General features: G+C 42.7%; 2 protein-coding genes across 2 annotated transcripts; both read right to left on the bottom strand.

The window, feature by feature from the left end:
- Positions 1–16,346: 16,346 nt before the first annotated feature.
- CHRNA1 (cholinergic receptor nicotinic alpha 1 subunit) lies at positions 16,347–24,934 on the bottom strand. Its single transcript, XM_054381448.1, has 9 exons — positions 24,895–24,934; positions 22,885–23,033; positions 22,689–22,733; positions 22,199–22,308; positions 21,771–21,966; positions 21,154–21,391; positions 19,811–20,034; positions 18,357–18,596; positions 16,347–16,492 (listed from the first exon to the last, which is right to left on the bottom strand). The coding sequence occupies exons 1-9, from the start codon at positions 24,932–24,934 to the stop codon at positions 16,361–16,363; spliced, it is 1,374 nt and encodes a 457-aa protein (XP_054237423.1). The 3' UTR covers positions 16,347–16,360.
- A 14,796-nt stretch (positions 24,935–39,730) lies between these two features.
- On the bottom strand, positions 39,731–70,663 carry CHN1 (chimerin 1). Its single transcript, XM_054380710.1, has 7 exons — positions 70,412–70,663; positions 57,500–57,584; positions 46,298–46,471; positions 45,514–45,591; positions 44,208–44,345; positions 43,109–43,214; positions 39,731–40,300 (listed from the first exon to the last, which is right to left on the bottom strand). Exons 1-7 carry the CDS (start codon positions 70,661–70,663, stop codon positions 40,129–40,131), a joined length of 1,005 nt encoding a protein of 334 aa, XP_054236685.1. The 3' UTR covers positions 39,731–40,128.
- Between the last annotated feature and the right edge of the window lie 1,168 nt (positions 70,664–71,831).

The raw sequence follows: 71,831 nt of genomic DNA, 5'->3' as shown, positions 1-71,831 counted from the left end.
TTGGCAATGCCTTGAAGCGTCCCCACACACTGCAGGAGTCTAAAGGTGTTTCTTCACCTGCTTTCCTGTCACTACACACTGCCAGTGGGGGCTCAGCTACACCAGCTGTGATCCAGGCTGTCTGTATCTACTTGAGGTTTCATGATGTTAATAGTTTGGATTTAAGCAAACTTTGTGACATACTTAACTTTGGGCTTTTTTGCTGCTAAGTGGCACAAGGATGGTTCTCTCAGCTTCTAATGCCAAAGCCAGCACCTTGTGCTGCACCTGGAAATTCCAGCTTTGAAGATCTTTGGTTGTCCATGAGGCTATATCTGTTATTACATACTTAAGAGCTGTTTTTAAAAGCTCTTATTTTATACTTGTCCTTATACCAGACAAGATTCCTCAGTGATAGAGTCTAAGATCCCACACTGCTGCAAGTTACAGAAAGTGACAGTGATAAGAGGAGTCATGTGCTCGGTTAAGAAATGAAGAAACTGGGACCTGAATGTGCCAGAGTTAAAAAAAAGAGAAGCGAGACTGCAGGTTGTGACAACTTCACTGGACAGGACAGAGGATCAAACATGCATCAAACATGCCTGCAGATGCTCTGGCTTTTTTCCCCTCTCCAATACAGTTACTTCACAGCAACCCTCCAAAACTTTGGAAGAAAGATATCAAGGATGTTGGAGCTTTAAAATGGAAGAATGATCCTGCCTTCATGATGGTGGCTTCCAAAAATAACCAGTAGTTAACCAGAGCACAGAGGGAGCACTTCCAGAGCCTAGAGGAAAGCCTTGCAAAACACTGTCCTAACCTTGCCTGGAGTAATCCTGCTCCACTGGTCTCTTCTCAGCACTGATCCCCCACAGCAACCTTGCATCACAGACAGGACTGAACCCATAGCTACACTTACCAGCACTTCTGCTAGGCTAGAATGATTGTGTCTGTCATGCACTAAGAAATGGCAATGGACACTTTCTTATCACTATATAGAAGGAAGGTCAAAAATACACTTTCTAAAAACAATTTTAAAAAATAATTTGATTTTAAGCTTTCCTTTCTTGCAGGATTTTCCCACTGTATTCTCATTTGCTTCTCTTCATACCCCTCAAAGGATGGCCTGGAGCAAAGGCCTTGGAAGCTGTAAATGCTGTGGTATTATGCACCATCTGGTATCGTCACCATGGTTTCTTTAATGCCTCATCAGTCTCACTGATTAGTGAGTGGATGGCGAAGAAACATATTTGTGAGAAGAACAAAAGCTTTCAGTCTCACAAAAAAGACCAGTCATATACTGCTCCTACTGTAAACAACTATAAGCTCCATTATTTCTCCTAAGAAGAAACTTTCTTGAGGAATTTTTAAAGTAACAAACCAGAAAACAATGATGACAATTCTTTCTCTTGGAAGCACAAAATGTCTCAATGTCCTCATTTAAGTATTGCCCATGATGACATCCAACTGGGTTTCACCCTGCAATTCACTGGCACTATCAGGGATGTTGTGCTAAACAACTGGCATGTTTAAAATGAATAAGGAGGGAACTTGTCCAGCCATCTCAAGCTGGTTTCTAGCTCCCTATAGCAGCTCAAGTTAATTTGCCTTCCTCAACTCCAGCCAGCATCCACACATGCAAAAAAGAAAAAAACTAATGAAATTTGGAGAGACTGATCCTGCAGAGAGCTTCTAGGAAGAAAATAATCAATAAATGAGGAAAAAAATATTGCCTTGGTTCTGCTTAAGGGGACGAGTATAACTGTGCAGCAAGATGTAAGATGTTTCACTTGGAAAAATATCATTTTATTTGAAATGAAAACTAACCAAAATGAGAACATGAGCTGTTCATTTACAGTCAAGGGACACAAGTCAGTTCAATCTAAAGTAAGTTGTGCACTGAAAAAAGTCTTCTGACTCTCCCTAAGCCCTCTGTTCAGATCAAGTGCACAACTTGTACTTGAAAAAGTACAGTAGAAAGGTCCAAGGGACAATATTTCCTAATCACTTGATGCAGTGTAGCATTGAAACAGTTTTGGGGCTCTCTTGACAATTGAGAATTTCAGGTTCTAAAATGCCACCAGAACTACTGATTGGAAAAGTTGGATGTTTAAAGACTATCTTTTTCAGTTTCAAAGTAGCATTGGTCTGCAGTCCTTTGAAAATCCAGCAGGTAGACAGGAACAATGATATACTGGTAGGTGTTGTCTGTGTGGCCTCAGATGAACAGCATTCTCTCTGTAAAACTAAGGTAGTCACACTTGCATATCTTCCTTGCCATCATTTGATTTTTTCATTTCTTCTCATTGAAGCAGAAAATGTATTCTGCTGAGGCTTGGTCAAATGAATACCCTATGTCAGAGGTCTTAAAGGCAAGACTATGAAAAATAAGCAGCAGCATCTGACCAAATAAGTGAGTCTGCATATGTATCTGAGTGCATGAGCATGTAGTTTGTTTACTTAAAACATATGCAACATGCAGCACCCTTTATGGTTTACATTTAATGCTACTTTAAAAAAAAAAAGAAAAGTAGCTTCAACAGTGAAAATAAGTGTGAGAATTCTGTTTTGCATTTCCATACCAGAAAACAAACAAACAAAAAACCCCAAACAAACCTAAACAAACCAACCCAAAACACCTTTTGGAAATATGTTGGGCAAAGCAGACCAGTCAGTGTTGGGTAAATCCGGACATGACGAGAGCAGTGACCAGCACAAAGGCTGCAGGGGCACTGACGAGTTAGAGCAAATCAAAGAGAGACATACAGGTATCAGTACTGCATGGCTGATGCTGTCTATTTGCCAAACCACAATCCAAATTGATCCAGAAGAATGATAAAGCAGTATCCTAGAACCGCTAGCTGAGGAACATTTCCTTTGCTGAGGGGAAGAATAAGCAATTCTTCCCTCTCCCCAGCCTCCCCTACCAAGATTTTTTTTCATTATCCTTGTTCTTCCATTAAAAGCTACCTAGCTGGTGCTAGTCGTAAACCCAGTTACCATCCTGTTTAGGTTACTCATAAAAGGAAGGCTCTTGATTCATGCCACTCTTAAGCTCTGAAGTGCCACCTCAGCAGCTGGAGCTTGCAAGTTGCCTCCAAGCACCTACATCTTTCTTCAGGGACTAGGGTAATTTAAGGGCAGCTATAAGGTCCCACTATTTTCAGAGCCTGCTGGTGAGGAGAGCTAATGAGGCACCATCTGCTGTTTCCAGCAGAAGCAGTAGAGATACTATTGATCTAGGGCAGCAGCTCTTATACTAAACTGTTCAGATCACTGCTTTAGAGAAGAATTAAAAAAAAAAAAAAAAAAGAGTTGGGGAAAAAAAGGAAGTTCAGGCAAACACTTCTTGCAAAAGGGGTCAGTGCATAGCTCTGAGCCACCAGGTACACAGACTGGTCTGTAGAGATGCTGTGTCTGCTAGAACTCATTTTACCTTCTTGATTCCCAAGAACAAGTATTTTAAGGATTGTACTTTGCATATTCACTATCATTGCACTCATGCTTTCACAGTCTCTCTTGCCTATAGAGATCTTTAAACTGGACAAAAGATAAAACAAGACCAAAACACCAACCCAAATGTATGGTTCACAGAATTCATTACGCAGTCTATGATTTAATACTCAGAACTACCGTAGATTAAATTTTTTATACCCTCAAGATTGAGTGGAAAGAAAGTCATGCTTCTAACCAAATCATGTGGTGTGCTAAGCCAGTGTTATAAACCTGGGGGCAGTCTGAACCTGCCAGCCTAGGGCTGTCTGTGCCATGTGTTCTCATGTGTGCTGCAGATACCTCCCTTGCCAAGAAATCCCCAGTTCTCAGCGCTACACATTCCATTGTAAAGATGTCTTTTCTGCTGTTTAAGACACTTTGCTGTGTTCAGCCATATCACTGAGTGTGGCAGATTCGGGATACATTCACAAGCACTCACACTTGTCTTGCTTCCACTGCAGCCAGGCATAGCACCCACACTTATCTTTCAAGCAAAACTGCTCAGACAGTTCAGCTTTACGTAGCTGGCAGGCTCAGCTGTTAAAGGGCATTACTCTGACACATAACTCTCTTCACAGAGGAGCAATGCACACACATAATTGGACAACAGGTTGTGGTGACAATAAAGTAACATTATCCTATCCAATTTCTAGGACTTAAAGGATTTCCTCACTTTCCATGCCTGTTGATGTCCTCTCAAAAGCTTGAGATACCCATGTTAAGCAAGTTACAAAACTGATTTCTTACTGTGGTGAATAAGTGATCTGCTGAATGATGCAAGGCTCCACTGACTTTTCGTTATGCTTATGTAACTCCATAGTTTCACAGCTGCTAATAATTAGCAGATGACCTGCATAAACACTAGACAAAAAAAAAAAAAAGAGAATCCTGCTTCATCACTTCAAAAACAAGCTACCAAAACAAGAATAATGAATTTTTTAAATATGCCATGATTTTCCTTTTCTCCTCTCAGCAGAATTCAAACAAACACAGAATAGCTTATAACTGAAGATCTGAATGGTGCCTTGTTCATAGCATTTGTATTTGAAACAGATGAAACTCACAGCTTAACTCCTTCCATGGTGCTCTTTAAAATGCTGATCTGTGTTCTCAGCTTCTAGAGAAAGAAGTTTTCTTCAAGTGATTTTTATTTTTGTAAACAGAGAAATTAAAAGTTGAATTTAGTGTACAGCATCCCTTGCTTTTTCCCCCTTCTCAGAAAGAAGAGATTAATTGTCATGCAACAAACTGGGAATAACATCACTTTCTAAAAATTTCCTTTGCAGCTCTCTATTTTATAAAATTCTTTTCCAGATCTAATGTTCTTGCTATTTCCTGAAAGAGTCAGTGCAACAAACCGTTCTTTAGGACTAACACCCACCCAATGAACATGACAGACAAAGAAAAAATGAAAAAGAAAAGTCTCTTTCAGAGGGTTCCTCCACTGGTGAGTGATCTGAAAGTAGCTGAGTAGGCAAAGGAGACAGCTTTATGTTCAAAGGCAACATCTTTTGGCCAGTTAGAAGATTTATGATCATCTCCCTGTTACTAACCTGCTGTTATAAGACTTTTGGCAAAGTCACTTCCCCACACTACAGTTCTCTACCACACTATATTTTTTTTAAGTCTTTATTCAGACTTCAAGTCCATTTTGGGATGTTTTGAGACCACTTTTACTCCCAGATGTTCTGAGGATAGACAAAAGCAGCCATGCTTATCCAGTAAAGCAAAAACGTAACGTGCCACCAGCTGGCAGGAACCACTGGATCTCGTTTAGTTCAGAGCAGGGCTAACCTGGTTTAAAGCAGATTACTTGGGCCTTGTCCAGTCCAGTTTTCATACAAAAGGACAGAGACTCCATTATGTCTCTTGACAATCACTTTCAGTGGTTAGCCACCCTCACCATCAAGCACCTTGCTGACAATGTTTACAGGAAGCAGTACAACGAGCTGAGGAATGCAATTTCTTCTTAGGGCTCACTTCTGGTCCTTTTAAGTCAGGGTCCAGGAAAACTCAGAGAAGGCTGCTACATGCTGCCTGATCTTCACAGCAAGAAAATTTCAGCATTAAAGTACAGTATTCACCAAAAATAAGGAGAGGGAGGAAGAGGGAATCACCCCATTTCCTGAAGTTATCACAAGAGAAACATACACGAGCTATATTTGGCTCACTGAAGATGCTAAGAGCATTTATTTTAACCTCTATATTACTTTCCATTAAAGACCCTGTAGTTTCTTCTGCAGAAGAAATGTATTCAAGCTCTCATGAAAATATGCACTGGAAGAGAGGAGGACCCTTCACATGGACTTAGTCCCAGGAAGGAAGTGGCTGGAGCTACACACAAACACATACTGAAGAGATTATGAAATGTGCCTAAACTTAATCTTAGGAATTTAAGCTTCTGCAACATTAGTACTTTAAGGAGTAACAAAGTTATACATTAACTCCAAAGTGTAATTATATATAATTGGAAACAAATTAGAAGAACACTAACAAGGTTACAGCTGAGTTAAATGTTACAAAACAGACTCTCAAACTAACTCCTTGCACTTCTCATTTATCTCCTTCCAGGAACAGAGGAAAAGTTTCTATTCCAAATCCCTTTGATATCTCAGATTTAGATAAAACTGCTCCCTCGCCACTTGTCTCCAGCCTTAGAGACTCTTCAGTGATCTTTGTGAACCAAGTTAGATGAGACCCAAGGTCAGCTGTTCTTTCAGACTTGTGTGCCTGCAAGGCTGAAGAGTAGCTGCAGTATCTTTCAGAACCCTGATGGTCAGGGTTCCTTCTACTGAAAAAAAATTAAAAATAAATGCATCTTTTCATGATTCTGGTCTTAACTCAGCAGCAGTAGCACAGTGCTAGCAGAAACACACAGTAAATAGTTCGATTTTCTTTCTTCTTTATATATATATATATATACACAAACACACATACATGTAGCTGGTGCTACATGAGAGCACTGCAGTACTATCATACTGGTGACCACAAGCATCCAAAATATTTCAGACAATCTTTACTAAAACATAGTTCTAGGGTATTTATGAAACTTAGTTTCTAATAATCCCTTTTCCGGGCTGTTTGCCAACTAACAGTTCAGCAGTTGTTATTATAAACAGACAGATTTTTCATCTTTGAAGTAAGGAGCTAAACAACAAGTAGGTGTTGACTCCATACCCAACAGCAGACAGAACAGTGCCTTGAAGATTCATAGCCTCTTCAGGAATCCTTATCTTTGGTACTACCAACCCCAAACTTACTTGACTATCTCCCCATATAAAGAACACTTCCCCACATCCCTCTCAAATACAGCTAGCACCATGGATTTTGAACCAGCATACTTAATAGTCCCCTTTTCATAACAGAACAGACCAAGTGTTAGAGACACTTGTTTCCCCACAAGAAAAGAGAAAATGCTTACATTAGAGACAAGAATAAAAGTCAAGAGAAAGAACACAAGAGCATTTAATTACATTTTAATTTTGATAACACTTCATTGTTATGAAGAAACCACAATTAAGGTATGTTTACCTTGGCAAAAGCAAAGAAACCCTCTCCTCTCCATTGCATCACATCACTATTCCTCATGGTTTCTATATGAAAGTCCAATGTCCAGATGGAGAATCAATGTAGTTGAAAGTACAGAACATTTCTAAAGGCTGCTGCATAAAGCCGTTTTGCTAAATTGTATACCAAGAACAATATATGTACCTCCAAAGGAAACCTATAAATTCTTATCTTCATGTCATACTTGTCAGAGAACACCAACATACATTTTCTCCCTCAAAAAAACTTTGGTATTTATACAAGCAAGGCAGAAAACTAATAGCTGCTGGAACTTTATGCACTGTACATAATGGAGAGCAATACTGCAGTGCATTCTTTTCACAGAAAGATTATCATTGCTTGTGCTCCTCAGTGGCCTCTCTACTGAAGATGGTGTGGAGATTATCAGCTGTAAAGGTCATACCTGTTGTCATGGCTGAGAAATTGCTCCTTTATAGCCAGTACCATTTTCTAGATGCACTCTTTCAGTTCTGGCTCTGCTGCAGGAGTAAAAGTTCTGAAGCCCTGATCCTGGGGTTTCTCTCAAAAAATGGAAAAATAGAGAAAGGTCTAATAGTCTTACTGCAATGCAGCCCCTAAAGACAGCATCTAGCTACCTGATATTCTTCAGAGAGCAAACTAATGCTCTAGAAAGCTAGAAGTGTAGTTTCAGGAGAAATACTAAAGCAGCACCAGAAGTTAGGACACAGCTACAGGACTTCAGTTGGTTTAATTCCCAGTTGCTGGGGTGAGTGATCTCAAAGTAGGATCTAGGGGAGAGGCAGCACAGGAGACTTTTGTACAGAGGGAGCAGCTGTTTTTCCTTCCCTCTCTCCTTTTCCACATGTTTTTAACCTAGATTGCTTGACCCTTCAGCAATTCAATTTACAACACACCACCATGGACAACTGGGAAAGACTGAACAAGCTGCAACACAGGGGGAAGAGCTGGTAAGCAGCAATAAGAGAGGAGTGGGAAAGACAGGAGTGGAAGCAGAAACCACTAAGCTTCCAAAGGGCAATGTGTAGAATAACCACAGCTTCCAGGGCACAGCCCCTGCCCCAAAGAGCTTGTACCCCCCATGTAAGGTCAACTACAGAAACTATTGTGCTTCTCACTTCACATTTCTCAGAAACTTGCCTTAAGCAACTATAGAAATAATAATTTCATGTACAACATGGAGAAGAGCACATTTGACAGACAGATCCTCAGCTTGTGGTCAGAGGATGCCAAAAAGCCTAGAAGAGTGAGGCAGAGAGACACACATAATACTTCAGGAATGAAAAGCAGCACTTTCTGGAGGAACATTAACAGAGATACTGTCTTGAATTTTTCATATATTTGCTCTTACCCTAGCTAAGCAGATCTGAAAACAACATTTGTGCACACATAAAAGGTTTCTTTTCCTTCACTTATAGCTTTCTTGTCTCCCCCAGTTCTTTCTTCCTGAATCTCCCTTTCTGTGTCTGTCTTCCCCTCACATGCTCCTGCTGCACTAAGGGCAGAAGTGCTCTGCAACAGCTGTATTTCCTCTTCACATGCTCCTTCTCCTCATCCACTCTGGCAGAGGGGAAAGTACATGCCAACTCAGCCTGCCTTGTCCTTCACAGCACTTCAAAAGGTGCACTGCCAGAGTAGATCTCTCCATGGCAGCACCACCATCTCTCCTCCAAGTGGGCTTCCAAGTGCGGTACATTGTGGATTACTTGCAGAGGCTAAACAGACTCAGGGGACCTCTTCTTTTTCACACAGCCACTTAGGCCTCTGCATTGTGCTCCTGAACTGGGCTTGGAAGAACTAATAGACAGGAAAAAAAAAAAAAAAAAGAGGTAAAGCAGAAAGAGTGAAAAAGGGGATGAAAGAGGAGCAAATCACCCTGCCCATCCTCTGAAGGTCAAGACAATTGAGAACAGCTGCTGACAGAAGCCCTCTCTTTGAGGAAGTATTTCAAGAATAAAAGAGCAATTTCAAAATACCTCACAGTGGGTTTCTAAACAGGCACACCCTAGTGCTAGAGACAAGTGCTGTATCACCTTTGCTTTAAAAAGAGTCCTGAGCAGGGCACAGCACTGGTAGCAGCTGAAGAACACCTAGTCTCAGAGAAGGGATATAGTCCTGCATTGCAAAAAGGTGTTTATGCAAAGATGAAGCACAACCATTAGTGTGGCAGAGGCCAACAAACGGAAAGACATGCTAGAAGTTTAAGACTGTTTATTTGAGATTCCCAAACTTGACTCCTTCAAAAAGCCCCCAGGAATCAGGTTGAAGGGCACAGATCTACTTTGGTTGCCTACACCATAAAGCCTAACTCCAAGGTTCACCTCAACGTTTGCTGCTGATGAAAAACACTTGAGGGAGGAAGGCTGCAACAAAGTCATCTGTGTGAGTGACCGAAATGGTACCCTGCTTGGGTTTCACATGATTAGACAGTGGTGTGTGCCACGGCCCCAGTACAGCTCTTCTCATCCTGCCACACCAGCCGAGATTTCACAGCCTTGGTTATACTGCAGCAGGGACGGACACAGATGCCATCAGCCACCTCGTTAGAGGTCCAGGCAGAGGCACAATCTGAGCTACCAAGAGGGGCCAGGGGCTGCGTCCAGACACCAACGCCATCCTTCATCCCAAGCACACACCCAACCCCAGGGAAAGTGGGAAAGCAAAGGGGAAACAGGGAAGGATGCCAGCCCCGCCAGCACGACTTCGGAAGGCAGGAGAAGCGCGTCCTAGCCCGCGACAGAGCAGTCTGGAAGAAAAGAGAGAAAGAGAAAACAGGCACGAAGCAAGACTCAGCTCCCCGGACAGGGGCAGCCTCTGCCCCGCCGGCCGCCCCGACCCTTGTACCCGCAGAGTGCTCGCCCCGCGCCACCGGGAGGTGCCGAGCCGCCCCCGCGGCCGCCGCCAACGCCGGGGCCCTGCCCGCCCCGCACAAACTTCCCCCGCTCCGCAGGGAGCGGGAAGCGAAGCCCCGTCCGCCTTCCCCGCGGCGCTGCCAGCCCCGCGCCCCCTTACCGCGCTCCTGGCGGGTTACGCGGCGAAAGGGGACAGCAGCTGCTGCCGGCACTCTAGCCGCTGCGGCGGCCGGGACATGTTGGGCCGGGCGGCTATTTATAGCGGCAGGAAGCAGCGCGGCGCGGCTCGGCCCGGCTCTGGGGCGCCGCTCTCTCGCCGCCCGCGCCGCCGCACACGTCTCGACCCCGCAGAGCGGGGGGCGGGCGGGGTCACTGTCAGCCGGCCCGCGATGGGTGTCTGCCCTGGCTGCTCTGCCTTCTGGGGTCGTAGTCCCCGGCTGGCAAGGCCAGCCCCGGCGGCGGAGAGAGGCTTTCCCTTGGGGTTATCCTTCCCGAGGGATGTGGGGGTGCTCGTAAAGGCTGTACCCCCCGCCCGTACCTGCGATGCTTTTGTGCCAGGTGCTCAGTGGAAGTTCAAACCGGCCAGAGTTAACGAGATAACCACATTACAGGAAAGGTTTTTAGGTCCCCAGGTGCTAACGACATGAACTGTGCATGTTAGTATCTTTTCCAGGGATTCCCGTTCAAACCCACACCGGTTCCCTGGCTGTACCCGTGACCTGCATCCGCGCAGCTCTGCTTTCCCTGACCTCTCGCCTCCGCTGCACCTCCCCGCAGGGAGTGACGGAGGTGCACTGAGCCCTCCCTCTCAGCACTCACCGGCCCTCTGGGAAAGCAGCAAGCCCCGAAGGCCGTTAAGCAGGATCTCCTCACCCCAGCTCCCCGTGCTCTATTTGTCCTCGGAGCTCTCAACATGCTCCATTTTCCCTACCTGCCGCAGGTGGCCTTGAGAGCAACCAGCAGGAGACGGTAGTGGAGCCTGGGGAATGGCAAGGCAGCAGGCAGCGAGTAGATGCGTAATTAAAACAGTGGGAGAGAGGCGTTTGCATTTTATTTTTAAGGTTTGAAGTATGCTGAGGTGCAGGAAGGTCAATTACACCTCTCTACAAGATGCCCCGAAAGATATCTGTGCTTCTTACCTCGATTAACTCATGCAGAGATTGCCTTGCCAGACACCTTAATTAAATCTTCTAGAAACAAAACTTGTGTTAATGTTTTTGGGACCAGCACTGAAGTCTTGAATGGAAAAATGCTCAAGTTCTATGTAATGGAGTAGCTTGGGTAGATAGGAGTGAGGTTGGAAGGGCAAGAGCTGTGTCCCGTGTGCCTATGTGAGCCAACAATTCGATTTCACACACTTTTTTTCTCTGTAGGCTTTCACATTTTGGAAACATTTGGATCATTTTTGTTTACTCAGTGCATAAACATAGCCCACCCTACCAGATGCAAACCATTGTTGCCTGAAATATGTAAATATCAGGGACAGCTGTCTTGAAGCACTTAAATAGGTCAAGACAGGTGTCCTGGATTCCCTTGTTAGCAACATGCACCAGCAAGGTCAAAGACTGCCCAACCTGTATGCTGAGCTAACCTAATTTACTTAAATATTTTTACCAGGAGATGACCAGCTGCCCAAAGACAGCAGTGACATTACTGATTTGCCTTCAATGTAAGGTTTCAAACCATACCAGGCTTTTATGTAGGTCATTTCTATTTCTGTGTCATTGCATGCTTGGAGCAGTACAAGGTGGAAACAAAAAGGTTCAAGTTTTCCTCTGTATCTTTTTCTGAGCCATGCACACAACCTAGATTAGCTTGCAGGCAAAAATTATGGAGCTCACAAATGGAAAAACTGCAAGCACTCTGTGTTTACTACCTTTACAGACCTAAAGCTCATTAAAGAAGGTCACAAATTCACAGGAGGCTCTTAAGTGCAGCATAGTGCATTTGGGTCTTTGGTTAGCTGAAAAGTCACAGAGAAGCAAACAGCTTCCTCTTGTCTATGTACTGGGGAAATACCAGTGATGTGTTTATTCCAGGCTTCATATAGGATAAATAGCAAACTGATACAGATCTGCTTGGCTGTTAAAAGTTTGGAGGATGTGCTGTGATGGGAGATCTGTGGTGGGACAGCAGGAAATGGTGACAACACTTGCTAGGAAAGAGTTCTCCTTTTCTGGGGAATCCAGTGAGTCATCCATCATCACTGTATTGCAGTAGCCTGCAAACTGCTATGGACTCTTGCCTGCTGGTGAGTTGGCCTGATGCATGGTAGCAGTGAAATTGTCCATGAAGACAACCCACCTACAGCCAATAGAACTCAGTAGAGCTTTTTGAATAATCTTATGAATGGTTGCTTGCAGGTTGGCTGTTTCATAGCTCTGCCAATCTTTTATGCTTTATTGGGGACTGAAGTATGATTGTTTTAGAGACTCTTTGCAAAGCGGTGTGTGATTGCCCCATCTGTAGTCAGGGTCTGGTTTCCAGAAAGGGAAAAAGTACTCCAGAGCTTTGTTAGAAATCAGTATCTGTGCAACACTCATCTGAGAAAAGCTTAGGAGACTTTGTACCAATTTCACAATTTTTCAGGAAGAGAGAGTGGAAGATGCAATTTACATCCATGAGCATGCTGTGCTAAACTTTATCCAGAAAATGTGAAGTCTTGCAGTTGGATCCAAGTATTAGCAACCTTCTAAAAGGGACCAAAGTCAAAAGCATTTCTGATGTGCTAAACTATAGTTGATGTTAACAGTGACACCTTGCATGCCACCATACCAGAAAGCAAACTTTTCAGGGTGGCAATGTTCTTCCCTTCTCCAATAGCATCACAGTGTTTATGCACTTCCCAGATCCTGTGTTGCACACACTCTTTTGCCCTGCTGTCCCTACCCACTGTGGTTTGCTTCAGCTGTGGAAACAGGAACTGCTGAGTCAGCACACTGATGAAACTCACTTCTTTCACACATCTCTGGGGAGGCAGCACAGCAAAGAGGTTGGCAGCAACTTATGTCCCTGAATTGTCTTACATTGCCTGAAACAAATCTGATTTCTTAAAAATCTCTCAAACTGAAGGAGGCTTCAGAACCCAAGAACTTGTTGCAGTTGAATGATCAAGTGGCATACACAAGCTCATCATCAAGTGTTTAAAGTTCCATAAACGTAATTTTTCTGTTCTGTTTATCACCTCAACTCTGTTTTACAAAATCAAGATCCAGTTGGCTAAATAGATAGAATAAGGCCATCAAGTTTGCCTTATCCTCCTGGTGATGGTGGAGAGCAGCAGCCTGCTCTGATTACAGACGCGTGTAGAGGTGAAATTGCTTCCTTGGAACGGGTACAAGGTAGTGGACCCTCAGAAGGATTGGATTTTCTAAATGGCACCAGTGCCAAAGGGGAAAGAGATTTGATCTGACTGCATATCTGAGAGCAAAATATCAAAGGCAGAGTAGAAAGTAGCTGAAAGTCAGTTAAAAGTATGGGAAGTGAGACATCAACTAAAGGGATGGGAAGGGGAAAAATGTTTAAAAATTGTAAAGAGGCTCAGACTGGAGAAAATGGAGGTATTCCAGAGAGATATTATATGAAGGACATAAATAGGATCTTATTAACAAGCACAAAGTGAACACCAGCAGCTTTAATAGCAAGCACACAGCAGTTAAAAGAGGGAAAAATTAACTGCTCAGAGTTCTACCACTAAAAAGCCACATCTTCTCACCCAGGGGCCCCAAGTCTGCTTTTGTTCCAATGAGGTCTGCTTACTTCAGCACCACTGGGGTTGCATTTCATTATTTTTTACACTTACTAGAGAAATTTAACAATGAGCATATAAGGCCTATTTCTTGTTTTATTCATCATGAGAATGGTTAGTCAAAGCTCAGAGCCGAAATTTGCCTGTTGAAGGCAATGAGGCAGCAGAGATGCACATGCATATCCAGCACTTTCAGGAGATGCATACAGGTAGCAGGAGATGTTAGTGGCATACAAGAAAATATATCGTAAATGTGAGCTAGAAACAGAAAATAAAGACAACTTGGACAGTCTGAGTATTCAATGCAAAGGAAGGAAGGGGAAAAAAAAAAAGGCAGCAGGTAAATTGTCTCCTAAAATGAGCTTATTGGTGTTTGGAGGGTTAGAGTACAATGCCTGGATTCTGCAACCTATAAAGAGAAGTTGTTAGCATTTATTTTTGCCTTAGAGACATGAGTAAGTTCATCATGACTTAGCATGATAGGAAGGCACATTTACTGTGCCCACAAGAAATGAAATTTTCACAAATTTTCAAATAATAAATTCAAACCTTTTTCTGAGGATGTGGATGGAAAGCACTGCTGCTTGGTAGGTAGCTGTGTAAGAAGAGAGCTAGAGCTGGAGAAGCAAACAGGGAAGCACGTGTATGTGCATGCACATGCCCTGGCACACAAATAGGTGGAATTTGGAGGCCAGATCTGTCTTGAAGGAGCAGGGCAAGCTGAACAAAGATACTGTGGATGCTCACCATGAATCTTGTTACTTGCTGTTTATTTTTAATGCTAAGATTCAACCACATGCTGCTCTAAGAGGATTGTTCTGTCAATTTTAGTGCCCGTTACAATCTCCCAAATCAAGTCCCAGGCACCACTGGGCTGCAGCTTAGCTCATTGCAAGCTGGGGAGCTGCATGACTTCGTCCAAGGGCTGAGAGCCGAGAACTTGCACTGAAGGTAAACAAGAGCTGCAGTAAGCACTCCATCTGTCAGCAGTGGTTTTGCTCAGCATACATCCTCAGCAATTGTTTACAGGGTTAATGATCATCCAGGGGGGCAAAGATTACTATAATCTAAACCGTAAAAACTGAGCAGAGTGTTACAAGTAACCAATTGCCCCAGACAAACCACTTGCTTTGCTTTAGACTGCAGCTCAACAAAATATCATCCAGCACACACTTTGTAATGAAGCATTGCACGACCACCTATTTTTCCACATAGAGAATTACAAATGTCTGTCCTCTGCCGATGTAACACATTCCTGTAGAACTTTAGCATAATGCAAATTAATTTATTAAACTCACAGCAAATTATTTACAGCTGTTAGCCGAGTAGGCCTATTGGTTTGGACAACTATCTGGGAAGGATGTGTAACTTGTACCAGTTGCCCCACCCCTCCTTGTTTATTTTTGAGAAAAGCAGACAGTATTTCCATGCTGTATTACTGAAACACACATAGGCTTGTCGCTTACGTTGAATGTTTACTAAAAGCCAAAGGTCTTCGGCCACTAGCAGCACTACCTAGTTTCAGCCACTAGAGGGAGCTGCTGCTCAACATTTGAGTACCGTTTGGTAACTGCTGTGCGGCTCAGGGGCGGTGTCCTGTCCGTCCGTCACACACGTAAAACGGATCCACAATTTCCCGAAGAATGATCTTTGTGATGCTGTGTTTGACTTTAATGCTCATGATTTCAGCAGTACAGAGGACAAATTTCAAGGAACAAGGAGAACTGTGTTTAAGATACTGAGCACCCACAATTTGGAGCTGCCCCCACATTAGTCATAATTCAAAACAGAGAGTGGAAACTAACCTTCCCAGAGGAGAGCAGCTTGAATACAGAGACTATCCCATGGATACCATCCTTTCACCTCTGACCTAAACTTTCCCCTTAAGACACAACTGCAGAACATCTCCGTGAACAACTGAAAATCCTGGGCATTAATAAATAATGAATGTGGGGCTTCTAAAAATGAGCAAAAGAAGGTAAAAACAGACTGGACAGTGACTGCAGTATAGTCCCTGTAATGCCTATCACAAAGCAAGGTGATAAAACAGGGCAAAATTTTTTTTCTACAAGTCCTTTAACATGGAACTTGGTAGTAAAAAATACCTGTGGGACCCAACAAGCTGAGTTTGGATCCTTTCCATCCTTCCTATAACAAGGAGCAGCTCCTTGTCTTTTCTGCATCAAGAATTTCTACAGGTAGAGTCACATCTGACAGTCAATTATTTCAAATTTTTCCATGAGAAGTGCTTAAGTACAGAGTCTAAGATGTTTCTGCTGGTTATGTCTAGTGTTTCAGGAGGAGTCATTTGTGACTCTGCCAATAACATAAACCACAAAGCAGATATTGAGACCAGCTTGAATGCTAAAGCTGGATACATATTTACAGCTTGGCTAAAGCTTGTTACATTGCTATTGATTTCACTAGAATTGTATCTGTGGGTTACAAAGTCAAACAGTCTTATTGATACATTAACATTTTTAATAAATAGCAAAACGAATGAAAACCTGGCTGACAGCTCTTCAGTCCACCAGTGATGCAAGTGTTTCTTTTTGGCAGTGAAATGCCACCGAGCAGCAGCTTGGAAGTGACAAGTATGGAGCCTTACATTTCATCAGCCCTATTCTTTCCCAGCAGGGACCGATTCTTGTCCGTAAAACTTTCAGAGGCTGGCCCAGGTTTTGACAGCTAATATGTTTTCAGATGCTGACCAGGGTTGCAAATAATTTCCAGTTGATATTCATCCTTGCTGATTTAATTCAATAAGGCGACCAGCAAATACAGCTAATGTTCCTATAAAACAAACTATCATAAATATGCCAAGGAGAAGATGATCGACCACCATTGCAACAAACTTCCATTCTTCTGCAGCCTGGGAAAGAAACAAAGGAGATGGTGAAGGCTCTACAAAGCCATGTCAGTAATTGGAATTCTTGTAATTCACTGTCTTGAACAAGGGAAAAGTTATTCCTAAGTGCCACTACTATTAACTAAAAAAATGTACTAATTTTCTTCTCAAACAGGTCCATTGCTAAGAAAGCCCAAGATGTCTATAAATGTAAGTTTCAAGACTAAGTTGTTTAGAAACCCTGGTGATCTGGTGACCCATTTTATTAAAAAGAAATGTTGAAAAGCTTACTTTTTAGTCAAATTATTGGCTTTGAAAGAGAGTTGAAAACATTGAAAGCAAAACACTTAGTTTGACCCAGCTAGCTTCTGTTTTCTATTGCTTTTTCATTCTCTTGGGATACCTAAACAACTGTCATTAATTTAGCTCTAGTCCCTGCTTTTCATGCCTAGTATACACTCTAAGGTCTGAGAAGACATTTTCCATAGCTCCCTTAGTGCTCTTTTCAGTTATGGGACACTGTGAACCACTTATTTTGTGATCATGTTTCCGCTGGGTGCTTTTGTGGGAACCCAGCACCTGAAGGGCGAGCAGAGTGCAAGGTGCTAAGTGCAGCAGGGCTCATGATTTCCACTAGCTCTGCTTTATGGAGTGACATATACTGGCCTAAGGCACCCTCTAATTTTGCCCTGTTTGCTCCAAGAAGCAGAAGACGTTGTGAGGTATCTAGAGAACACTGATAAACAACACTGTTTGTAAGTGTAGAAGTGAACACAGTGAAATGGCAGCCTTTGGTTTATTTGGGGAATTTGACTTTTGAAACCCCTTGGAAGTGGTATCAGTGGTGCCCAGATGACAGAAGCAGCTGGGCTCCACTTCCGAAAGGAGCACCTGCCAGTAACCTGAAGACCCTCCTTGTAAGCCTAGGAGGAAGTGAAGCCATGCCAGCCTTACTGAAGGTAACACTTTATCTGCAGAGAGTCATGGGGAACACGAGACTACAGCCAGAGCCATGCCACATGCTCCAGGAATTTGGTCACAGGAGCAAACAGTGTGGTGTAAATCCTGGCCCTGGAAGGAGGTGCCTCCTTTACAAGATCATGACCAAATTATTGTCCTGGTAATCACTCTCCTCCTTTTCAGGCTAGCTTGCAGCTCAACAGGAAATGTCTAGGATCATTTAGAAAAGTGAAGAACGAGGGCTGAATTACCTGTGCAGAAGCTGTGTGAGCTGTACTAACTGAAATTAAAAGGGGGTTAATTGCACTGAATGCGTTAGAAGGAGGCAGAGTTAGGTTTTCCTGGGGAATGGTGCCAGATGTGACTCTACATGCATTTATCCTTCCTTTGGCTTACAACGTGGAAAAAGTCAGTAATCAGAGTAGCTCATGACATGCTTCACTTAAAGTGACAATTCAGGAATAAACCAAAACCTTTTTGAAATCTGAATTATCATTTTTAAGTTAAATGTAACACTTCTCAGATACCCTTTGGAGTTCAGCTTGTTTCCTGGCTTCTCAAAAGTGACAGGAGGTTGTTTACCACAAGGGGAAGATGTCTGAGTGGGAGATAGGAGGAATGTGTTTTGGAACTTGCTTACAGTTCTTGAAACTGCTTTGTTACTCACAGGCACTCCATCTCTACAGCTTCACATGCCACATTCAGAAAAATCTTAGTACTGACACTGAATTTTTTCTTGGGGGGGCAAAGGTTTAATTGCCATCTGCTACAATTATCTCTTGCTCCTTTTTGACTGCTGCAAGGAGAGACCCTGCTAAAGACAAACCAGCCCTTGGAGTGTTTTTGTGAGGTGGGGTTACTGTGCCAAAAAAAATAAGATGCAGCAATTTAAAAGCAAGAAATGAATCATGCACAAAAAATGTCTTACATTACTGGCTTCTTGGTCCGATTTCATAGTTTCCGCAATGTATTTGATTCCCTCTATAGCATTTCTCACATCTGGATTTCTAGTAAGTGGGGAGTAGAAGTTGACAGGCACAGAACCTGGCTTCCCAGAAATTTCAGAAATATCAATATCTTCTGCAAAAATATTTTTGTCTTGTTTATCCCTGGACGGTCGTTTCATTGTAGAGAAAAACATGATGTTTGGGATTGTGTCAATAAAGATCTGAAAACAAAGAGAGAGAAGATGGCAGTTGCTTGTTGGTGGGGCTGTGCTACAGATGTAGCTGTGTGCTGAACAAAAGCAAGCCTCTCCAGCCTCAGATTGCTTCCTATCCTGGATCAGATACAGATTCCCTCTTAGAGTACGTCACAGCCCATGTTTTGGTCCCACTGGGGCTTTTGTCAGGCTTATGTCCTAGGGCAGATAGGGTCACCCACAGGCCTGTCACACATTTTCTGAAAGCCATTTCCCCCTTCCATATAGTGTGTGCTACCTACACATGAAGGGGAGTGCAAAGTCCCAGACCCTCTCTTTTGGCTACTTTGGTTTGAGGTTGCTATTATAAATGCCTGTAACATGCATATAAGGTTTACAATAATTTCCTTTGGTGTAACAGAGGCTTACTGCCAGAGTAATTCTAAGCATGTGCAGTGTTTGCCTATTAAAACTCTCTTTTACACAGGGATTGTTCATGCTGCAGAGTAAATCTGGTATGAGCTGTATCCATAAAAGTATAATTAGAAATACACAGAGCAACCTCCTATTCATGTCAAGGTTTAATATTAATCCAGGCAGGGTTGAAAAAGGCAAAAACAATCTAAATGGATCCTCTTTGGTACTGTCTCCCTGACAAAGAACCTGTAATGACAAATGCTCAATCTTTTCTACACCTCATGTCTACCATTTAGACTACTATGCAAGGATCTCCTTGCTTCCCAAGGCCTGTATTTATAACAAACTGTATTTACTGGGAAAGTACAGAGAAGTCCATAGCTTTTGATAAATTGATGTTTGCAAAATGGGATGCTGAGTGAAGGTAGTCCCAATGTTTTTTGTGTTCTGCACTCCCAAGGGCAAGTGAACTTGACCACTGGCAGGCAGCAGTGCTCTGCAGTCAGATGGAGAATTAGACCAGGAAAACGTAATTTGAGTCCAGCTGAACATTTTATTTGCCCTGTACCTTCAGCCACCTGTGCTTTGCCCTATCTGTTCCCTGCAAGACTCTACCCCAGTGGACAATTTTGTTACTTAAAGGAGCACTTTAGCAGTCTTGCTGACTTGCACAGCTAAGCAGTAAAGACTGGCTCTTGCGCCTAGAGAGACTTAACATGATGCATTTTCTTCCCCAATTCATGCTGACTTTTATTAGAAAACCTGCCAATAAAATATGGAGTGCTCAGTGGAAAGCAGGAAGCACACAAAGGCACAGAGCTCACCTTCCTGACCCAGTGCGGCATGGTGTGAGTGCTCGGGGAGCGGTGGTGGGTGTTGATGACGATGACCGTGATGATGATTGAAGCGATGACAAACACCATTGTAAACAACATGTATTTTCCTATCAAAGGCACTGCACTGGAGGTGGAGGGAATCAGCTCCACGATGACCAGGAGGAACACAGTCAAAGACAGCAGGACAGAGATGCTGAGAGTCATTTTTTCACCTGCCATACAAAACCAAACAAACACCAAACTCCATTGTGGCTCCCATCATTCAGTACGGAGAGTATTTATTTGAGAAGATGGGATTTGGCTATTCACACAGCACGTGTGTGCATCTGGAGTGCTATCATTTCTCCCAGCATCCAAAGCAGTAACTTGGTTGTCCAAACCTAAGAGCCTAACACAGAATCAACTCCAGCATTAAGGTGCAAATCACCAGGTATGACTGGGCTGAAGTATGGGTGATAGATGGATGTGGAAAGCTTACTTGCCAGGAGTGCTTGATGGGCTGTGCATTTTGAATGATGAAACATATGCACCTAATTAATGCTTGCTCCACAGCCTCCTGGGCGTTTGCTTGCTATACTCTCTGGTAGGCTCACGCTGGGCTGAGTGGGCAGACAAAAAAATTGTATCTGACACCAGAGATCAGTTGCTATTTGAAATCTTCCAATATGTAAGGACATCAAAACTGAACTTCAAAACATGATTCACACTTTTTTTTACTATCCAGTTCAACTCTCTATAAAGTTTTCCACTGAAAAGAAAAAAAACTAAACATCAAGTATCTCATAGATTGAGCTTAATGAAATGAAGCAGTATGGAAAGCTAGCATCAAGTGAAATCAATGAAGCTGAGGAACTGATTGCAGGGAGCAAGAGCTGCTCAGCAGGGACAAAAGAGACCAGAACAGGCCAGGACTACTCTGTGTCACACAAGGTAATTTCTGTGAACAGATAACAAGCTCCCCTGCTCTAACACCATGGCGAAGGGCCTCACTTGCCCCTTGTGTGCTCACTTATTGCGAGATGTACTAACACACTCCCTACGTACCTACAGCAAAAACATGTTAACCAACTACCCAAATGTTTGTTTGCAGAAGTTGACCAGGTAGTTAAGCACCATCCTCTGGGAAATCAGCCCAATTTATTTATATCAATAGTTTCAACTTTCAACTTTTGCCCTTTATTTGCAGAATCTCTAGAGCTATTATTTTGAGTGGAAATGCCCTGTTGTAAAGTAAGTGCTACCTTTCAAGTACTGGTGATTTGAAATACACAGAATTTCTCAGAAACTTGTTAGAAGAGCTATTTCTATGGCAGTCAAACAAAACTCCATACCTGAATCTGTGGGTAAGTAAAACACAAAGCCGGTTAAAAAGGAGAAGAGCAGGCAAGGAATGATGACATTCACAATGAAGTAGAGGGGCAGGCGCTGCATGAGGAAGTGGTAGGTGATATCCAAGTAAGGGGTGTCAGGGCAGCAAGCGTAGTAAACCCAGTGCTTCCAGCCACGGTAGTCTTTCATCACCCACTCCCCACTCTCCATGAAGTTACTCAGGTCTGGACGGTCACTCTCCTGACAGGAAAAAAAAAAAAAATCTCAATATTAGATGTTCTGCACAAAATCAGAACTTGGCAGTCAGTCAGGAGCAAGATTCCAAATCACTCGGGCACTTCATGCATTTTTTGGGAGAAAACCATTCTTGCCTGTGTTATTTTGCCTTAGATAGCATCCTCTACGCATCATTCAACTAATTATTTCACAGAGATAGAATTTTGGAAGCCAATCCAGGAAATCTTGTGCTAGATCTACATATAGAGCTCTTATATTTTACAGATAGTACCTGCTTGGTTTTCAGTCAAAACAAGGTTATATTCCATTCTAAAATCAGAAATTTCCCTAGAAATATATCCAGGTCTTTACTGCTTTTCCAAATTACAAACTCTTTGCTTACCGGGTTAATAACAACCATTGTACCATCATATGTCCAAGTTCCCAGCTTCATACTGCAGTTCTGCTGGTCAAATGGGAAGTATGTGACTATAATTTCACAGTAACTTTTAAAAATAGCTGGTGGTGTCCAGGTGATCCGGCCTGTGTGCTCCAGAAGGACTTTGGTGTATTTAACAATGGCAAAATCACCATCTGCACTGCAAAAGGAACAAGGATGTTAACAGCAATATGGCAGCGTAATTAACAGTCACAAGGATTTCTCTGCCTGTGGATGGGCTGATCCTCCTGAGGCCATTATGCCCTGCTCTTGGAGAAGCTTGCTCTGAGGCACGCTACCCGCTGGCCCAGATGTCATGGAAAGCAGCTCCACCATAGCAGTGACACAGGGCAGAGCTACCCCTCCCTTCCCAGGCAGCTGGCACCCCTTACTTGTTGTAAAGAACAAGGTCTGGCCTCCAGATATCATCCGAGGGGATGCGGATTTTTTTCACGCCGCCATAGTCATCTGGGTTCCACTTGAGGTTGACATCTGTCCATTGCTAAAGAGGAAGGATTTCAGCCACTGAGAGCCTCTTCTAGCATTTCAAGGGGCAGTTTGTTACTTCACAGAAATATGTACTTCTCTTGCTTTGGCACATGCAGGTAAACATAAACATATCCTAGTGGGACCCACAGCTACTTTTTTTTACATTAACTTAAATTTTAGTGTAAGAAATACAATGCAAAACACTTTTCTTAAGGCTCTTGGTATCTACCACATTTTGTTCTTGAGGCCCCCAAAAGAAGAAATGCTCTGCTATCTGACCCACCTGTCCAATATAACAGTTGCCCCTGAAAATATAACAGAGTAGCTAATTCCTGACTGTACAGAGTGTGTTTATTTGTATTGGATGAAGTACTTAGCAATATTTAGAGTTACCTGTTTCAGGCGTACATTGGTTGTCACAATCTGGTTTACTTCATCCTTAAAAAAAAAATAAAAAAGGAAAAACAGAAGGCTATCGCAGCAAACGTCAGGATTGAAGGAGAAAAACTGTTTCCTTAAATAAATGACACCATTTGGCACTATCACATAAGCTAGCCATTCAAACGTGTGCCAGGTGTTGATAGCATACCACACTGATCAGCTGAATGAGCTGCAGCCCAACGGTGACGACGACAGCATCCTCATGGTCCTCCACTGGGCGCACCACCTTGTTGTAGCCCTTAAACAAGTCCTCGACCAGGCGAGTCTCATGCTCATAGCACCAGGCACATAGTCCAGCTGTGGAACGGCAGGGGTGGCATCAGTGAGATGGGAGAGAGGACAGGCTATAGCACCATGCTCCCCTCAGACTGAGGAAGGAAACACTGTCCACAGTGAGCTGCTGGCAATGAGCTAATGCTGAGGTCTGTGGCACAGCTCCTCATTTCAGGGGGGCATTATGTGCACTGCAAACAGTATCAGCAGGGGTAACTACCTATCTGATCTGCAGGTCATCTTAGGAGCAAGGCAACAACAGCCTCCAACCAGGAAATGGACAAAACCAAACAGCCATGATTGTGAACATCATATTGAGAATTAGGAATTTCCTCCAGGCTCTTCCAAGCGCCAGTTGTGTTTACATGTGGTACTTGTGGACAGTTAGGCATAGAGAACACCCATAATCAGGGATTTATGAGGTTGTCTTCACATTCAATTCCACAGGCTTGCCCGTAACAGTAACATTAAAAGACAGGACCAAGCACAACAGTCATTGATGTGAAAGTATCATCCAGACTCCCTGCATCTGAAGTCTAAGTGGATACAGAGCTCTTCTTTGCGATGGAAGCTGCTCAGGTTGTGTTTGTGGTGAGAGAGAAGGAAACCATTTACAATTCCCAGGGACAGTCTCACCCTGTCCTTGAAAAGCTCTGCCCACGTACTGCTCAGCCTGATTTGGCAGCACTACACGTAAAGAGCCTACGTAAGAAGAGCATCATGACTGCAAATGGCTGGTAGCAGCTTTATTTTGGTGCAGCTTCAGCAGTGCATGTGCATGGCATGGTACTCCCAAGGGGAGGAAGGCTCAGATTCCTACCTCACAGAAAAATGAGAGGACTCCATTTCCAGATTGCCTGTGGCACAAAGAGCAGCTGCATCACTTACCCAGATTGTAGCTGCTTTGCTGTTGCAGGGGAGTAAAGCAAATGAAAAAGAGGCTTAGGGATTTTTTTCTGTATGTACCCCTTTTTCAAGGCAGGGGGAGGGATCAGGACAGCAGAGCATTTCTGCAAGAGTTTTTGGCAGATCCTATCCTTACATTCCCATCTCAGTTTGAATCTTGGGCCATTGAAGTCAACAAGAATTTTGCTGCTGACTCCAAACTAAGCCAGGATTTCCTCATTTCCTAACTGACTTTTCATCAGCTCCTTTTATATAGTTGAGTTGAGATGCCAAGGATTCTGTCTAAGTCCTGTCCTGCCATGAGACAGCATTAAAATACTTGGATGCCACTGTGAAAAGCTGCCTGACACAGGCAAGCACTGCCTGCTTTGCCTGCCAGGAGACTGGGCTAGGGTGGGCAGGAGACATCCTTCAATTTTTAATATACAATCACAGCATCATATATAAGTCAAGTTCTTTGCTGTGCTTTATCAATCTAATTAAAATTCTTCATATTGCTACCTTCTGGTGTAGCTTGGTAGGAATTTAGTATACTGCTTGAACTTGGTGAGAAGTTTTTTAGGAACAAAAAACAACTCAATTTTTTATAAGACAGTTTAAAACACACACAGCTGCCACTAATTCTTGCTTCCCTGTTAGTAGTCCCACAACTCAAGGAAATTTCTTGTAATGAATTTCAAGCCATGATCCTTTCACACATTTTGAAATACGTATAGCACCAGAGTAAATAGAAGCATGTCAAGAAGATGACAGAGAGGAAAAAATATTTAACACAAAAACTTCTCACTTCAAAATAGCTAGCAGCTGAAATTACAAATATACAAGTGGTTACAAGTGCACTCCAAAGCTCTCATTTAAATTATTTGGTGTGGTCATAAAACCTTATCAGTAGGACAGGCTGCTCCTAGAACACACATTCCCTCATACTCAGGAAGGAGCTGACCCCCCCCATTCAAGGCAACAGCTGGAACACTTTTACCTGTAGAGATGAGGAGGAGTATGTGATGGACCTTCATCATCCTGGCTCCTTCTTGCTGCAGTCACACAGACAGAGACACAAAAGCACCTTTAAGGTCTCCTCAGAGGAGAGCTGCCTCCTGCCAGGGTGCTGGTGAAATATAACCACCAGGTATTGATTTACAGCAGCTGTTTTTGGGAACGACAGCTGAGGGCTGTTGAGCCATGGGGTTGGAAGTGGGAATACAACGTGTTTCACCAGTCAAATATCTTCTGCAGTTTTCAGATGGTAATTTTTTCTCAGTGGCAATGTGGTCTGTTACTTAATAAACAAATAAATATATAAACAAAGATAAGAAAGGATTATCTGCAGAGTAGTAGAACATCTCAGTGAGATCTCAGAGACTTCTTGAGCTGGAGACCAAAGCTGTGCATCATCATTTTTAATGAGAGCAACTTCTCAAAACTAGGACTTTGTTTCTCAGAGGGAAAACATATCACAGTCATTTATTTGTGATACACCCTCACCAGCATACAGACTGTGCCCTCAGATGAGGCTGCTTCCTCTGCTTCACAAATGGATGACAGATCTTTGAAGAAGTGAACGGATATGTTCAAGAGAGATCCATCTTCTTGAACCTACTGGGATTTTCAGAAGGTACTCAGTAGATTCACCCTTTGAAAGCTATTGGCAAAACCTAAGTAACCTGAAGTTAAGAAGGAAAACCCTCCCATAGATACCTATAGGCTTACTGAATTGTGAAAGGCAAATGGTAGGAGTATGTATGGTTTCTATGACAGGGCAGGTCCAGTGTATCCTGGAGGGCATGCTAGTGCTTTCTTATTGTTGGCATAAATCCCCTGGAAAAGGGGCAAAAACCAATGTGCTTTGTAGCAATAATTATGCAGGCTAGCAAAGAAAACGACCAATTGTGAAGTATTTTATTTTTTATATATATGCATATTATATGTATAAATAAAAATTCTATGTAAAAATAAAATATCTATATGATGAGCTCCTCTGAGCATACTGATATCACTCAGGAACAAAATCTGGAGACAGATAGTTCCATGAAATGCTCAGCAGCATGAGAAAAACAAGTCCATGTATTTCTAGAAAAAGAGATGAAGCTGAGTGTTCTTTGTAGTTCTGACCCTCTGGTTTCAAAAGCAGGCCTGGAAAAAGCTGTGGAGAAAGTGATGACAACATCCAGACAGACTGGTTTCCATACCTGGAACAGATAGGTAGTATGAACCTTCAGTCTGAAAGAGAAGCTAGTGAGAGAAAGGGCTTTGGTAGGGTCTTTAAAGTCCCAAGTGGTCTGGAGAAGGGAATTTGGATTCAATCACTGCTCCAGTAAGAAAAAAAACCCCAACTGATATTGAGGGAAACATGAGTTGACAGGCTTGCCCTGTTCTTGCACTTTTCTGGAGGCACCTGCTCTTTGGAGACATTGCACTAGGTGAGCTGCCACAGCCACTCTTAAACACTGCTCCAAAATTTCCTTTTCCAGAAAACATTCCCCACAAAAACCTTTCTTAGAGGTAAACACTGAGTAACATCAGATACACCCTCTAATTTTTACAGATACCCTTTTTGTTGTTTGACAGCTGGTTTGGTGTTTCATGCTGGATACTTTTTGTTGCTATTGCTGTTATTATTTTAATTAAAAAACAATAAAAATCACTCTGCCTCACCATCTCTCCCCCCCAACTCAGCATTCAGCTCGCTCTCTGTCCTTGTTCCTGCAGTGTGCCTTGGCCAGCCAGCTCCCATTGTCCCAGCTATCTTATTTCAAACAAGTGGGTGGCTGTTTCCAACCTTAATCCTGGGTCAGGCAGCTGCTGTGTTCATCATAGATACAATTGCATGGAGGCATTGCAGGAATGTTGATGCTGTCCCCCTGGATTCTTTCAGGGTCTCTCAAAGCATTCCTGTCCACCCATAGCAGGGCTGGCAGGTTCACTCCAAAACAGATGGAGAAGAGGCTTCTCATGCTCTTTGTCAAATTATAGCTCTTGAGCAACATAAGTTTTTGTCCCCAACAACAAAAGGATCTAGTTTCTTGGAAGTGGCAGGATGCAGAATCCATAGGAGCCCCAGAAAGTCTGCAGCCTTAGCATTGTTATTTTGCTCGCAGCTGAGCTGAGTTGAGAAGAGTCTGCATGGAGGAAGCAGAAGTGAAATTAAGAGATAAAAACAGAGAAAAGGGAGATGTGTCATCAGGGAGATAGAGGGCACAAAAGCTGACAAAATAGTAGTAGTGATCATTTGGGAGCTTTTAGCTTACAAGTACCATATACACATTTTTAAATGCATTTTGGTATCAGAAAAATGGCAGTGTTGGTGACAGTAGATTATGGCAGCGCTGGATACAAGAAGACAGATGGTTAGACGAGTAGTTTGTGAGTTTGCCATGTGTTTGTCACCAGATTGCCCCTAGTTATAGACAGCATGGTACACGTTTCCCGCTGGAAGCCATCTCACAGGAGCCTGGCAGGTTGCAGCTATAGCCACCAGATGGCAACAGATGGCTACAAAAGATGCAGCGGGCAGGCGGGAGGCGTGCGGGAGGGAATGATCACAAATAGTCCCTTGCAGAAGTAAAACAGAGGCAGAAAATATTTTCAAGGAGAATGCGTGCAAGGAATTAATGACAGCCTTGAGATGTTAATGGACTGTACCCCCTCTGTTGATTCCAGTGCCTGTAAGGACACACTAAGCATTAATACACACAGCAGTATGTACTGACAGCTAGGATAGAATTCCATAAATCAGGAAATTCAAAGCTGCAGTTCTCCATATGGAGACACACCTCTTGCAAATATATTTTATCCCCGTGGGTATTTGTAGCAATTTTGTTTTCAGCATATCTTTTCTTTGGTTTTTATTACACAGGCCAAAGAAATTAAAAATACTGAAAGCTCTCTCAAAAGCGGTGATATTAATCTCTGCAGTTACAGAGCTTACATTTTATAGCAAAGACATGGTGGGCATTTATATAATCAGAAATATGCTTTCTGAAAAAAAGGGCTTCAGCTTGGAAAGGAGGAGAAGAGCAAGAAAAAAGTCCACAGTCAAGCAGAATCCACAGTGACAAAATACACAGAGCACAAGTGTTAAGCTATTGCAGGCGAGGAGAAATACTGCACCTTTTCAAACTGGCGTCAACCCTCATGGTCACACTGCTCAAATGAAAATGACACTGGCAATGGAGACTCGTTTACCCAACCTGAGCAAGGCAAGTACAGCAGTGAGAAAGGAGACCAGCAGTAACTGAAAAGACAATCTGGTGAGAGACAAAAGCTAATCAACCACAAGGTGTCAGAGGAATTGGTAAGAAGGTTGCAGCTTCATGATCCTGTTCCATTATGAAGACTCCAGGAAACCAATCCTGGAGATGCATAAAGTTACTGAATAAAGCAGCTCCAGCTATCATCACTGACAAGATTGCTCCTAGGGCTCCTGAGTACTAGTGTTTATCCCTGGGACCTAGGTGAGTCGTGCTGGGGAGCAAAACAACGTAAGACAAGTCCATTAGATGTAAGGTTTGCTCCGCTCTGCTCCTGCAGGCCACTCTGTCAGACTAGCAGCTTGCGTGAACCATGCTAGAGTGGTAAGAGCAGCAAAGAAGCTGCTTTGCTGGTTCATCTCTTCATGAAGACTTTCCTGCACAGCAGAACTCCTCAGATACTCTGCATCTGTGGTCAGGAAAATCTCATTCACACACATGGATGCTGACAGGTAACCTGTATCTATTTAAAACTCTGCCCTTTCCCAGCAGTACAAGTCACCAGCTCAAAAATGCTCTTGGTCTGGTACAAGACATCACTACTACTACCTGTTCTGAACTGTGTCTGCAACCAACAGACATGATTTTTCTCTCTACAGATGCACAAAAACGCCACAAAGCACAGGAGTCTGGCTGCTGATAGTAAAACTGGGCAGAGAGAGGGGCCTGGGTATCAAAGCTGGGGTCCAGGTCTAACACATTTTGGCCAGTGTTCTGCAGTTCAGAGTTTCCATGAAGACATTTTGATGGGAGCTCCACTATGCAGCCAGGTGAAAGAAGAAATGGCATTGTGGGAAGTATATTAAAATGCTTAAAGGCTGCTGCACTGGTTAGATGCTTCTCTTTTCCAGTTCACAGGTAAATAAATAAATAAAAAGATAATCACATTTCAGCTCAGCTGAAACAGGCTCTTCTCTGATTGCTGGCCCATAAGAATACAGTTAACTACATACCTTTTGCAATGTCATCACTCCCAAATACAAAACCAATTAATTCCTGGAACATGCAGCACCCCACAGCACAATCCCCCTTTGGCCCCAGCTACAGGATGAGAGCACAAATGTCCACGTGGACATCATCAGCTTCTAGTGGAGTGCCTGTGTCACAGTGGGAGACAGGCACATCAAACTATCCCACATCACACCTGTGCTAAGTGCAACTAGGATAAACTTTTGTGACCCTGAGAGCCCTGGCATATCTAGCTTTGAGGTGCAAATTCTCTCTTTGCTAGTACTGGCTGCATAAACACATAGAAACAAGTTTATTTTGTTTTTAATTCTGCAAGTAGGCTGAGTGGCAGAGCACTCTCTCCCTTCATACACTGTGCGTCACCACCCTCGCTGATCCCAGCAAACACTTAACTGATGTCTCTAGAAAGTGTGCCTCCTGCCCAGAGCGGCAGCAGTTGCCTTTAAAAAAGAAAAATTAATATTTACCCCACTGTGCTGAACCATCACAGCATTTTAAAGCACGAAACACCATCCTCTACCCATGCTGTCCATTAGCTCCTGCACATGACACACCTGGATTTGTTGATGTGTACTTTACCTAGGACTGACCTCGTGCCATATGCACTTTCATTACTTCAGCTGGGATTTTTGCCAGCACACACAGAGCATTTTGTTGATAATTAGTGGAAAATACTGACTTCTGTAGTGCCTGGGGTGTAGCTCTCACCTGTCACACAAAGATTATCTCACCTCCTTGGCAGGCTGCAAGAACTAGGTTCCTCTTGTGTTGGACAACAGGGAACTTACAAGCTTGTATTTTTATAAAGCAGAAAAACAAAAACATACATGCAGCTCAAGGAACACTTTCAAAGTGATATCTGAAGTATTAAAAAAACCACACATTTGGAGTATGTTTTCTGTGCATGGTGGCTCTGGGTTCCTGCAGAAGGGGCGGAGGCTTGCAGGAGCAAGGCACATTTGGGTAGGGCTGAATGTTGGGCAGAAGTCAGGAGGAGTTTCTCACTCCTCTGACAGCCCGCGCTAACTTTGGACTCATAATTGCACATGAAGTCAAATTCCAGATCTCCCTTGCACCAATAGTTGGGATTATACAGGAGTTCAAATCCTTACCCTCAAAACAGTTGGAGGAATATCTTGGTAAACGCAGACAACAGCAAGGGCAGCAATGTAACACAAGCAGGGCACGAGCAGAAGCAGGGCAACAGCCATGTGAAAGAAACCAAGTGTTGAAACCAAGAGTGGGGTTCTCTGTCAACAGTTCTTAACGATGTCTGGCTTTCAGGTTAGCTTAGCTGTGAAAGTCATCCTCCTAGCTGACAAAGACCACATCTACACTTGACTTGTCACACAACCCTTGAGTCTGCATTTTGTTTGCAAGCAAACAGTCTGCATTCACACACAGGAAAAGCTTACAGCACACTGAAGTGAGGTGTGGCATAGTGGCTTTGAGCCATTTGTGTCCAGATGACACCTCTCATTCTGTGCGGTGTCCCACCAATCTGTACTGCCTTTACTAAGAAGGGAATGCTTCACATGAACATGTTCCTTGGTCAGTTTTCCTGGCTACTTTAGATAATCAGTTCTGGAAACTTCATGATATGTTTACTCTCTTCTCTTTCTGCACCCCTTGCGCCTGCAGGTCACTGGTAACGCACTGGAATGGGTACTGGGAGGGACGCTATGCTGACTGCTGCCTGCCCTGGAGGGTTTAGACAGCAGCAAGAGCCTCATTTCTCTGACTGCTTCTGGTGTGTTCACATGCCAGTGTAATGGGGGGGAAAAGGGAAAAAAATAATAACCAACATGTCACTTTTTGGTACACAGACCATCAGTGCCGTCCAGCAGATGTCAGCTGAGGGCAGGTAACATTTGAGCTCCCAGGTTCTTCTTAGTGTCTCTAGGTAAATACAAGCAGACTAAAAACCAAAGAGGTTTGAACAATTTCAATCTTTTTATGACAGAGAGAACAAAATTTCCATACATGTGGCAAACATCCACTAGCATGCAGATTAGCTGCCTTCCATCCTGTTATGAAATGAACACACCTACAAGAAGCAGGGAGGTGTAGGGTGTCCCACTGACACCATGCTGGCCTCTTTCAGACTGCTAAAGGTGACAGCAATGAATGGTGCCAGTATGCCTACGCCGCTTCTGATCCCTGCCTGCCAGCAGTGACAGTCACTTGGGAAGCTCTTGGCACCATTAGGTGAAGTGAAGCATTTGGTTTGTAAGGTTCATCTTCCCAAGTGCATTTGCCTCTTCATTTCTGACACTGGAACAAGTCTTTGGAGCCCCAGGAAGCTTTAGTGGGGTGGGAAGTTAGCCAGGTCAGAGCTCACAGTTGAAATTACTTGTAAAAACACTGTTGAAATTACTTGTAAAAACTTGTAACCTACACTTGAGTGTAGGGGCACTACCAGATTAGTTTTCTGGTTTTAGTTAACACTGCCAGCAAAACGACACGATGGCTTAGGAGTGAAGCTAAACCCAGTATCAGAGCTGCAGATGGAAAAGGGGATGTTAGTGGGGGTTTTCCTCCCACCAGCACAAGAGAAGCAGAGTGTCAGATCCCTCCTAACGCTGGGAGAGATTTCCAAACCAAGGACAGACACTGACCACAGCCAGCCCACAATTTCTATGGCAGTGCCTCCAACTTCTTCTGCAGCCTCCTCCACTGCCAATATCCTTATCAGGTAATGCCAAGTCGCTGCTTTGCTGTAAGTTCAGACTAACCTTTCTTGATTTACATTGCAGAGAGAGAACTTCAAAGTAAGCTGTGGGCGGACCACAACTCTTCCTCCAATGAGGAGCTGTAGAGACTCAGCATTAAACCGTATTTGAAATGATTCAGAATGGTGAGCCGGACAGAATGGATTGGTGTACATGGACTACAGGGTGTTTGGGGGTTTTGGGTTGTTTTGTTTTGTGTGTGGAAAAAAAATTGAATAAAATAGTGGATTCACTGCATTGTAAGACAATTGGAAACAAAGCCTTTTCTCTGAAAGTCAAGATTATGTGTGGGTTAGGGAACTACTTCCAGGAGAAGTTGAGAGTTTTCTGTGGGGAAGCTAGTTGCAAGCATCATTGCAATTCACCTAGGGAACAGATTGCAACAGATGCTACAACTCCTATTTGATTATTGGCCTCTGTCTATTTTTAACAAGGGTGCTCATCTGGGCTTCAAATCTCTTTCTTGTGAGTTATCTTGTACTGTACCACATTTGTGATGTCTAACCTACCTTGCAGCAATCTCAGTGTACCTGTCTTCCAGTAGTTTACTGGAAGATGTCATGTGAGAGTTATTGCATGGTACAAATAACATATGTCCAGCCTCCTGATGTTAGAGAACATGCAAGGGGATAAAAGAACAAAAAGTGATTTTAAAAAAAAAGTCTCCCTTTCCCATTTTCAAAAACTTAATAAGTGCTGGAGATGAGCAGTGAAAAACAGCATCATGCTGTACTGAATTCTTCTGAGTTTAGTGAGTGATCCTTCAAGTAAGCTTTAGGATACACCACCTTATTAACAGGAATCTACAAAATGAGTTTGTACAGTCCTGTTTGCATTACTGACACAGCTAGCAATAAGGCATGAAAAAAAGAGACAAAGAGCTAAAGCTTAGCATTCAAACTCTAGGCTTGATAGCAAGAAACAAAAATTACAAGCAATATAGTGCTTGAAAATGAATTCTAGCTGGCTATCAAAAACATTTTTCAAAACAATGCCTAATTGCCTCAGGAAATACACTAATCAAAGGAACCCAGAGGCTTAAGAACCATTTGTTCCAATGCACCGAGGCAGAGCAGCAATAAAGACTTGAGTAGTACAAGTTATATGTAATTGAGACAAAATACTTGCATGAGAAATAGGAAGGGATACTTAAGGAAAAACTCTTAAATTCCTTAAGCAGTTTATTCACTTCACTCTTGTGAGAGATCAAATCAGAAAAACTGCTACTCTGACCATGAAACCAGCAACATGAATTGTGCTGTCCAAATGGAGACAGCATCAAGAATATCTCTGTGGTGTGGCCCAGATCATGTAGAGAGCAGAGCAGATCAGATCAGCAGGAAGAAAGGACTGGTCTCCAGAAGGGCTCTGGAGAGCAGTATAACCTGAACAGCCCATGAGCAGATGCAGAGCATGCTGAGCAACTGAAGAAGAGTTGGATCACTTGATGTATATGTTAGGCTTCCTTCCCTTGGCACATCAGCCTGGAGCCCTCAGGTTCTGTTGGAGGCAGAGCTCACACTGCTAGCCAGCCCAGTGCAGGAAACAGGGGACCCTGAGGAGTTTTGCTGGAGATGCAGTAACAGGCCTGGCACCCAGCTTCTCACAGCCTGCTTTCAGGCACGTGTCTCCTGCCATTTACTTACACTCTGCTAGCATGCGAGTGAAGCAGAAAACACTCTTGCCTTAGATGGTTTGCTCAGCAATTGCTTTAATCCACAACACGTCTCCTAACCATCCTTCTCTTGAATTGCATAAGCTCTCTAGAGCTGATGTGCAGTTGCTAAGCACTAATTTTGCATGACTAAAAAAGAAATCCATGATTGCTGGGTTCACTAAATGTTGTTTTATCTTTTTTTTTCCCCCCCTTATTGCAATATAATTATAGCTATAATAAAAACACTGCAGAACATTCATTGGCATGCAAAAATTAGGTCAGGAAGAGAGCAAGTATATTATATACGCCTTTTAGAAGCGTTTAATTCTTCCTTTGCCATTAGATGGGGAAGGGCAGGCAAAGTTTGGCACTGCATAAAATCATAAATAACAGGTTTTTTCATACTGTCATCTGATATGGCATAAACAGAAGCCTGCATTCTTGTTTCAGAAGGCAGCTTTCTACCCTCATCACAGAGTTCTTCTAAAGCCTCTTCACAGGCTCCCTGCATAGAGCCTATCACATTTTCCCTCTGCCTTCCAGTCTGAAATGGAGATGCTGACAAGTCCCATGTAACAAAATGTGCATTTCCATATATTTTACTATTTAATATTTTGGGTGGTGGTATCTCCAAACACTGCCATAACTTATTTACAAAGTATGTTTACAGATTCTGTTATTTGGTTGTGAGTTATCACATTTCACATATGAAGACAGTTAAACAATTTAAGCACAGATCTAAGAATTTCCAATACAGTGATTCAAATCGAAAATAAAAGTGCTGTGATCTGCAGTTTCCCACAAGGAGGATTCTGTAACAAATTAGCCAGGTACTCACAGCTTGCTCTTTTGTCCAGTATCTTCCCAGATGCTGTGACCATAATTCAAGTGGCTCTTGGCTCAGAGAGGCCCAGGGGACCTCCCTCTCGTGTGCTCTGTTATCAGGCTGTAGCCTTTCTATGGCTCTTCTGGGATTCAGTTCTCCTGGAGCTTATCCCATTTCCACTTTGGTCCAGGTGCAAAGCCCAGGTGTAGTTTGTTGTCTGTTAGGACAAGCTCTTCAGCTGCTACTCTGGCAGAATTTGGCCCTTTTTGCCCTCTGGGTGAAAACAAGGCAAATTGCTGACCTTCTCGACTGGTTTAAACACTGTCCCAAGACAGTTAATACCCTGATAGCTGAACCTACAGCATGGGGCATACCCAAACATAGCCAGGGGCACACACAGTTCACAGGTATGTTACAGAGTTAATTACATGTGCTACACATTTATCTGGACCATCTGGACCCCAGGAAGTGTCCAGGTTTGCACATTCACAGGTGCTTGCAAGGTTAATTACACGTGCTGCACATTTGCCTGGACCATCTGGACCCTGGGAAGTGTCCAGGTTTGCACATTCACCAGTGCTCAGCCCTTTGTCTGAGTTAGGGCATGGTTTCGGGTTTGACCCTTCAGGACACCCCACCAATAGGGAACTGGAGGGAGATGCAGCACCCATCCAGGAAGAGATCCCTACACTCAGGCTAGGGACACAGGGACCACATGTGCTGCTCTCTTGAGGGTTATCCCATGTGCCACTCGTGTGTCAAGCTGCTGTGCACTGCTGTGGGTCTGCTGGGAGAGAGGCTTGGACCAAGGGCCTCTGTGCCCAGCCTGTCTGCAGCTGGGACATCTTTTGTACCAGGCTGCAGAGGCTTGGCCTGACTGATAAGAGGTCAAGTAACCCTGTGCTGAACTGCTGGGCTAATTCACTGCTGGTATGTCTTCCTGGAATTTCACCAAGATTTTTTCTTGCTTTTTCCACTTTTCATCCTAAAGCTCCTAATTATGCCCCCAAGCACTGTTCTAAATAGCTTCTCCCCGCCCCTCAGTAGTTCTGATATTTAGGTTTTGCTAGACATACATTTTTAGTCACTGCCTCCATAATTTTGAATAATTTTGCCTTTCTTTGTCTTTGTTGAAGATGTGCTTTCCCTCATGCTTTGTGCAACTTCCTCAACTGCTACCAACTCATAGTTCTTGTCAGAAATCTCATTTCTTCCTCATAAGTCCAAGGAAGGAGTTTTTCCCAGTTTAATCCCTTCCTTTCTGTATTTTTTGACTGTGACCAATTACCTTTCGATACGATGCTGCCAGTGAGGTGGTACTGAGCCCCACATTGTGCTGTAGACATGTAGCCTGTGGCACTGGACATAGTAAGGTCAGCTCCTGAACTAGAGATAACATACATTCATCATGGAAATCAATTCCTTCAGGGAACAAATCAAGTTAGTGATAACCTTTACTTACAGACCTAGGTCATTAATTGTATGGTCATTTAACAAATACAAATACTAAACCCTTCTAATTTTCTCTGTTTAATTAATTTTTTCAATGAATGAATGAAACTTAAATCAAGTGATTGCTTATATAGCCATGCAAAGTATCTTCCTGGTAAGCAAAAAGAAGTATCAAATTCCCTGCAAAGACAACATTTATTTCTGCATTACCTGCTCAAATGGTTACCACTTAGGACAGATCAGAGTTTCATTAGGATAGTAACAAAAGCAAGATTAAAATGGAAGCTTTGCCTACATAATGGAAAAAAAACCACAATTAAATTAAGGATATTAAAACAAAATACTGAGTCACTGAGTTCCAGTCACGGATTCCAGGGATTCAAAGTCAAGCAAGTACTTCAGTAACTGCTGGGAGTCCTCTATCCCACGTTCCTGTCCTTAATGCAGCACATGACCTGTGTATTTGAACCCAGGACACACATGCTCTACAAGGAGCAATTTTCTCCCACCTCTGGTGAGCAGCTTGGTTAGCAGACACTGTCAGACTTCATTATTTGAATCCTGAGATTATTTGGTGTTAAACACATTCTAAATCGTTATCATCACTTGGCATGCGGTTTCCTTCATATCTCATCAGAGTGTGAGACATGGGGAAACGGCAGGGACTTGACTGCCTGACCTCCAAGTTCCTGTGCCTGTAAACTATTGTAGCTGCTCGTTAGGGAGCTCTCAGGGGAACAGGTGTAGAGGTATTAAGGAAAAGTTATGTTTCTTGAGCTGGGTTTTTTGAGAGGTTGTTCTGGGGCTTGGTTGTTTTTTTTTTGTGTGTGTGTGTGTGTGTTTTGTTGTTGTGTAGATTTTTTTTGTTGTTTGTTTTTGTTTGGATTTGTTTTTATTTTTTTCTTTTTAGTTTGACAGCAAGCCAGCTTCTTTCAGCAGTAGGTCCCCATTCAGATTTTTCTCTTCCTGCAGGAACTTCCATGATCATAATCACTCCTTTATCTGCTGGCAAAAAGGCATCTTCAGCAGGAGGCTGGCACTTGGTAGTAGCTGATATGCCTTGTTTGCCCTGCATGCATTGGGGAGTTTTGACTATCCCCTGAGTGAATCTAGGATTGCTAGTTTGCTGTTTTTTTCTCGGACTCTGATCCAGCTTCACACCTTTCAGTGGCCGCTGTTACTTCTAGATGCAGGTGAAAGCATCTGCAAAGCAAAGGGAACAGACATTAGTGTCAGCAGACCTCACCTGCTGCTGCCCTGAGACAGAGGTGCTGGACATCTCACGTAAGAAGAAAGTGCAATTATTCTAATTACTTCTATTTAGAAGTGGAGCTTTGACTCCTCACTTCAGGTTTCCTTGCACAGCAATGAGGAACAGCACATGTCTTTTGCTCAGGTAAGCCAAGAGCTCTGGATCACCAGGACTGCCAAAGGACACAGGGTGGCACCACCACAGCCAGAGCTGCTGAAGCAGAGCCATGCCCTTGTCTGGCCATGCCCTGTGTCAGCTACTTGAGAAAAGGATGTTTTTGCCAAGGTTGGCTATGATGGCACCAGGCATCAAGAACAAGCACACAACAAATAATGCAAACACTGCAGTGCAGCAAGTGGGTCTAACACGTGTACTGAATCTCACCAGCATTATTTAGGAAAAAATCCTCCCTCCTGATCACAGGCCCAGTGAGATAGGAGCACTGCCATGCCAAGGAGCTGAGAGCTGACTGCAGCTATAGGACATTGCAAGGGACTAGTCAGAATCACTGTGAGGTACCCTGGAAGGGAAGGCAGGAGTGATGGATGGTCTGAGGACTGGGATACACAGGGCCATTAGGCAACACAGGAGTAAGGAAATGCATTGCACGCTGTTGAGGCAGCAGGGGGAAACGCAGTATGTTTAGGAGTTGGCTCAGAACAAGGTAGCAGTGAACATATGTGGCTGCTGGAGTGCGCAAGGCAGATGTGACTAGGGAGCATATGGGCCATTGCTTTTGGGCTGGGGGGAAGGCTGTGGTCAAAGACATACAGTATTCCAGCTGTGTCAGTTCATCGCCATAAATAAAGTGATAATGTGTACTAATTAATACATGAATTATAGGAGCAAGTCACTTTTAGTGATACAAAACATTAAAAAATAAAGAAAATCAGAAGAGTGCTATCTTCTGCCCTCTTTTCTCCTGACTGGGCACTTAAGGAAGGAGGCAGCATACAGGGAGGCACCCTATTGATGGCAGAAAGGGAGCACAGCTGGCTGCAATTGTTGGGAGATGATTCCTCCCCCTCTGGAGGGTGTTGGCTGCCTGAGAGGAGGCATTGGGCAAAACTTCTAAGTTACCCAAACAGCCTGACCTAGCTGTTCTTCTGGGGTGGGCGTTAGGGAAGCCAAAGCAAGCATCTTCCTCTTAGCATCTCATTATGTCTTTCTTTCCTGCAGAGTCCCACCTCTCCCCATCTCTCCTTTCTTTCTCCTTTTACTGCCAGTCCTTGCTTCCCCAAGGGCAGCTATGCCACTTTTCTGGGACCTACTCTTTCATTCTCACTCTTCTATTCCTGTTTATCCTGGTTCCTCAACACTGTCTTGTGCCTTGGGGTTCTCCTTTCCTTAATAATGAGACATTTCCACTGTTTGTCAAAATAATTAGGCTCCAAAACACTCCTCCAGTTTTGAATTGAATCAGTATGTTGTCACTGATCTTCTCTGATGTATTTTCCCTTGCACAAGGCAAGGAAGAAAAAGAGCCAGGTGGTGACATAGAGACACTGTTCAGTCACAAGCAGTGCTGTGCTGCTGTAAGTACTGCGAAGCATCCCACTGTGAAGCTCCACCCAGGGATAGGTACTTCACGAGCGTGGTTGTTTCTGCCATGCTAGGAAGTGCTCCTGGGGACAGACTTGTCCAATAGGTGGCACATCTCCAGCAGAGGGGACCCAGCAAGGCTGATGAAAGCAACCTCTTATGCATTGCTTTATGAGAGCAAACAAAGAAAACTATGTATAAGCTTTGGTCATTCTCCTTTCACGTGGTGTCATGGTTGAACCCCAGCAGGCCAGTAAGAAATGTTAGCAGAGCAGGCCAAAGGGCTTGAACAGCACTGTTCACCAGTGCTGAACACTACGTGCAAAGCAAGTGTTCTGTGATGTTATTTGCATTCAAAACTCAGTGGTGTATTGATCTGCTCTTGGCAGCTACAACTGTGTAACGGTAAAATGCAATTCCAGTTTGTACACAGGCAGTTATAACTATATATGTACATACATAACATCAAGTAGTAGATGGCTTGACAATCCTTTTTTTGGTTTGTTAAAGAGTTCTGAAGCACTGATACAGGCATCTTGGACAATGAAGGACATTTTCAAACAAAAGAGCCATATGTGGGACACTTAGCAAAGTGTCAGGCTCCCAAGTATTTAAATCAGAATGGTCTTGTCAAAACCAAAACTTGTAAAACTCCAACTCACTTCTTTTAAGTCAGAGTTTGTCCAGGGTTAAAGTGCCAATGTGAAAACTGAAACAAACAGTATTTTTGAAATGTGTTTCTTAAGTATAAACAAACAGCTTCATGTTAAGAGTTCTAAAAGCAAAATTTAATAAATTAATATATGCATGCCAGATAAAAATACAAAATTACAATTGAAATAGCAACAATAATAAAGGAACACTGTTCAGCATTGCAGATTTCACTGCAACCACCATAAACATCATGAAGAATTACTTAAAGTAACATTTAAAGTACACATTTTGTTTCTGTTAAAACCAAACTACTATATGATGAAAAACCAGAAAGAAACCCAGCAAGAAATCAGCCCCAGAAGTGGATGGAATGATATGAAATGTCAATAAACTGCCAGAGGCTCCATTTCATGTAAGTTGGCCTTCTTTTTAGTATCAGAAACCAATTACATAGAACATAAAAGCAAATTCACAACAGGTTTACACGGAGAAACATGCTGAATTACAATCACAAACTATCCAGAACAAAGATGCTGCACCAGTTCAGTTGTTTTCTTCATGGAATGAGTCTCACCAGAACAGGGAGAACAGGGAGCAAATCATGCAATAGCTTTAGGCTTTTTGTTTGCTTTCTTTTTTTTCTTTAACATGATAAACACCCAGGATTACTAGTACTGGAAAGTATGTGTTAACCTTTTCCAACATCAGCTGAATGGCACTACAGAAATGACAAAGAGTTCCTTCATTTTTATCCTGAATACATCGAAAGCTCTAGCAAATACGGAATTCAGCGACGAGAACCATTAAATTACTTTTAAAATATTCCTTCATCCATAGAACATCGTTGCCTCCTTTTTTATTACAAAACCCCCAAAATATTCAAAATAAAATGTCTTCATTTTTTATAAGCATCTCCACCACTAGTCTCTGATAACGGATGTCATTCAATGCAGCCATCGCATCCAGTTCCGGCGCTCTCATTAGAGTTGGTCCAAAAACTATGCCCAGATTCTCTGCACTCATCAGATTTTCCTTTTCATGGAGCGTTACTCTGTGAAAAAAAGAACAGTGTTTTTCACATTCCTTCCATGCCAAAAATGCCTGCATTTTCCTGAAAACCAGGGAAACAGAACAGAAATGTATGCTTTTCCCAAAGCCTAGGAGGGGCTGCTGCTTCCAGTAGGATACATATGGAGGCACCAGGTGAAACACTTGAAAGTTAGGGAGTGCAAATGCCACGTGAGTGTATGATGAGTCAGATGTCCCTCTCCTCCTACCATGCACACATGCCATGTTTACTTGCAGGAGGGATCAGTACTCTGTGGAGAGGGATGGAGCCAAGTGTGAATTCAGACAAACCGGAACAGTTTTGTTTTCGCTCTTTACCACAGCACCATGCAGGGGCTCTTCCAACAGGAAGCAGACTGTGTTCATTATTAGCAGTTTTGTGGTCATTAGAGATGTGCTATTGTGCCCATCTGGGTGGGAATCTGCCCAGGTTTCCCTGTTGGTATGGCTTCATGTGGCCACACTGCTCCTTTCTTGTGCATACAATGGCAACAGGGTGAAGCACATCACATGATAATTCCCTGCCTTTAGGAACCACAGGTGAATTGTGCTAAGCTGGACACCTGGTTCCTCTTCAAGACAAATTATGTCCTGTGGTATGTACTAAAAAAAGAGTGAATCATCATGCTGGGGTGGCTTTGAAACCACCAGGGTCTCCCTGTAACCTCATTTTGCACAGCAGTCTGAGCAAGTCATTAAACCCATGCTCTGACAGGCCCACTTCCACCCTTCCCTCCTCTGGAGTCCTTTGCAGCTGCGGAACAATCAAGCTCCACACTCAGGGAAGCCTCCCACTGCCTGTTTTCCATCTGCAGAGGAGGAGGCGGGGAGGCCACATTCTGCTGCTCCACAGGAATATGACCTGTTCAAAGCTGTGGGCTGAGGCCCTGCTGTGGGGCAGGTTTGCAGGCCACCTCCAGAAATGTAATTTGCTCAAGAATTATACCTACAGGAGAGGCATCCTCTGCTGGGGCTATTAACGAAACACATCTGCTCAGCAAATGACAGAAGGCTCAGCACTGCCCAACCACGATGGCCTCTGGGGTCATGGGATGGTATTTCTTAATCTGGCATCAGAGGCAGCTTGTGCTCTGCCTCAGCATGGAGAAGGTAGAGTCCTACAGCAGGAGGGGGCAGGAGGCTACAGCCTGCCCGGGCTATGTGGACATGGAGCGTGCCCATCGCTACTGCCCACTGCAACAGACACAGTAGATGCAAACATGCCTTGAAACCTAAGCCTCTGCCTTGGTTTATCACAGGCAATTGCCTAGCTTAAGGAAAGAAATTTAGATTATGCAAATTTTTAATGCACACTATGGTTTAAAGAATCCATAAAGATTCTCAGAAACAACTAAGAATCCAGGGCTGGCAACTGAAAGTCTGGCTAAATTGTTTATCTTTCCACTACTGTGGCATCTTGCATTGCATGAACAAATCCTTTGATATACAAACCCCAAAACCACAACAGCCCTCCTTTTTTTTTTTTGTTTATTCTGCCTTAACTTTCATTTTAAAAGAAGGCAGACTGATGTTTCCAAGCTGCTCTGCCTTCAGTATGTAATTATTCCAAATACAGCAGCTGTCTGATTACCTAAATTCAGCAGCAAGAAAACATCCTGTTGAGCACCACAGTTCTTTTTAGCAAATGTATTAAAAGGAAGTTGAAAAATGAGTGAGTTTTGTCACCATCCTATCATTTATTTATACCAGAAAGACAATCTGCTAACTAGAACAGCAACAGCTACTCCTGAACAGGGTAAGGAAAAATTAACTTCACACTTCACAAGCGATAAGGTGGTTTTTTTTTTTTATTCCTGCATCTCTCATGCCCGTGTCTGTCCTAAAACATCCATTAGAAATGTCATTGAAATAAACAGACAAATCAGGCAGAAACCCCATAGCTTAATTTTGCCTGAGGCACTCAGTAGAGTCAACATATTCTTACTTGTAGAAGAACTATAAAAGGAAAAAAGCAGAAGAGTGCTTAAAATAAAGTATTTTTCTAAGGAAAGGACATGATTCTTATATATTGACAATAGGTTCATGTTACTCAAGAAACTAAAATGGGTGCCCTAACATGCCACATTGATTTTTCTCCCTGCTTTCCTGCAAGAAATGGAACCTGTGCTGTTGTACTGGATATTCATCTGTCAGGCTCTCTCAAACAATTTTTCAGCCCACTGACCAACTTCAATCATGCCTTTGGAAGCAGGAGAAACCTCAGACAGAATTTATGCTCCTACAGTTTTGAGAAGGCAGCAGGTGGAACAAGGGGCCCCACATTGATGCAGAAAGGCCTCACCAGCCATGGTGAGACCTCACCAGCCATGTGGCCGAAGGGCCAATTAACACTGTGCCTAATCAGTGTCAGCTCAAGCCTAGTGTGTGCCATCTCTTCTAGGTGTCAGGGATGACCAGGGTAAACGAGACTTAGGAAAAAACGGCAGTCTATAGCCATTAAGCTGTACTGGTTCCTTGCCCAGGGAGTGACTTACTACTCCCAGAGGTATTAACAGGTTTTTTTACTGTAAATATTCACTTGGAGCAAATTTGTTGGGCAGATGACTTTTCTGCTTCAGAACTGTGGGTTTTTTAACTTACTTCTTTAAAGTGCTTTGCAAGCGCTTTAAGTACTGAGTGTTTGGACACTTGCTGTTGTGCAGACTATTATTCCCCACCACAGTCCATCTCCAGGATTTGTTTGGCTTTGCCCAGGCTTTTCTGCAGGTCCTAACATGGGCTTTGTTAAAAATGAGCTTGGCTTAGAGTTCTTTCTAGCTAGACCACCTACCTCTTCAGATGTGCCATGAGATACCGTAATGTTTCACAGTGTGCAGGCGGCAGCAGTTTCAGCGCCTCATGGAGAATTTCCAGCTGCTCATCTGGGTCGGCGGTTTCTGAAACACAGATGTTCATCTGTCACCACACCTACAGCCAGAATTCACACACAGAAACACAACAATGGTGGCCTGCAGAGAAGGTAAGCGTCTCCCAGCCATGATGGATTACTGATTTTCAGAACCAATTCAAAGCTCATAGTTGCCTGTCCAAAGAGCTGCTCGGAACACCATCAGGATGTCACTGGTTTTGGACAAAGAAAACTCCTCAAAGCAAACTGCGCTCTACTGAAAGACTCCCTGCAGCCTACAGAAAAAATAAAATTCCCCTGTCAGTCTTGGCTGACTGAAGTAGTTTTGCACAAATCATCTAAAGGTGCAGCCCTGGGACAGCAGAAGGTACTGGGAACTTTGCCATCATTGTCTTTGGCTGTGTCCATACTGCTTGGAAGAAGACTTCTCCAGAGAAGTAGTGAGGCCAGCATCTGGCCCTTGTTTTCTATTCACAGCTACCTTACACCTTTCTATGTGTGGCTCATGTGACTGCCACACTGCAGAGACGCTTCAGGCAGCCAGGATGCTTAAGAGATGGTCCAGCTGGCCTTACTTTACGCTTGCAGACTTTTTGTCTGCAAGGTCAGCCTAAGGTGGCCTTAGGATGAGTGTTTATCATCTTAGGAAAACACTCAAAATGGACACCTCTAGAAACAAATGACATCTTATTGCTAAGTATTTTCAAAAATCGCCTTCTTTCTGTCAACTTAAACCAAACAGACTTGAAATGTCACTGTTAAGTGCCAGGGATTCATGGAAGATGTATAATGTGATGTAATCCATAATGTGTGATGAAAAGGAAGCATTCCCAGTGACAAAGGCAAAGAAAAATCACATAGCACCATGCAGCCATGTTGTGATGTGCAGTGTATATTTACTCCTGCAGTCCTCACTAAGTAGGGCATGCAGGGTAAGAGATGATGGGAGAGCTGTTCGATGAGTAGGCAAGTACTGCACAAAATGAAGAAGAAAAGGTTGAGGAAAATGCATTGTACTTACTTGCAGACTCTATAAACTTTGGGTAGGCGTCATATGTGATGAGTGGAATTGGCAAATCCCTGAAGTACAGTTTAAGTGCACCAGTGATAATATTAATATCTTCGTACATATTCACAGAAATATCAGCTTTTTCCCCATCTGTGTGGAGAAGACACTGACATTAAAGCCTTGGACACGTAAACAGATGTTAACCAGAATTCAAAAGAAAAATAGTAATTTGCTTAAGCAAACATTATTAAAAAAGGATGCAACTACAGATTTTGGGTTTAATAAGCTAAACACTTACTGGGCTGTAAAGTTCATTGTTTCAGGGTGAAAACCCTCAAGCATTTTATAAAGATACCTATCCTTTCTTAATTTCAATTTATTACAAAAAAGGCAGGGATTTTTTTTTCCTGGAAAAAACTCTGCCAGCCTGATCTAGCAGTATCTGTGTTGTATTACTGTGTGGACGTTTAGCTAGTTCCAAACACACTCTGTTGCCAAACAACACACTTGTCAGCACTGAATGAGAGATCAGGCAAGTCTGGGGGAAAAAAGGGTAAAAGAAAGAAAAACCACTGAGTCCACAGCCTCCTCATTGTACAGGAAAAACATGTGTTCACCATTTAGCTACAGTACAGTACCTACTCCTGACCACAGTGGACACAGATCCAGAACTTGGCTTCTGCAGTGCATCTCCACCCTGCTAATGCTGCAGAGGAGGCAGCTGTCTCAATAGGTCCATCCCTCCAGACAAAGAGGAGAGGTTCCAGCATGGATTTTGGCCTTGATTTCTACTGGGATAGGGGGACTGCAGCTGGAAAGCTTTCAATTTTCCCACTGCCTTTTCTCAGAGAGAAGAAATTTGTTCTCACTGACCTTCTTTTAGACTGTAATCATTCAAACTTTGTTTGCACTATTGAATTCACCTTATTATTTTGGAGCTTTCATCCAGAAAGATGGATTTAAGTTGCACAGCCCTCTTCAGGCACTTTACCACTTGCCCTCTATCCCTCCCCCACCCCCCTGAGCACAGTTCTACTTGCAAACTAGGGCAGTAGTTCAGAAAGCTTTGTCGGTTCCTATGCACATCATTACTGAAGCACAGATACTGATGGAAGGAGAAAAGCAGAATTTTGGTAATAAAGGCCACAGCAAAGCTGATGGGCTTTTCTGACGAGGAGCCTCCCCTTCTACTAGCACAGCTGTCGGACTCCTTCAGACCACTCGTGCAGTGGAGCATGAGACAGACACAGGCTGTGCAGGAACACTGTGTGTATTTAATACATCAACACAAAGTTCCAGCATGCAGTGAAGACTGTACCTCTGTCAAATGCCATTTTGACATCTTCAATAAGATCACTAAATCCTGAGACTCTGTATAGTCCTTCGGAATTAAGACCTGCAATGAACATTTGAGCAAGATTAAAATTAGTCTTAATTTTCCGGTTTTCTTCTACCTACTTCTTCCTTTGCAGGCTCTTCATTTAAGACAGAAAAAGCAGACAGGTTCTAAAAGCCTTATCAGGCTTTTCTTTCAGAATGCAATCTTAGCCTGGCCTTTTAACCCCCATCCTTGCAGTAACTGTCTTGTTACATGAGCACTTCATTATGTTTACACAAATCATTCCAGAGCCGAAGAAATATATTAAACTAATTACAAACCATTTAAAAATAACTGAGATTAGCATACTTGATGTTCAGTCATTATTGCAGAATGAAAACAAATACTCTAATTCTAGAAAAGGATACTCAGTGTGGGCTAGCGGAACTAGCAAGAGAGAACACAACACTAACGGCCTTTGTTTTAGCAGATAAGTTAATGTTTAAAATAAAAATATTACTGGAAAGACAGGTGCCAATATATAACTATAAAGCAGTAATTGTCCATTAAGCAGTTTCTAGCAGAATCTATAAAAATTATAAATGGGTATGAGCCATGAAATAATGCAAAGTATGATATTAGCTGCACAGAGTAATTGGCAGTCATAAAATGTCTTGTGCAAATCTGTTTTGAGCAAGCATACATTCAGCAGAAACCCAGATGACCCAGATCAATCTAAAGGGATTATCAGTAAAGCAGCCCAAGCCCATTAACTATGCCTTACCTCTAGATTCAATTTCCCTAATGCACATATCTACTACCATTGGTCTCTTAGCGAAGTGTGCTTTTACTAGCGTTGTAAGGTCACAGCTGTACACTTTTTTGACATGCTTCAGGTCTGGCTTGCAGTCATTTGGGACCATCTTGGAACATTGCTTGTGCACGTTTAAACCACAATCTGAGAGAAAAATGAAAAGTTCATTAGGCTGGTGTCTGAGGAAAATGTATCCCAGGGTCGGTGCTGCAGAGTGTGTACGGCTCATGCAGAATCCAACCTGATGGTACAACTGCTGCTTCTGCTGAGACCCCTTAACCATCAGATTCATGAGGCAGGGACAGACCTGAAGTAAGGCAGATTTTCTACCCAAGACATTCCTTCTCCGTCTCGAAGACCTAACACAAAGTGACAAACTTTCTGTATGTTTTTTCAAATCAGGATCTCGGGGTCAATTAGGTTCTCCACTACTATTACATATGATGCTATCATATGTAAATTTTCTTCCCAAGTTGCTGCAGATTTCCTTACATCTTTAATGCAGTCTTCAACTATGGCACTTAAGAGACACCTTTTGGGGGAGATGATAGTAGGAAGCCTCAGAAGGATACAGCCCCTCTGCAGGGCATGCCAGCAAGGCAGCCCTAAGATCTGAACCACTTAAGGAACCCCTACACTCTTGCTAGGTGTGGCAGCCCATGCTTACAGTTGCCAGTGATAGGGTCCATTCCCCAGCCTGCAGGCGAGATGAAAAACAGACACAGGGGTCACCAAACTATTTGCAAAGTCACAGTGGCTGCAGTTGTGGTGCCATTTCACTGGGTGCTTCCGAAACAAAGCGTGAGCAGGCACCAAAACAATTCTATTTACTTTAAACATTAATGAGGAAAAAATTTGTGTTGAACAACTCTGCAGCTTTATGTAGTTAGAATGAGATTTAGTTTAAGTGAAACTAAACTGAAATGAGGTTATAGAAAAATTTTTGTTCTGCCTAAAAACCACTCGAAACATAATGCTCAGGGTTTGGGAGGGAAAAAAATCTTGGAAAACACCACCAATCACACAGTGAAGATGAGAAAAGCAATACAGTCCTAAGCACACACTGCAATCACCATTATCAGGCAGCAGGCCTGTGTATGGAACAACCTCCCACACTGCCCCTGGTGACTCCCTTTTCACTGTCATTTCCCCTGGTTTGCAGTGCAGACTCGGGTGCTTGCATGGAAATAGCAACCAGCAAGGAAGGTGACACTTCCCAGTCAGGGCATGTGCCATGCTCTGACGTGCACTCGGTATACACTGAAAGCCCAGTTCTGAAAGCAGTTCTGTACCTCATTGCATTGCCATCTGGAGTCCCCTGTATTTCTGCAGAATTAAGGGATGTAGAAGCTTGAAGGATCAACGCCTAGACAAAGATCTGTACTTTACCACTGCAGTACTAAGCATTTGTCTCCCCTTCATAATTCATTCCTGATGATTTTGCCAATACTTGTATTTTCATTAACACTTCACAGATTATGTGACTTTGTTCTTTCCCAAACAGTAAACCCCAGAATGCATCCCCAAGTTTAATTTCCACTAAGTCAGCTGCAGATTGCTGCTAAAAGCACTTTGTTTACTTAGCAGGCCTGTAAAGCAAGCAGCTTTGTCACTTTGTCTGTAAAACATCCAGTCTCTGGTTGCAATTAAGGTTCAACATGTCACCTTCAATCAGTCAAAACTCACACAGATCTCAGTCCAGATGAAATGGCTGATTAAGGTTCTCTTTAGCTATTTCTGTGTGGGAGCAACTCCCTTGAGAGGAGTAGTTAAGCCACAAGACAGGGAGCTGTGAATGCTGAATTCCCCAGACGTTTGTGATTTTGTGTTGCAAACCCCATCTTTGACAGAGCCAAGCAACGCAATATCCAGCTCCCTGCAAACAAGCAGTACCACCAGGGGTACCATGAGGACCCATCCTGCTCGGCCTTGGTGGCTGGCTTTGACCCACAGCCTTGCCCTGGGCTCAGCCCAGAAGCTGCATGTCACAGGTGGCTGTCCTAGGGCACCCTCTATGCTTTAAATATCTATGCCCACCAGTATGTTTTGTGTGAACTGTGAAGAACCAGGTCCCTCCGTGCTTTAAATAGGCAACCCCGATTCATCGGAACCGTGCGACCTGAACCCTTCAGAGCCTCAGCGCTTCAGCTGTGACATGAGAAGGAGAAGCTGTTCTTGCCTCCTCTGGGTCTTGTAGAATCAAATTCTTGAAATGTTTGTGGAAACGCGGAGGAAAAATTACTTGTCTATGGTATAAGGTCTGAATATTGTGGTGTTAGTAAGACCAGCACTTGAACAAGAAGAAGACAAAATTCCGACTAGGTGCTACTAAGCAACTATCATCCATTCTGCTTTCACAATAAAGATGAAGTAAAAATAATAAGTAGTCAATTAATTACAGGCAATGTCTTAGTGCACACGGAAGGGAAGACAGTTAAGACCAGATAGGAAATCTTAATTCTTGATTTCCTTTATTATGAAATTACAGCATTTACAAATGCAGATATAATTATTACACATAGCATTCCTAAAGTTACTGCAACAAGCACCTATTCCAATATGTGTGAAATGGTCTAGTAAGTCTGTCAAAAATGATGTTTACAAGAGAGGAATGGGACTGTCTCACTCATGAGGCATCATGAGTGATTTTCTAAGTGCAAATTAGCTGCTTCACACAGAAAGCAATACAGCTCAGAGCTTGGTGTCTGGGAATCCAAGGATAATTAAGACTAAAATAATAAAAAAATTAATAATAATAAAAAAGTAAAAACATGCTTTCAAGTATCTTATACTTGACTTAAAACAATTATCACATTCACTGAGATCATCCTAATTATATACAAGAAAGTCTCATTTCATTAAAACATCCAACTTACAGAGATGTTTTCAATGTGAAAACCTTGCTTCTGAAAATAATTGTGTTGCTGCTAATCCCATAAATCCAAGTGGGCTTTGGATCTGACCTCATTAACATCAGAATAATAATTACAAATGCAAAAGTCAACTTTCTGCTCTCTCATTTGTTCCTCCTTTGCATTTGAATAGATTTTATGTGCCAGCCCATAGCCTAAGGGCTTACAGACTCTCCTAAGAAACATTTAAAACCTAGAAATATTTCAGATACTTAATGGTTAGAAAATGGATGAACACTACAGTCAATATTCTCAGGCTGTGTGGTATCCTTCTAATAATCAAGACTCTTGGCATCCTGTGTAAGCATAGGAGACCACCTTACTTCAGCAGTTCTGCATCAATAAATACTTTTAGGAAATCTCAGCAAATTTACAACAGAAAAATTCTATTTTTCCCCATAAAGAAGCTGAAACTCATCAACACCGTGATTCCTACCAGGTGAAACCCCCTCCCCAGCAAACAATACTTCATGAATGGCTGAACAGCCATGTCTTACTGTCTCTGGTTCAGCTGATAACTAAGGAGAAAGGAAGATGTCTTGCTCACTTCAAAAGAGGTGAAAAGCACAATGGCAGGAGGTCAGTCCTCCACAGAGCACTGGGAGCATTCCAGCCTTGTACTCTTACCTACACTCAGCTTACTTGTTCATACTAAGAGACAGGACTTATGCTGCAAATTGCATATTATTAGATAAATATGTCCTCTGTTCATATTGCAGATACCTCATGAAAGCTTCAAAATCTGTTATTTTATAATCACCTAGGAAGGAACAAGAAAGCCAAGACCTGAATCTTTCCACACGCTGTTGCGTGGGGAAGTCTTAGGACTGCTTGCCTTGTACACACGAGCTTCATGACTTGGCTGGGTTTGTTAAGACTAAGAGGATTCATTTGACTTCAGATTTAAGGTCTGTTTACTTTTGATTATATCAAAATAAATCCAGAATAGCTGAGTTGGCATTAGCAGCTTTACTAAGGATCTAAAGTAACCAGGAGCCTTAACCATTTCTTACCGAAGTTCATCAGAGTTTACCTGCTTGCTGGCTATACAAGTTGCTGAGGAGCTAATGAAAAATCCCCCTAAAGCATTTTATCTGCTGATAAATCCTATAATAATACAGGACAGATTTAAAAGATGTAGTCATGAGCCTTTTCAGGTCAATAGGAAAACTTATGCTGACTTCAGTTAATCAGGATTTCACCTTATACTGAGATGATTTCTCAGGACTAGAATTTTAAGTTGTTCTTACTATTCCTTTTTCTAATACTATCACACAGAGGCCATCTTTCAAATATACCAAATGTGACCGAAAAAAATGCAGTCACAAATTCAAGACTTTATAGGAAGTTTAGAGATTTAGGACAAAACAAGAAAAAAAGAGTGATTTTAGATGGCAGGTTTAGAAGCCTGTGATAAGCTGCTCTGACTTAACAGCATATTGATCTAGGAGTTCAGGTTGGCTGTGACATTTCTTCTGTGAGAGGTATTAAATTTAAAACCATCCTGACAATACTTTCCTATGATGCCTAGAAAAAGGTTTGGTAATGTTTTAGAAAGAGCTAATACTGATGTTAGTCCACTGGGTTGCAAGAACAAATAACGTGTTCATATTAATGCGTGAGCAGAGCCAAAAGATCTGTGTACACTAACACCGCCCCATGAGCACACATTACAAATATTTGCAGAGACTAAAATACACCTAGCTGTCACTTTTTGTTATACTGCTGAGCTGACCTTAGTCAGTTTCAGATTTCTTTTGGTTTACGATTTACTGGCTAGCACGGCTGCTGATCACGCTCCATTGGAACGATACCGTCTGCTACATACATCGCTCTGTCTTTTGGACTTAACCCCAAGAAAATTCAGGCGTTTTGTCACTCTGAGGAGAAGGTTTTAGAGCTAAAAGGTAGATTTGCACTGCCTGCAAACCGTTCTGAAAGGCTCTTCAGAGGTTTATGGCAAGTGTGGCAGGGTGGGAAGCAGGGAGCTGGGGTGCTGGCACTGAGTGTTGCCGGCACTGAGCGTTGCCTTGGGCAGGCCCACTGTGGTAGCTGCCAGACAGGATGACACCCTCACCTTTGGTAAGCCACCACACCAGAATGATGGGCTCCACACGAGCACAAAGTATTGGCACTGTTGCTTTTGCCAGGGTGAAAAGATTAGGAAGGAATTTGCTCTCATATATCAGTTATGAGCTAGTGGTTTTCTTTTAATAATTTAACGCTCTTCTCTGTAGCAGAGGAAGCAATGTTTTCTGTTTCCTTGGATGCAGCATGTGTGAACAAGCACATGAATGGAGCTACCTCACTGCCCCCATGTGCTGCACTTTATGCTGTCAAGCACAAGGTGGGGGAATGTCACACAGATCTGCCCTCTTCCTCCTCCTCCACAGAGCTGTTCCAGCCCAGGTAGCAAGACTGGAGCTGCTACACTGCCTTACCTATGTGCCACTTCCTACTGTGCAATGCACATCTGGAAGCAACCTTAGTCCCACCATGTAGTAAGCAGTGCCATGGCAAAAATTGCTCCCCCAAAACCTGCTAACATCCATACTACTGTATCATTCACTATCAGGTACATTATTCTTAATTTCTAGAGGGCAGCCAGTTACTTGCTAACAAAATTACTTACTACCACAGAAAAACAGGAAAATCAGAGTTTATGGCAAAAAAAAAAAAAAAAGAAAAGAAACAGCCCTCAAACAAGCCAATCCCCCTTATCCATAATCAGAAGAATACACATGCCTGTGCCTCAAAAAGCTGGACGTGTTTGATGGTGATGGTTTGCTTTTATGGAAGTCTTAAAAGATAAGGCAGTTTGCTCAAAAACTTCCTTGGCTTCCTGCCATAACACCTGCCTACCTCCTTGACAGCTCCCCTGACGGGATGCTGGCTTGCTAAAGGCTTCCAGGTCTGTGTGGGCTTGGAGATAAATCCACTTTTAGGACTCTCAATTTCAAGAACATATAGCTCCATGGGAACAGCTCTGAAGCAAGGCTCTGATTCCTCATTAGCATTTCAAAATTCTGGAGCTCATTTCTTGCAGGAACACCACCAGACCCTGAGCTGGTCGAATAGCCTGTCAAGCAGTGTGCATCTCCTCCAAATGCATCACCACTTGCCTGAGGTGGGCAGGTCCCTTTCCCACGACCATGACTTCTGTGGCTTTGCTTTGCTCTTGTTCTCTTTTTGGGTGCACATCTCAGAATAAGCTTGGATACACTTTTAAGGTACAAGTGTGGACAGAGTGAAACTTATCATGACCGAGGCATGCAGAATACCTTGAGAGCAGGCAACACAAGCACATTTTGTTTTGTTACTGTCACAAGAGCATCAGCCATTCTTCCAGGGAAAAACGTGAGCACTGTGCCTGTGCAACTAATCTCTGAGGATGGGCAAGCTCCTTGATGGTCTCCTTCACTCCTTACACACCAGTGGAGCAACACAGGGTGGTCCAACACAAGGGATTTAATAGCAAGGCAAAACAAAACAGCCATGGAAACGGGGCAGTTGGATGCTTTTCAGTTGCTGGAGAAGGAAATGAATGAAACAGGGAGATGCTTTGAGACTGTGCTTAACTTTTCTGAAAACAAACTCCTGGGGTTTAATGTGGTCAGGGCTGGCAGCAATTTTACTTGGGCTCAGCCAGTGGCAGCCAGTTGCCCCCACACTGAGAGTTCGGCCATAAATTAATTTCTGTCAGTTTTTCAGAGAGAAGTTACCTACTCCAGGAAAAGCAAAAGGCAGGCAACTGCTACATGAGTGGCAGGGCAAGATATTTCACAGCAGATCTATCAAGGCAGCAGAAACAGTGCTTCGTGTACAGCCTCAGGGGGTGATGCTGCCTGGTCTTAAAAGGCCCAGCTCAAAAGCATCCAGTGAAATACAGTAAAAAAAAAAAAAAAAAATTATCTTTCCTTTAAGATAAGCTAATTAACACTCTTACACCAGCCTGTTCCAAAAAATCTTCTCATCACTTATTCATTAAAAAAGTTCATTAAAACAAGCAAAAGGGTACAGAGGCAGGAGAATATTATACCACAGCAGTTCTGATGGGCTGGGGAAGGGAACAGGAACCACACAGCAGCTTGGTAAGTCTGCTGGTCTGATTGTCCACGGATCTGCCAGGCTAGCACACGAACAGCATCGTTAATGCCATTCCCTAGTGTCTGAGAACACACACTACTACTCCCCATTAATGCTGCTGGGTGGTATCTTTCATAAAATGAACTCTCTGGTGCACATCTGCAAATTTTCTCTGGGCATTGCTGTAGTTTCTCTCCTGGACACATTCTGGGTGATAGGATGCACCCTGTGAGCACAGGGGAACCTTACATAGGAGAAATGTAACAAATGTAACTTTTAAGTTCATGCAATGGATTCTGAGCTGGGGTAAGCTCTTACGCCGTCATTAGCTTCTGCTGAGCTTCAATATTTACATGAGCTGGTGGCACTATAATTTCAAACACTTCTTTAGTGGCTTCTACTTATGGCAAAAGCCTGCACAGAGGCACTCTGGAGACAGAGCACGCCATCAGAAAAGACAGATTTTTTTGCATATAGATGAGTTTTACTCTCACAAAAAATGTAAGGGCTTGTGGCTAGGGTACAAGAATTGAAAGTACAAGCCCTTGAGGCAGTAGGGGGGATTCACTCTAAGGAAGCAAATCTATCTTTAAAGAAGTTGATGAAATAAAGATAAAATTTCAGAGAAATAAAATTACTCCTGTTCTGCTGGAAACACCTCCAGCAGAAGTCAGATTAAGTCCACCAATTTGTTTTTTTTACATGATCTAAATCCTGCATATTACTGTAGATCTTAATTTTGGAAGACAATACAGTCTTCCCATGTTTGGTGGCTTGAATGAATCCCCAAATATCTGTAGTCAAGACAACAGCCAACATCTTACTTCAATCAATAACCAGCCTTCAGGTGGCAAACACTGTGCCCACATTTACCTCTTGTCCTTATGGAAGGAAATGACATGCTCCTCCTTCTATGTCTGCCACAGAACTCAAACAAGGATAAACTAGGGAGAAACTATCTTCCAGGGATTAATCACACAGGACTGTACCTGCCATGACACTGAACACACTCCAGGCTGAATCTGGCAGAGAGGAACACATTCAGTCATACTGCAACAAGGCATAAGCCTAGGCAGTTCAAGTTGCTAGGGCATCTTTGCTGGTTGCTATGGCATGTGTACTGTTAAGGATGTTTAGTTCTGGTTTATTATTTTTCAAAGGATTGGCTTAGTTTGCATAACATAAACTAATCTGTGAGCCATTAGAAATAAGCTCCACTTATTCCTCTGGCTCCTTCTCTTTTCTGAAATGGATGACATTTATCTTTGCTGTCCAGTCTTGCACTGTCCCACACTTATCTTCTTGCATGTTTTTGTAAGTCTGCAGAGAAGAGGATTTTAAATGCTTGAGAGTAGCCCATGCAGTAATCCATTTGTATTTGTTAAACTTATCACTTCTGTACAGGAAATAGAGTCCTCTGAGATGTGCAATTGTTTGCTATAAAAAGCAAATGCTTTAAAAAGAATAAAATTATATATGATCAGTGCAGATTTGCTCATAGGTATTTTCAATAAAATTGTACAGACCACTAAAAGACTTTGTGGATCTCCCTGGAAAAGCATTGAAGGCCCCTGGAATGCAAGTGGGCTGCCTCCTGCTAAAAACTGTAATTGTTTTGAAGGGCAAACCCACTCTGAAAAGCGATGGCCTCATGTGGCTCCTTGCTTACTGTGCCTCATTGTTTCTATATTAAAATGGCTCAGTTCAGAAGCAGAATGATTACCTTTTATAAAAAAAACCCAACACCCTAAGACATATGTAAACTCAGCCAAGCTCATGGCACTCAAGCCTGAGCTCTTCCACACTAGTGTGTTAACACTGGTTACAAAGGTCCTCCCCGTGCACCTCTGACTTCCCTCTAAAACGCCCAGATCTGTATAGTTTCTGTCTCTGATGGGAGCAGGTAGACACTGTTGAAAGTGAGGCATAGACAAGGCAGACTAGGGACTGCTGAGCCTGTCCTACCATCTCCACCTCTGTAGTGTCCTCCTTGGAGTCCCTCTGCTCTACCCAGCTGCAGGTTTCTATGAAATGTATGAGAATAAAAACATCTCAGAAGCTATTGCTGATGCTGCCCAGTGGCTGAAAGCCAGCTTTGCAGTGAGAGGAGGACAAGCAAGGTAGGTTGGCTGCAACCCATGCCCTTGGGAAAGCTCATCTCTCCTGTTCCTCAACCTTAGACAGGACACACTGCAGCAACCAGATCTGTCAGGCTGAGGAAGGGCTGCTTGGCAGCCCCCCCACTGCATAGCTCTTTGCCTCCTTGCAACCCGTGGCTGCTGATGTTGCACATCAGCAGCTGGCCTGGTGGCCAATGACCTGGAGCCTGAAAAGCTTTAACCTCTCCCTGCCCCAATACCTTGCTGATGCTTCAGCAAGCAAGAGCAGTCATAACAATGTGGGATCTTAAAATACAAACAAGATCATAGAAATGACTGGAAGCTACCAACAGTGATATGAAACATTACACAAGATAGAAAGCTCTAATTATACTTTCTGAACCTATGAAATCATCTTCTACACATATGTTCCTCTACTGCAAGGAAAAAGGAGACACATAGTACTTATTCCCATCCTCATATGGAGGGAAAAGAAACAGCCTTTGGAAGCTTTTGCAAATTCATAATTTAGAAAAATCTGCATAAAACCAGAAAATCAGCTCTACTTGTGTTGGTTCTTTTGTTTTGTTTTTTTTAAAGGTAGGTCAGAATCATAAGCACTTTGGTTTTAATTATAAAAGCCGTTACTACTTGTTCATTTCACAGTGCCATGCAGCCCTGCAAGCCTTCATACTGTTCATTTTTATTCATTTTCTGCATCAAAGTTATTTAACATAAATCTGAAAAAGACTTGATATTCTCCTAAATGCAAAAACTGAGGAATGTACTTCAGCTGAGACAGGAAGATTGCAAACTTACTGGCTCATGTGTCATCAAAAAATGACTACTTTAATCAGAAAACAATTCAAGAATAAAATTAAGCTTCCTCTTTCTCTTCTAGCAGTGTACGCCCTGTGCAAAATCAATAGCAGTAAGAAGCACTAATAATCTTCATTCATAAGTGAAGGATGTGGCTGCAACCCTGAATACTTAGTAGGGGAGAAAATACTGAGAAAGGAGAAATGCCATTTTTACAAAATCATTTCTTAAAAGAGAGCTGCAGTCTCTAATACATCCTGAACAGTGCAGAGCTGGTAACGGAACATTGTACTGGCATAATTATAGGAAGGATTTAAAAGTGTTTCAGTCCTATCTGGCATACAGTATTTTAAGTTTTACATTATTTTGCAGTTCAGTGATAAAAAGCCCTCTTATTTGCTGGAGACAAGACTTCAGAAAGCCTTAGACAGAGCAGATTTTCTTAAATTAGCTTGAAAATTCAGTTTCCAGGGCAACATACGCAGGTCTTCATACATCAACATTTCTTTGCACCATTTTTATAAATGTGGTCTCTTGCTAGAATGTCATACTTTTTAAATACAGGAAACTATTTTGATCACTTTGATCCTTTTTTTGCCTTTGAAAAAAAGCTGACTGTTCTTTCTTTTCAGAAGAATCATATCAATAAAACTGTCAAATTGTTTTACTTCAGAGAGGCTTTATCCCAGAAATGCCTGCAGTGACACCCATGCATGTAATATCATTTCTACCAGCATCTGAATGTTTCTGCAACATTTCAGTATGCATCCCTTATTTATTATCCCTTTTCTTCCTTTATTTTCAGTTTGCAAGTAGGAGACATGATTTAGGGTCTGTGGCACACCAGGAGTCTCTTGGCTTATAGATAAAATTAACCTGAACGCCTGCTTCATGGCAGCAACCTGAAATTTGTGGATGCCCACCTTGTATCTTACACCTACCAGTACATACAAGAAAATAAATAAAGCTAGTAACACACCTGCCAATTATTTTTCCTCCATTTTAAAGGGGTGAGGAAACCCCCTCATGACAATTACCATTTCCCCTCTGTGAGCACACAAGAGGTGCCCTGCATCACTGCAGTGACATTACTGAAACCTGAAACTATCAGAGACAGAGTGGACATTTCCGTCTTTGGTTTTAACAGGGGCTAGATCGGATCCTTGCCACATGGCATCATGGTGGAGTAGGCAGCACATTAAATAGTTACAACATCTTAGGACAGTCTTAGGAAAAGAAGTCTGAATGACTGTTACCTGCACATTTTACTCCCTGAGCAATGAGGCCCCACATAAAGTTGGCACAGTATTCACACCAGTGCGGGCCCCGGAACGTGTGCACCTGGAAGACAGCAGCAGAAAGGAACATTACAGAACATGACATCAAAATCTGAACTCATCTTCTTTGAAAGCACCACATGCACTTGCTGGAAGCTTCTCTTCACCCCTGCAGGAAAGGAAAAAGGAAATGTAAGACATTTAACTTCTGAGACTCTTGCGGATCTCTGGGAAATGGAAGCTGTCCAACTCAAGCTGTCTAGAGCAACGTAATAATGTGGGGCAGAGGAGAAATGGCTGGTCACAGCTCTGCTCTAGTCTCTCAGCATCACTATGGCTGGGCAGGATTTTAGCCACTGTGTGAGGTTTTTGCAGCAACTGAGCTGCACCTCACAATTTGAGATATTGTCTGATTTGCCCTCCCCTCTATAAAGTACTGTGTGAAATGTGTAGTGGGCTGCAAAGTTTCGCCTCGGGCGGAGGGAGTCCTGTCAAGCAAAAATACCAGTGTTACACAGAAATCCTGCAAGGCATTTAGGGACCTTCCAGTTTAGAATAACTCTAAAAGGAAATGAATTCTCTTGAGACTAATGCTACATATTGAAAATCCAAATGAATCTAGTAAATGGGGAAAAAAAAAAAGAATCCTCTGAACCAGGAAAAATTCAAAGTGAAAGAAGGAAAAAACCTGATGCTACTTTTTGCTGTAGGAAACCACAGGATTCTTTACTGAGAAAATCATTACCTCCTTAGCCAGCATAAAAGGTTTCAAGCCTCCATTTAGAATAGACAGGCTGACAAAAAACAACCCCAAACCACTAACTGAGGATCATAAGGAAATGAAACTTGCAGTGAAATGTAGTAAAAATGCTCTAGGTTTAAGTCACTTGGTTCTCCAGAGGTACTGAGTGGGTATGGGAGCAGGCAGTAACCTCACATACATGCACTGCCCAGTCTTACCACTGTGGAACAAAAGAGAGAAGAACCTGGTTGGAAATGTGCTTGCCTGACATTCACCCAGAGCTCTGGTCATAAATAACAAAACATGAAGCAGTCTGACCAAGGTGCTGAACATCCCCTGCATGGCTGATTTAACTAGCAGCTGGATTCCAGGTGACACCTTGAACAAGTGACAATGCAGAGCAGCAACCAGCAATTCAGACCATATTTCAGTTTTGGCCATGGGAAGGTCTGCCGCCTCCTGGGCATCTGCTACCCACAAAGCAGCAGTAGAGTAGATGGCTGTGCTAGTCTGCAAAGTTACTCTTGAACTCACGAAGTAATTCACATGTGTCTGTGCTAAGCTAGGCTTATAATTGCCTCTAGCCCTACACTGCTGAGCATCTCTGGAGGAAGTGTAATGGTGTGAAGTGTCATGTTCTTCCAGTGCTGGCATAGGCTGGTTCCCTCAAGCCATGCTAGCTGCTGCCCGTGCTCACTTCCACCCGCTGCTGAAGGTGCAACGTGCTTCACGAGCCCCCTTCTCCCTACAGCTCCAGCTGGCTTCAACAAGGCGAACAATGGCAAGACTGTCAACAGCTGTAATTTCCATTTTCTTTTTTCCTCTCACCACAAACACATTTTTCACACTTTCTTCTCCATTACCTACCTGCACTACCCACATCCTCTTGGCTTTCTTCCTCAATCTTGCGGGCTTTTTATCAGATCTTTGGCAGTCTTCCCTTCCCAAAATAAGCACATTGTAATATCCTCAAGCAAAACACTGTATTTTAACACATGCAGGACTAACACAACATTTTCAGGGAAAAAAGACACTTCCTTTCAGTCACCATATTGGGTTTTTTTTGTCAAAGGATATTCCCCTCAAAAAACCACTTATTTAAAATAGTTCTCAAAATTCCTGTCGAGGAAAACTGAAACAAAAATGACAGCTTGAAAGTTTGAGCTAAAGAAATTATTTTATTTCAGAATACAGCTTTATAAGATAATATTTTTTCATATGGTTTTTTAGTATTTCTGATTGTAAAGGAGAAGGAATTTTGTCTTGCTCCTTGAAATACTGACATTTTAACTTCTTTCTTTAGGCAGAGCAAGAACAAATTATGACACATTATTATTTCTCGTTAAATAAAAAGAATGATATTATCCCTGTGCCCTCTGCTTGCTGATTTCAATTAATCAGATTCACTGAATGTGCCATTGACTTGAAACACTTCTAATGCTTTCACTGGGTGCTGAAGTCCTAACCTGGCCTCTCCAGGCTGTCTCCTGCACTGATTTTATACTCACTAAACCTCAGGTGCCCAATCTCTAACTGGCTATGGTTTTAGCCACCCACAACCCTCCTTCTCAGCACTATGGTCGGCACATTTCCACCTCCTCCTGACTCTCTAGGAACTCCTCCTTAGGATCCACTACATCTCCCATCAACCACTTCAACCTTTTGCCTCCCTTAATTTTTATTAATGTCATTATTACGATGATTTTTTTAATGAGTGTTTTCTCTCATGTTTCTAATAACTATTATTCATCTAGATAAAAAAAAGATAATAATTCCCTTTCCACTACAGCCAGTTCCCCATACGTTATCCTGGCTCTCACCTTGCCAACTTTACATGATTCATCATCAACTTAAAAATGGCAAAGACTCTTCTTTTCCTTACCATCTGCACGTATTGGTCACCCTTCAAGAGATCAAGACTGACCGTCCTTCAGGATCACTGTCTCGGCATCATTAGCACTGTTCTCCAGACTTCATCCAACTACTTAACTGCCTTTCCATTTCGTCAGTTAAGAAATTAATTTCTCTGTCAGAAGGTTTACCCAGACCCTGCTCAGCTTTACACTGCACCATCCAATTTATTCTTCCTTATCCACTATTCTGATTGCCAACTCAAAACCAAATTAGAAGGTGAGAGTAGGTTTTTCTGTGTCCTGTAATGTTTTACCTTGCTTTGTCCTTTATTGACATGCAGTAGGGAGGGTCTCTGGTAATATTAATTAGGACACCCAAAGGCCATAATGTCCTTTCCGCCTCAGTGTACCTCAGTGCAGAGCTGAGGCCTCTTTTGGGTCTTGTAAGTGGTGCTGTCTTTGCCAGAGCTCAGTGGTGCCTGAGCACTAATCTTCCCACTACCACAGAGCAAAACTGGATGCCTAACCCTGTGCTGGTCTGAATACACACCACATCTGGAAATCAAATCAAACACAGTAAGTGATGTCAGCAAAACAGCAAAAAGTTGGTCTGTTGAGGTCAGAACAGCCTCTAATCCTGTTTCATCCTGTCGATGATGGGGCCTGGCAGCATGCTAAAAAGAAATACATTTGCATCCCTTTGCTGGTTCATGAGCCAGCACCTGCAAACAATACTGCATTTATATGACATGACACTGTTCAATGTAGCATTCTGATTTTTCTATTTAATTCCTCATTCTAAAGATCTGCCAAGGAACTTGCTTGTTATCAAAATTAAAACATGCTTTCCAGAAAAATTTCTGAAAACACATCCATCAGTATCCCAGAGACCCTGACTTAAGTTACAAGGGATTTCTTTGCCTTTATAAAAGGAGCATCTGCCATATGCAGATTTTACTGTCTTATAAAATGTGAGAGAGCAGGATTGCCAACTGTGCTTTTATATCTCCCAACTCTTCCATTCTTACTCCTACCCCCAAAATCTTTTTGTCTCTCTCCGTAAGGATTCAACTGCAAACGATCTTTTAAGAATGTGGAAAACGAGTGAGTGGGGGGAACAAGACAAGATGATTTTAATCTCAATCAGTAAAATTCCAAGGGAAATACTCAATTTAAAAGAAAAATCTAGGTAACTTCAAAGCAAAATACCAGCTTAAAAAAACAGATAAAATCCTATTACTAAGCTGTCCTGGAAGTCTGAAGTAAGAGGAGAGTCTCACACTGGGCTTGTACCTAGGCATTTCTATTTCAAACTCTCCTGCAACATCGGCACAGTATAATAAAGATCTAACTTCTATGATGTTATGTAGGAGAACAGTTTGTGTTTAGGTTTGAAAGGCACTTTCCTATCTGAAAAGGGAAAATAGCTTAACTCCAGCAAATAATAAGTATTACAGAATTTATTTTTTGCTTTACATTTAACTAAAATATTACTTAGAAAAAGAGTTTTAGGAGAATAATAATAAAAAAAAAAATCCAGTGGATATGACAACAGATCATACCACAAGCTGTGAACTCTTCAAGCAGACCTCTCACCATTATTTCTCAGACTCTGTAAAGGTCACTGTTGAAGTTAGTTATCCATGTAGCTCGTAACTCTACTTATTTTTTACGCTTTTGGTTTTTACTAGGCAGTTGTTCAGGTAGCTTTGATTGCTACCTGAAAACCAAGAATGGGCCAGAAGATAATTAGTATTCATAACTGGAAGACTTACATTATATCACCTGTCAAGGCAGGGAGGAAGACAATGAAGAATGTCAGCAAAATGCTGTGCAAACATCATGTGAAAGACCACGACAGATCGGCAGAACTTTAGCAAAGCTACTCCTGGGAAGAAAGCAAGGCTGGATCTGACAAACTATGGATATGCACAATGAACACCAAACACAGAAAACAAAAGCCTTTGTGACAGGGTACAAAAAAAAGCCTTCCCTGCTGCCATGGTCCCCTAAACCACTCTATCAGGAGTCCTGCTCCATACAGAGCAGCATAGCTTCTTCCATTTTCCTCCAGTGAGAATCATGGGGGTTTGGAAAATCCAGGCACTACCATCTGTGTTGGGACAAAATACATCAACTTGTAAAATGATATAGAAAAACATTGCTGATCTACCTTCTCAGGCTACCAGAGTACTATACTTTTGGTAGAAGTCTTGTTGGCTCTTGGGGAGGAGACCAAGCCAACAGAGAACTGAATAAAGGGCACACATCCAGCATTTGTACTGCTGCAGAGGCACAGTTCTGCCAACTACATTGCCTTTCAAACAAATTCCCAAGGATGACAGGACACTGCTGATGGAAATGGTCAGCTCAGCGGTCCTATCTGATTTGCAGTTCCACCAACTGAATTCTCCCTGTTGAGACTCTACTAAGCTTTTAATTGGATATGGGAGACATTGTAAGTCTCAATCAAAATTATTAACTCACTCTGTATTATTAATGTTAGTCTTCCCTGCCACAGTTGATTTTATCAGGCTCTGAGCATATCCATGTTGGCACTTGACAGGCATGCCCTTTTCACCTATTCCAGGTCCAGGCAGAGGTAGCCTGGATGTGAAAGGGTACAGAAGAGCTATCGGTGAGGAAGTCAATCGACCTATCAGTTTGGGCAGTGCTTCAATTTAATCACTGTTTGTATCACAATGATAAAGTAGCGCCTCTTAAACAGGGGTCTTGAGCATTCCCAATATTCCAGTACATGATATTCCTCCTGTGAGGCAAATACTGCTGCTACTGAGTAATCTGAGAAGGGAAAATTCTGCCACGACAACCCACACAACAGAGCTGTATCTGCAAGGTAATCGCTTTCTTGCAAAGGTGTTATAGAAATGACAGTAACTGAAACCATTAGTATATACCTTCTCCAAAACAAGAGCTGACTCTGCCTATAGGAGCTGGGGTGTTGAACATGGAGAGCCAGCCTGAGACCGCCCCAGTGACCTTACCCATCAGTTTTTGAGAGAAGAGATGCCAGCTGAATGCCAGTCCAGAGCATGGAGTATAAATAGCATAATTATTGCCAGTGGGTATACTGGCACGCATTTCGAGCGAGCAAACCCTCCTCTAGGTCCTCACCCACTTAAGAGCCAGGAGCACTGTCATGTCTTGTTTGCTTTCTAGTTTGTGCTGATCATGTCAGCTAAGCTGGGAACAACTGGAAATTGTGCTTAGGTTGTGCTCTACATAAGCCAAAGTGAAAAACTGGAGAGCAGGAGGTTGTTGGCTATTTTTGCTTCTAAATTCAATAAAAATGGCCACATTTCTTCCAGGATGGAATAGCAGAATTTCTTTAAGTGGACATCTAGAAACATATTATTCCAGGCCCAAGTTATGTGAAACCTGTGTCCACATAAAAAATTCTGAAACCAGAGGTGAAAACTGAGTAAAATCCTTAGAACTAAAATTGGGTGTATATACATATATACAGATTCTTTTATATATATATATATATATATATATATCTATGTGTGTGCTATAGGTAATAATGTATATATAACACATGCATTGATGTAAATTGACTATAAAGCTCTAAGAGATTCCTACAGAAAACTTTTTCAACAGTGCTGGTACTAATTTGGTGGAAAAGCTGCTGCTGCTGAGAAAACACAACATGTGCTACGTGTCCCCTGAGTCCTCCTCAGCACAGCTTTTCTAAGCTTCACTACAGACATGGGCTGGTCCATTGCTGGGGCAGATCACATGGAAAACTCAATAGGATCCACAATTGGGCACTAATAAAACTGTTGGTGTGATGGGAATGAGTTACAGCTTCTGTAAATTAAGGATTTAGAAAAAAAAAAAGGCTTATTTGTTTTTTATTTCTTTTTAACAGAAGCAAAGCTTGAATTCAGGGACTAGCACTAAGAAACCAGAAAGGGTTATATAATATGGTGCTATTTGGAATTTGCTTTGGAAAAGCCTTGGCTTTTCAAGAAGAAGTAAAAAAGTAAAAATAACATTAAATAAATACCTTAGGAGACTAAAATCCATCAATGCCTAAAAGCTTTTCTGTCTTGAACTGTTTTATAATCCACCATGAGTTTCAGTAACAACAAGACAGAGCTGATGAGATCTTCTCAGCCGTTCTGTGGAAGTTTTTCTCCTGGTTTGATCTCCAGACATCTTCCCTGCCTTTGAGTATTTTTTTTTCCCCTCAAGTACTAGGAGTCTAAAAGCAACATCAAATTTCCTGAGGTTTTCTTATCTGTGAGAATGTGTAAAGCCTCTCCCTGGGGACTGTGCTGGAAGCACCCAATACTCTGAATATTCATTTGAGTGCAGTGACTCAAAAATGTTTTGAAAATATGTTCAGGGCCAGGCCTGTACCTAACGAAAAAATCAGTATCCTCTTCAGTGGAGTTAGATCAGCTTACCCCAAATTGGCATCTGCCCCAGTTTTGAGAAGATCAGAAATAGAAAGGAGTTCATGTTGGATGTCACGGAAAAATGACTCTGCTTAATATAGCAAAAGTTTGTTGTGGTTTCTGGCCTTTTCACAGCATTTCTTCTGCACTTTCCATCTCCCTGTTTCCCAGTGTTTAGGCATGGCTTTGCTGCGCAGCTCTTGTTAGAATAATAAGATTTGGCATGGAAACATGTTGCTGTGACTTTTTTACGTTAGCAAAACACCTAGCACAAATGCAATTACCCCAGTGAAATCTGGGCCAGGGCAACCTCTCTGTTTTGAAGCAGCAGTACCAATCTCACCAGCAGACTAGCTCTTGTTAAAATTAACAGTCTCTCCATTAAAGCAATGCTTCAGCCTACACTCGCAAAGCCTTTCCAGTAGAGACTGGTCTTCACCTGAGCCTTCATTTTTTTGTTCACAGTTAAAGCTATATCCTAGCCCCAAACCCTTCTGGAAAAGCACACTGCTTCTGCTCTGGACCTCTGCATTTGGCCTTTCAAAGGAGTTGCCCTCGAAGAGAAACCCAGGATGTTGCTTCAGTCAAGGAGGGGGATGAGGAGTTTTAACAAACCAGAGCTGAGCATCTTTGCTGACTTGGTTTAAGCAACCACAGAAAACTGTTTCTCCTCTCTGTAAGAAGTGTTGACTTGAAAGAGAAGTATGTTCTGAATGGTCAGTGATTCACCAAGCAGCCTTGCAATCATTAGTTATTACAATTAATTGACTGCCGTCTCAGGCATTAGTAAGATAGTGACTAAGAAACAGCATGACAGTACCAAATGCTGCACAGAAAGATGGCAAAAAATAGCCTTCTGGAGACAAATCTATTTTGTGAAAAACAATGCAGAAATGAGGCAATATCCTAGGGAAACTGATGCATGGAAACAGATTTCAGTCCAGCTCTCCCAGGCACAGCACCTTCTTGCTTCAGTGAAGCACCACAGCACTAATCTAGGCAGAAGAGTGGTTTTATGCCTTGGACTATAGGCAGTTACAAAGCACCTGCAGAATGCTTAACCACCTCAGGTCATCAGGAGCTAGAAGTGCCTGAAGAAATACCTGTAACCAGTCAAGGGAGCTAAAATTTCCCCAGGGTTCATGAGTCACACTGGCTGGAGGGGAGTAAAGACCTTTAAGGTGTTTTGTCCAGGTTTAACTTAAATTTGCCAAGTGAAGGGGAGGTTATTGCACTGACTAACAATCTTCAGTACCCAGATTTCTTGCTACTTATCTCAGTTTTTCCCTTTCTTCTTCTTAAGCTATCACCCCATAATTCCCTAATATTCCTCTTCCATGACTACCCTCCTTGCCATGAACATTTCTCAAGCTTAGTTTTACTGTTTTCTCCAACCCCACACAAAGAAAAGGCAAAGGAGAAAGGTCAGTGCCATGTCCAGATGGGCATAGCACCAGATGGGGAGATGGTGCAGAGGATGTTCCATGTTAGGTAGGGACAGACTCAGTACAGAAGGTACCTCATTAGGACTACCTTTTCCTTTTCTTTTCTTTTCTTTTTTTTCTGTTAAAAAGAAAGAAAAAAGGGATGTAGAAGGGAGATGGAGAGATGAGGAGCATCAAAGAGGGAAAGTCCAAAGGACTGAGCAAGAGGTATCCTGTGTGTTTAGTACCCTAAGGAACATTGCCTCACCAGAGAGAAAAGAGATGGAGCAACCATAAACCCAACTTGGACTCACCTGCTAGTCCTTTGGTCTAAAGCCCACCTCACACAGAGATTCCTCCCAGTTCTCCTCTGAATAAACAGCCTATGATATTTCAACCCTCACAGCACCTTGCCACAGACCCCTTTTTTCTCCCTCAAATTTGAGGTTCCTGCTGCTGCCTGAAGCTCCTCTTTCACATGCTGCACCAGGAGATCCCCAGCGGCTTCTTCCCTTTAAAACTACTGAATAGATCAGTTACCAGATAGGTAACAAACTGTATTTTAATTTACAAGCTAGGACAGTTGCTATAGTCTGGGGACAACAAAAAAAAAAAAAAAAAAACCAAACCCAAAACAAAACAAAAAAACAAACAAAACCCCCAGATTTATAAGAGACAGAAAAAAAGCACGCTTACTTCTGTACGATACATTTCTGGGAACGATTAGGTATAAATCTACTCCATCTACTTCTATGAAATGTTACCAATCTTTCCTCCATGAAAAAGCTTCTTTTTGTAAGAAAATAACACCACTGGCATCAGTCAGCTATGCTCCTTGTCAGCACTTCAAGAAGCACCTTACAGATTTCTCAGTGCTTCCAAATAGAAGATGCTATTGTTCATCCACACTGAGTGGAAGAACAAACCCCATACCCTTCACACACATACAGATAAGTATGTACCAGAGAGTGTGAGGGCATTTTCCTCCTATAAAGGTAAGACACTGAAAGAGAGGTAAAACCTTTCTCTGGAAGAAGGTGGGGCTGAAACTTTGAGGATGGTGAAGTGGCTGTCCTGATTTGGTCTGATGATCCATTTCACAAGACATCTCGTTTGGTGTGCTGAATTTCAGAAAGGCTGAGTATACAGAGGGAAAACAACAGAAATCAAATATGCAAATAGACAGACTCGGTCAAGTCACACTCACAGTCCTAGCTCACCTTCAAATCCCATTATTCAGTTAAATAAAATACTATGTCAAATAATGCAAATATCTTTTTGCTGACATATTTGAATTAATAGAAAATAATTTTTGTATTAGATTTATAGAACATAGAAATATTAATTGAAAACTTCATAATTTATAAAAGTCCAAATATGCTTAAAAAATATTTTTAAGCTCTCATCCTGAGGAATAGACATTAAAAACTCAGATCTGACATTTATAAGTAATTACCCTTTTCTTTACTTATGGAGATTAATTGAAGAGAATTCAGACATTCTGTATTTGCATTTGAGAAGTGCTCACGGAGACCATACCTCCCCAGTCACGAGAATATTACAGATATGCAGGAGATCATTACTGGCCATATCTGCCCACAGAGCTCCCAGTCACCACAGCTAGCCAACCTGCTAACTTCAGGCAGGAGACAACTCACATCCCAATAGATTTAAATAAGATTAAAACCATTCAAAAATACAGCTGTGTCAGCACTCTTAGCAGAACTGCCTTTACATTCCTCTTTCAAATAACCCTTGGAACAAAACAGATTAATGGATTTATTCAAGAGACCTCTTCACAATTTAAGAGTTAAAAGCAACTTTTGTGTTCATCCCTCCCCTAGTCATTTGCACTCCTGTGAGGACCACCGCTACACTGCTTCTCTACCACCCTGTTCCTCTACTTGAACTTTGCTGAAGGCAACAGTCAGAGAGTCCAAACTCCACCTGCATCCCCTCAAACGTACTCCAGGAGGTGCAAGGCTGGAGGGTGAATTGAGTTCTTCTAACCTGCAGCCAAGACGCTGGGGCATTTGCTAACCCTAGCCACCTCTGGAGTGGCTACTGCTGTCTTCCCTTCTCCAAGACAACAGCACTAGTCATCATGCATTAATGACTCTCACTGCTCTTCCTTCTGCTGGGATGTTACACCATTTCCAGTATAAAAGGATTTCTGAGGCCTCTTCATTTCTGTGACTCGCAATGTGACTGACTGAAGAAGAAGCCGGGAAGGGTTAGAGGTCCCTGTCTGTTGCCTTGTGTCTATATAATGAAGAGATGATTAGCTGCAGAGGTAAAAAAGCAACGTGCAACCTTCTTTTGGCTGGGGGAGCTTCTGAGGACAGCAATTACTGTTGGTTAGCTGAACTATAGAAATTTATTTCATTTCTGGGTTGTTTCTTCTTGTTTTGATTCAAAAGTCTAGGTTCAAGACTCTGCGCCTGACATTCCTTCCTTCCCACATGGGTTGCACATTTGCTGCTTGGCAGGCAACCTGGGAGACTTCTGAGCCATTTTAAATGATACCTTCCATACATGTGAGAAAAAAATAAAATGACAGATGCAAGGAATGATGAAGTAGATAAGCACACAAGTTGATGATCATTTCAGATTCATAACAGTAACTATGAAGGCATTATGGTTATTTCTCTGAAAATGGGACAGTGGCCATATTTCGAGCTCATGAACGCCAGCAACATTCCTTCGGCAGGTAGGTTGGTTGCTGCACACCCTTCAGGGGTTAAAGGGTTTGTTCAAGGCATACATATAAAAGAACTACACTACAACTATTATAAAGAACACAGTATGTGTAGAAAATTTAGCTGTAGCTTTGACCTTGGGTCAGTTTGGTTTTGGGGAAAAAAAAAAAAAAAAAAAATAAGCCTGGAAAACCCATAGCTTTCAAACTTTCCAGAAAGAGTTTCTGGAAGAAAAACAAACAAAGTCAAACAAATTAAAATCAGGGTATCAGGTTGTTTTTTGTTTGGTTTTGGTTTTTTTCCAACAAGCATGTTTACATCTGTTAAAGAAAAGCAACTAAGGAATAAGGATGTGCACAAAATTAAGTATGTGTTACAGAATCACAGAATCAATAAGGTTGGAAAAGACCCTACACACACTCTAGTACACAAAAATCGCTAACTGCTAGCATTAGAGAGAATTATCTTCAAAGTCTAAGGAAGATATGAAAATTGCATGACATTTCAGTTCTCTAAGCCACCTTAGGAGCCTGTGAAAAAATGCTCTGCATTTAACTGACAGCCAGCAGGACTACGTTTTTTGTACACGTTTTTTTTGTGCTTTATTGAAGAAATGTTCTGATTATACACAGTTGATAATTCCAGTGATTATCAGAATTCAAGGTGGTTTAAATAAAACCAGATGAATGATACATAATGTATGTATGTGTACACATGTGTGCATTTACGTGTGCACATGTGCATGATGGAAATAAAAACTGAAAATACATCACAATTAACAAATGTTTATATTGCCAAATGCCTGTGTTATATGATCAATTTCCCCTGCTCCTAAATGAAATAAACACAAAAGGTACACAGAGGGAAAAGAACAACCCATGTTCAAGAGCAAATCTGGCCTTCAGGTACTATATATGAAGTTTGCACCATCATCTACAGGAATTCAGTATAACATCAATTCACCTAAGTCTTACAAATAAAGACTGTCTATTATGCAGTGCATTTGACCACCAAAAGGTTAACTCACAAAAGATTCCTTACTGGACACAGATATAGACAAAAAACACGCATATGTCATATTGCCATGGGTCTCTCTTACCAAAGAGCATCATTGTTTGAAAGAGTTAAAACAATAATTAGAAGCTAACAGAAGATTTAAGTGAATGTTATTAGAACACAAGGCAGTTCCTAATAGCTCCAGTTATAAGCCATGCTGCTTTCAACACATTCAACCCATTAACACAGGAGAAAAGCCAGAAAACTGAGGGAAATGCAGACCATCTGCTCAATCCAGATGCAGTAGAACATGCTTCTTACCTCCAAAGCTATTTGCCAGCATCAAACTGAGATAAGATCAGTTTAATCCTCTAACGACAGACAGAAAAGATTTTTTGGCATCGTATCATCATAGCTAAAACTGAGCTACATTCATTTGAATTAAAAGAAAACTGCCAGTTTTTCTCACCTTTAGCACCTCTCTTGGTATAAGACGTTTCTAAATAAAAAAAAAATAACCTAGAAGAAACAACCCAGATATGGCAAATGTTATCAAACAAGCAGTCAATAACAAAATCCTCGTTCCTCTGCTGACACGTTCCAAAGATGTCTGATTTAACCAACAGTGAGATTTAATTGAAGCATTTAAGTTCCAGGGAAGTCTGCATATATGCAATTCCTTGCCATACCAGACCCGTTTTAAAACATATAGGCCCTGTGCCTTAAAAAGAAACAAGCAGTAGAATGTCTTACCTTGAAGTTATGAATCTTCTCGTATTTTGGAATATGTTCATTTTCTTTCAGAGTTGCTCTTCTAACAAGTGATGTCAGCTGTGAATAAGCAAAGAGTTTAAGAGGTTGCCAGATTGTCATAGATGACTTCCGAGTGCCCAGCTTCATCCCCAAGGCCGCTATCAAGAAGTCTCGCTGATGGCTCTCCTGCTTCGAATTGTGCACGGCAGACCGATTCGCTTTCTGCCCCAGCCAGCACTCTTTTGATGGCATGCTGGAGCTGACAGGAACGAGGAGCAGCCCCCGGGACAGAGTGCGCCCTGCGTGTATCAGACTCGAACTGAACACCCAGAAAGGACCATTTCGGGAGTCTAGGCTGCTTCGCAGGGCGGCACTGCCATGGCAGGGCACTTGTCGCTGCGCGGCTAACTCAGCGAGGCTGGTTCCGCGCCGCTCTGGGCTCGGGGGCTCAGGCCTGCCGGTGGGCGGCCGGCGGGCCGGTCATGTGCGGCAGCGGCAGCCAGCGGCGGGGGGGCGCAGCCCGCAGCCGCTCCCTCCATCAGTGGCCGGCGGCGGGGCTGCAAGGACGCGCGCCTCGCCCCCTCCTCCCGCCCGCAGCCCGCTCCGGGGGGCGGGGCTCGGCTCGGGGCGGGGCTGAGCGGAAGAGGCACCGCCCCCGGGGCGAGGGCAGGACGGGGCCCGGTGCTGCGGACAACGCTGCTACCCGTCTATTGCTGGCTCCCGGAGAAGTCCCTGCGGGTGGGCTGTCAGCGAGGGAGGAGCCACGCACCAGTAGAGAGCGGGATCTCTTCACCCGTCTGGGGTGCAGAGCGTGGGGGCGAGCTCAAGCACCCTCGGGTGCGCGCAGTGAGCAAGGGCAGCACCGGCGCAGGGGATAGGCACTGGCTCTCCCCGCTTCATCCCGTCTGACAGGATGGGGCAGCAGGAAGGCTAAGGCTGGGAGCAGTTCAGTGCGACCATTGATGACCATCCCTCCTCCCTTAACATTTGCAGTGCTTTTCATATAAAAAGATACTCGCCAACCTTGCATTATGCAACAGCCTCTTCTAGTAGGGATGTGAACACAAAGGCCATCAAAAGTTCTTTGCAACACCTTTTCTACCAAAGACCTAAATCTCGAATAGCTGTGGTGCCTCTCTTTAGAGATTTACAAACAATAACATCAGGTAGCTGATGCAGTCTCAAACTGCACTGAAACCTAAGTTTGGACAGATGCAACTGATAAACATAAACAAGACAATCTGGTCCTTGCTACCCCTCACACAAGCCAAATGAAACAGATTTCACCCACTCGGTAAAGGCTTGAGCTTGTTGCCACAGGAACTGAAGTACAACGGGCCCACACACACCAGGCAGACCACTCCATATCCACTTGGAGCTGCTCACCAGTGCAGCCAAGCTCAGGGAGGTTCTTCAACTG

The sequence above is a fragment of the Indicator indicator genome, chromosome 5, assembly GCF_027791375.1.
Source record: "Indicator indicator isolate 239-I01 chromosome 5, UM_Iind_1.1, whole genome shotgun sequence".
Taxonomy (NCBI): domain Eukaryota; kingdom Metazoa; phylum Chordata; class Aves; order Piciformes; family Indicatoridae; genus Indicator; species Indicator indicator.
This window is presented reverse-complemented; position numbering and strand designations above follow the sequence as displayed.

What these genes read in the sequence shown, in the direction of transcription:
- CHRNA1 (XM_054381448.1), bottom strand. Translation starts at nt 24,934, where the DNA reads ATGATGAAGGTCCATCACATACTCCTCCTCATCTCTACAG. An exon ending in ACTCCTCCTCATCTCTACAG is followed by an intron (nt 23,034 to 24,894) that starts GTAAAAGTGTTC and finishes GCCGTTCCACAG; the next exon opens with CTGGACTATGTGCCTGGTGC. An exon ending in TTACTTACCCACAGATTCAG is followed by an intron (nt 20,035 to 21,153) that starts GTATGGAGTTTT and finishes TTTGTATGGCAG; the next exon opens with GTGAAAAAATGACTCTCAGC.
- CHN1 (XM_054380710.1), bottom strand. Translation starts at nt 70,663, where the DNA reads ATGCCATCAAAAGAGTGCTGGCTGGGGCAGAAAGCGAATCGGTCTGCC. An exon ending in TAGGGAAATTGAATCTAGAG is followed by an intron (nt 45,592 to 46,297) that starts GTAAGGCATAGT and finishes TGTTCATTGCAG; the next exon opens with GTCTTAATTCCGAAGGACTA. An exon ending in AAAGTTTATAGAGTCTGCAA is followed by an intron (nt 43,215 to 44,207) that starts GTAAGTACAATG and finishes TCTGTGTTTCAG; the next exon opens with AAACCGCCGACCCAGATGAG.